A 72,089-nucleotide genomic window follows, 5' to 3' on the forward strand; every position below is an offset into this window, starting at 1 on the left:
CTCATTGACATTCATATCTTTAGGTTCCACCTGTAGATATGAGTAGAAATATTGTTGAACAGTATTTAAATACATTTAATTGAAATATGACTTTAATTACATTTTGATACATTTGTAATGTATAATTTGTATTGGACTGGAAAGGAAACAAATACAATTTTTATCGCATAGCCGTAATCACATAGCCTGCAGGCCTAATGATGTAAAAATGTGCCCGCAAACATCAAATGTTCAACAGAAATAACAGGACCTGACACACTAAGGTACCGTAGACCCATTCAAATTGTGCTATTGGAATAATAAATTCCAATGCATTCAGTCATTTTAGCTAGTGTTGATTTTAATTCTTGCCACAATTATACTAATAATCAGTGTTACAACTCAGCATGCAAAGTCACCGAACAGTCGACTGTTAATTCTATAGTAAGGAGAATGTAAAACAAACAAACAAAAAACCCACCAACAGTATTTTTTTTTCCTGTAACTGACAAAGATTGCATATGCTAAATGTATGTGTCCTAAATATATTCTGAATACATTTACATTAGTGTTTTTAATTAATTTCTCAAACATTTGTTGAAATGCATTTGTAATTTATATTCAGAGACATTTCAGTGTACTTAAGTACAAGCATTCAATTAGCATCACTGTTCACCATAGCTGTTTTTCCATTTTTTTGTGGCTTTTGTCCATTGCCACAGTATGGCTTTAAATCATTTGTCTTGGTTCTACTTTACTTACTATGGCTGATTGAGTTCTCTCAATAGTGAAGTCATTCTTCATTAAACACTTTGTTCTAGTATCTGTTTAAAAAGTAACAGAAAATGTCTTATTAGTGTTGTAAAGATACTTAGAACACTTCTATGTAGATCTCTCTCTCTCAGACAAACACACACACACACAGTTCATCCAAGTGGTGGCTGTGGTCAGAACTTACCCTTAAAGAAGTCATCCTCTATTCTAGCAGGGATCTGGGCTCGTGTTTTTTCGTTTTTCTTTTTCCCATATTTAGCAAATATCCCGTGCTTTTCCTTTTCATATTTCTCAGAAGGAACATGTTCCTTGCGTCTTGGATTGCAATCATAACTACCGGACTGACCCATAATAAATTTAGTTTGAAAATCCAGGTGTAATCGTTATCTGTGATCTGTAGACTAAAAATGGTTCACAGAAATTGTTCATTTGAAAAATCTGTTCTTTGACTACATCATAATCGCTTAATTGATGCGGCTGCATTATGACATCACACGTCACGTCTGCAATAGTTTCCAATTTACACCAACTTTAAAGAGAAAATGATTAGCAAATGTAGTTGCTAGTGATTGTCTAGTGATTGCAAGCAATGACTATTCGTGCTCTGCATTCTTGCGTATTTATTTATGCTAGGCTGTACATAACGCAGCCTTAAAAACATGGGATAAAAATACCCATGTAACACAATTCAGGTTCTGTCTAAATACATGGCTAGCTAGCTATTTATTTTACAATCCCATTTAGCACATATATCGTCGTGAATGTCCTGAACAAAACGCGCTGTACCTAATCCCCATAAGTGACATATCTCTCACTGAATAAAATCTTGTATGCTTCAACAGTATACGGTGGGAGAAATGGCGATCACCTTTAAAAGGATTTCTTACTGTAGGCCTATTATAAACAACATGGAGGAAATTAAAATAAAGATACTTGAGTCAGACCGTGGGCACAGGCTGCTAATAAATCAGGTAAATGAAACTGGATGGACTGCTTAATTTTGTAACAACACAACATTTATGGTTACAAGGATGTTTCACACATACACTCAAGTGATGCTGACCTCAATATCCATATTTCACATTGTTACTGTAACACTATAGATGAACCTAAACCTCACATTCTCGTCACGTTGATAAGCTTTTTGAAAGTTCCGCTCTGCACGTCTCTGAAAGGCAGGTGAGTTAATCTCCTGGAAACATAAAAGCATGATCCTAAATCTTTCACTTTGTTCTTATATGCGAGTTGTCAATAATTCAAAATTCTTGTTAAAACTCTGGAACTCTGTTGCAGCTCACTCTCTCTGTTTTGCATTGCCAGATCGCTGGACAGAAGTATGTCCAGCTTTGCCACACGTGCCCTGCGCTGACCAGTACCGCCAGCAACCACAACACGTGGAGACGTAATCCTCTTTAACTACTTGTCCTTCCTCCACGTATATACACTCAAAACTCCAGTTTAGAGTGGTTAATGGCACTTACGCCAGCACACTGTACCGGTTTGTTCACCTGTAGTCAGAGATACACGGACCCGTTGGTGCGTATGCGTAACTCGGAGCAGGTGCTGCTCTACAAGGTTATGCTGCTGCTTATTGTCACTCTCTCACGAGCACAAGCCCTCATCTACTTTAACAAGGCTAAGTCACTGATAATGTAATAACAAACATGTTTGACAAAATACTAGGTCATGGTTTGCAGTCTGAAGTACTTCTGACCTGCTGAGAGTTAGCCTGATTTGATTTAGCTTGTTCTTAACCTTTGTTTAGTATGTTACGTAAAAGCTCATTCATTAGGGTTTTTTTTAATAGGCTGTAGTAATTTCAGGAGCTCAGGCAGGGGCATATTTATATTTATGAGTGACTATGCAACACCCACTGAAATAAAAGCTGAGGATGTCATTGCAGAGGTAGGAGGAGCCAGAGCAGAATATTACAGAATATTACATTGCTTGAATAGTGGCTCTGTCTGCCCTGGGGGTATTATTGAAACCCAAAGGCTGAAAGGATGGGGAGAGAGAGAGAGAGAGAGAGAGAGAGAGAGAGAGAGAGAGAGAGAGAGAGAGAGAGAGAGAGAGAGAGAGAGCGTGAGCGAGTGAGCATGTGTGAACATATTCTTGTCACGGTACGGCCCCTCCGCCCAAACGTCTCCCCTTGTGTGTGTGTGTGTGTGTGTGTGTGTGTGTGTGTGTGTGTGTGTGTGTGTGTGTGTGTGTGTGTTCATCCGTGTGGCCACGCTCCCTTGTGTTTCACGCCTACTCTTCGTTGTGTTGTTAATGTTTGCGTATATAAGTCCTTTGTGTAAACGTTAACGTTGTCAGTGTTTGATCCCACGATAGCCTTAGTGCTACGTTGTCTTCCATGTCAATAAATAAACATCGTTGTATGCATCACTGCTCCTCTTTTGTATCCTGCCAAGCCTCCCTGCGTTACAATTATGATAAAATTTGATAAAATACTAGATCATAGTTTGCAGTCTGAAGTACTTTTGACCTGCTGAGAGTTAGCCTGATTTGATTTAGCCTGTTCCTAACCTTTGTTTAGTATGTTGCGTAAAAGCTCATGAAAATATTTCAGATGTAACATACATGTAACTAACCTAGTAGAGCAAAATTACAGAATTGTAAGGAGGAAGTGACGTTCTTGGGGCATATCATTAAGGGAAATACACACAAGCTGTCTCAAAACCGACCACAAGCCATAATTTCGCTACCTAAACCATAGTGGCATACTCCCCTCTTACTGTTTTAGTCCCACACGCAGTACACCGAATACTGCAGGACCAAAGAGTGTCACACTTATCAGCCCAGTGGTAGCTGAGATACCACACCACCCTCTTAGATATGCCTAATATAACTGTCAAAAGGTGTATAACACTGAACCCAGCTACACTCCTTCCTACGGAGGAGGATGGAGATCCACAAGACTGCACAGCAGTCTTAGCTGAAGTATATATACCGCGGGTTGATCTCTTTGAAGAAGCCATAAGTAACCCAGACCTATGCCTCTATGTGGATGGGTCAGCAAGCAGGGACGACACAGGGGTCAATAGGGCAGCATACGCGGTAGTAACAGATCATGAAATACTTAAAACAGAAGTATTACCATCCTCCTATTCAGCGCAGGCTGCTGAACTAGTAGCACTGACGGAAGCATGCAAACTAGCTGCAGACAAAACTGTTAATGATTTTGGAGCCATATGGAAACATAGGCAATTCCTGACAAGCTCGGGTAAATATGTTAGACATCACCATCTTGCTAGAAGCCATTTCGCTGCCAAAGACAATTGCAGTTGTTAAGTGTGCAGCTCACAGGACTACAGAAGACCAAATCAGCAAGGGGAATAATTTTGCAGATAGAGTAGCAAAGGCAGCTGCAACTAAAACCGCTGTGCAAGCAATACAGGAAACCACTGCTACCCCGCAGGCCACATTACGGGAAATTCAGTGAGGGGCTACCGCCACCGAGCGCACCAGGTGGAGATAACTAGAACCTCCTGTTAACAACCCACACTGCTGTCAAAATAGAAGGACAAGGAACCTGGGTACATCACACACATTGTAAGAAGGCTCCGACACCAGCCCCAACTCCAAGCAGCAGCACCCAAACAGACTAGGTCGGAACTGTGTTGAGTAGGGTGTTAAAGCCAAGGCCTACCCTTTCGACACTCGGAACCGTCAAGAGACGGTAGAGAAAATCAGACACAGCTAACACAGTCAGAACATAGACTGCATATTAATATGGATGAAGAATCCCATGACTTATTAGAAGACTTGTTACCATTTCAGGGTCCCAACGCCACTGAGGCAGAAGGATTAGCAGCTAAATGCCAACAAAATACAGCGTGTATGTCAGCCATTGTGCATGCCCAACATATCAAGCAAGAGTGCCTGGTGTGCCAGCACACCAGTGTTCCAAGGACTGTAATCCCTCTGAAAAACGCAGACGTAGGAGAAGTGAATATGACAATCTCTATGTGCCAGGTTATTAACCAGACCTCAAACTGTCCCAGTCCCACTAACCCGGCACCACCGAAAATGATGCTGCATGTGGCAGCTAGTAAGGGTGAGATATTTGTATAGCAGATGAAGCAGCAGGTGCCGGAAGGCTGGTCCAGATGCGTCAACTATGTGCAGGTGCACAGCAATGGCACTTGCAGTGACTTCAATAGCAGTTCCCTGTGGAATTGCTCCATGACAACCCTGCAGGGGTATTGGAATGTAATGTGGGTCGGTGGTTCGGTGGTCTATGGTGAATTGCCACAGAACTGGACTGGTTGTTGTTATCCAGCTGTAGTGCGCCCAAGGACGCAGGTGTATACACTTCCCCATGCCAAGCAGCACAGGGTGAGGAGAGACATAACCAGCACAGACTATTGTGGTAGAATTCTGAGGGACCCATGGACCACTCCGGGTGAAACCATTGGTTGGTCCCTTTTCCTGGGCGGTGGCACAGTAGCAGACCTGCAAAAGATCAATGGCTTAGCTTATCAGTTACTGCAAGTAGTTAATGACACCTTAAAGATAGAACAACAAGTGATAAGGGCAGTAGTGCTTCAACATAGAATGGTTTTAGATCTCCTAACCATGAAGGAAGGAGGAGTGTGCAAAATGATTAACACTTCCTGCTGTTTTTACATTCCAGATCTCAGCGCTAATATTACTGATTATATGAATCATATGTGATCTGCCTTCACTCCGCAGCCTACAGTTCCAGTAGCGGCTGTAGCGTTGCCCATTCTGCTACCCATTCTTCTTCTTTTTCTTCTTCTTCTGTGTTTACCTCCTTTTTTGTCATTGCGTGTCAGACGTCTTTCTAGTGTGTTCACCATGCCAGCGCTCAGCGGCCATGCCAATGACCAACCCCAGCTCTGTGAAGACATTCTGCTCCCCAAGATGGGCGGTGCTGGTGATCCACATGAAGACTTCGTAGTGCTATTTGCTGAATAAATGTGTGATAATGTGTGATATAGAATAAAGGGGGGAAATGTTGTGGAAATTTCCCTTACTTCATTTTGTGGAAATTTACTTTGCTTTATTTTACTTTGCTTTATGTTTCTATAGTCACAGCATAACAGTCTGCAGATAAGCATGTGAGTCAGGGACACCAGCTGCTCACATACCGTTCTAACCATAGAGATAGAAGAAGCCTTCAGCGCTCAGGCTAACCAAAACATGAATTATCAGATACTCTGTAGGAGTCGTTTTTCTTTTTTTCCTCTTTCTTCTGTTCTCTGTATAAGGGGAGGGGGACCGTACTGCGCGTCAGTCCTCTTACTCTGTTATACAGGGGACAGAACTCAATAAACTTTTACTCTTTACTACTCAATGCATAAAGCTGTCTGTGTTTGATGTGCTCTCATTTTCCCACCACATCCATTTAGCAGTACTTCTGAATAACCGAAATGGCTTAAAACAGCTGAGGGGATGTTTGAAACTGAGTGATAAGCTGTTCAGCAATTTATATATGATAATACAAGGCAGTAAATTAAATTGGGCTGAACTGGACAATAGTACCTGGCATGAAAAGTATGTCGTAGAGAGAGTAACAAAAAACTCAACCTCTCACCTCGCGCTCTGAGATGTCTCCGTCACTGTCTGTAGTGTCCTCTAGGATACTGCTGCCCTCACTAAAGTGTGTTACCCTGACCGGGTCAAACATCTCTTGAACATATAACTACACAATGGAAAATCAGCTTCAAGTGCTGTATTGAGCTAGAGTGCACTGTAAATGGCCAGATACAAATGGCAATGTCAGTAGTAAATTTATATATGCAGTCATGAAACAGGACCTAGCTGTAGAGCACAGCTTTAAGGTGTATATTATGATGTGCTCTTACCAATCATCCTCCTGGCTGTGTCTTGCTCTTTTGGCCAAATGTTTCTCTTCCAAAGCAGACAGACCAGACTTGCTGCTTATTACTCCGTGCACTATAAATAAACCACATGTATAATGCCTTGTAAACAATGGAACAAGGGAAATTTGAATTGTGACTACTCTGCTAAAGGAGCGGATAAGGCAACCCACCCAAACCCCCCGAAAGCTGTTCTGTTATCCCTAATTGCTATGCAATAGTCCTGTGATTAAGTCAAAGGCTGGAGAAGTTTCACCTTTCTCTATTTGAATCCTGAAGGCTGTTCGGTTCCGTCGCCCACAATCCATCCTGTGTAATTAAACATTCACATCATAACTCGACCCCGTGTAATAGGGCAAACTCACTCGGATGGGGGAAAGGATTACAGACTACCTGTACTGCTGCCGCAACTCTGCGGCCATTCCAACAACATCCACATACATTCCAGCAACATCCTATTATAGGACACAGTGGGCTTAAGTACACCCATTTAGTAGCATGTTGGACCTTCTTTGGCCTCCAGAACTGCGGCAATTCTTTCTGGCATAGCTTCCACTATGTGCTGAAAATACTCTGCAGGAATCTTGGTCCAATCTTCATAGGATATTTTCTCTCAAATTACATGGAGGGACTGACATGTTCTAAACTGCCTGTTATACTCTTACAGCTGCTTTGAAATACAAAAAAACATATTTATCTTCCACTCCACTCAAGAATGGCCACACTTGGAATTTCTCTTGGCACATTTAAAGCATTGTGTGAGCCAGATAGCTTCTGTTTTCAACGTTCCAATGCTCTGAGTAGTAGTGTTCCATGCATATGACATGCTTCAACACATCCATGCATGTTGTAAAGAAACACAGTGTAAGCAGTATTAATGAAAGTGCATCTCTACCTCAAACTCACCAGTGTAACAATTACAGTGTGTGAAATCTAATTTTAAATGGCGATCAGCCTTCTTAACAAATCTCCAATAACAAATAAGCAGAACTCACCTTGTTGAGTGTTTGTGTTTGTTTGTGTGTGTGTGTGTGTGTGTGTGTGTGTGTGTGTGTGTGTGTGTGTGTGTGTGTGTGTGTGTGTGTGTGTCTAGTTTTAAGCATAGTAAGGCACTTCAGGGTTGCCTGGTGGAGCCTTCCTGAAGACCCTGATACTGAAACAGCATTAAAAGCTGCAATGGCACTGTAGTTGTATTTATCTGCACTAATACAGCTTTGAACTATTGCACTCTTACATACAATAAGTTTCTGTGTACCTGTGTACATTTCTGTGTACATTTAGTAAATAAAGGGATTCTATTCTAATATTACAAGTGCTAGAAGTACTGAAACTCCAAACAGTGAAGAAACCGGTGGAGCTTCATGACTGGTCAGATGAAGAGAGTGAAGTGAGGAGTTTCCTTCAGTGTCTGCCATGTCCCAGCTGAGGTGAGTGTGAAGCTTTTATTAGTACTATAGGAGTTGTGTTTAACTTTGAAACTGATGGTGTCACAGCCATTTGTGGCCGGGAGTCTAAAAGAGCATAATTGGCTGTACTCTTAGGGAGAGAGAGAGAGTGGCATACGCTCTCTCCCTTGTTAATTACAGAGACACCGTGCAATCAAGGGCGTCTATAAGTTCACGCGTCAGAAGGGGGAGGAAAAGACTATTTTCCGAGTACTTAGAATAACATTCCGTACTTTTTGGAGAAAATTTTCTAGAGTGTTTTCATCTAGAGAGAGAAATGAGTGGCTAAAATGTCAGAAACATTAAGGGGACAAATGGGGAATACTATAACAGCTCTTTCCATGTGTTAGTGACACCAGCATTCCCTCTTTTCCCAGATGGTAAAAAAGAGCCCTGACTCTTGCAAACTTCATTTTTTTGTAGAACAAAGAGAAAGATGAATAACTCGCTTTATGGCCTTTTTCCACTCATGCATACCAATTCCAGTATGCATCCAAACATTGTCAGAATAGTAGGAGTGCAGACTCTACAGCTTTGTCCCTGGTTGTCTAGTGGTTAGGATTCGGCGCTCTCACCGCCGCGGCCCGAGTTCGATTCTGCATTAAAACATAAAGTTTGTGGGAGTCGGAGTTGAACCGACAGCCTAAGGACGACAGTTTTAACTACTACTCTACCAATTGAGCTATTGAAAGTGACGTGCAAGTAATCCTACATGTCCAAACACCAGTATGTTGGCAAGAAACACCAACCAGTTTTGGATGTTTCAATTGTTAAGTTCATTTGACACAAAGAAGAAAGATCGCATCGTATAAGTTCTTCAGCTACAAACAGATATATCTTTTGATGACATTTGGAATCATACTGGACTTTGTGTACATGAATGGAGAAAGGCCATAAATGGTTAGAATAACATTCAGTGCTTTTGGAGAAAAGTTTCGAGAGTTTTGTCATGTAGTGAGAGAAATGAGTGGCTGAAATATCAGGCATTAAAAGTGCAATCTGCACTCATGGAAAGAAAATTGCTTTCATGTGGACCGCATTGAGATATCGAACTGCCTGTGGAACATAACACCTCTTAAGAGGCTAGATTTGTGCTCTCAAGCTGCGATGGTGGTTTTCTCATGGCTTCTAAAAGAAGAGGCTGTGGTCAGGGTGGAGTGAGTCTTTGATAACCAAGATTGTTGTTGTTTTGGCCTTCGAATAGACAACGGCATTACCCAGTGTCAGGTCTTTCTCAGTAAACTGCAGAGAATGATATAGAGGGCAAGAAATGGTCAAGCACAGTTTTATTGGGTGTGTGTCTCTAAAAAACACTAGAGCTCTCTGATACATTTTTGGTTCAAGATTTAATCATCATGCAAATGATTGTGATTAACGCTTTGTCTGTTTAATTCAAATATTATACTATAAACCTAATATTTTAATAGGGTTGGCAACTTTCTAGATCCGATTACTACATGTGTGTGAAGTACAGCTGCTGTAGCTATACGGTATATAATTGTTCACAGTAGCCTAATTATAATATATACAACCAAAAATGCATCTAAAATAAACACCAGAAACCTGGACTAAGGGTAATGTACATAAGTGCATTAAATCTAGGTAGGACTGCTCGATAGATAGGATAACAGCAGAACAATTGTCCCGCCATATAAGCAAAATGAGAGCCTGCTAAGGCCACCAAGAGGATGCCAAAGACCATGTATTTATTTCTATTTGTTTGTTTACCTATGTTATGTCAGTGGCAGCTCAGATTTCTTCATAGGGCCCCACACAGGCTTGGGCCAGCCCTGGTATCACAGTGTCGTGCACTGGAAAACCATCAAGCCTGTTGACTATGCTACCAGTGTTGTTCATGTAACTGTGCAAATAAACTGCAAACACAATTACTTTTAGAAGTATCATCCAGTTTGTTTTCACAATTGCCAAAATGTAATGAATCACAGCCAGTGTTATAAAACAGAGCTGGAATGTATTCCTGGCTGACGTGCCCTGTTTCTGGTTACAAAACAAAAAAAATAAAAAAAATAAAAAAAATTGGATGAATTTTTAATGAAAGTGCTTCACTCAGCAGCCATTAATGATTCTTCTGTCCAGTATGAATAAATTGGAATTCCTATCCTTGTATCGGGTGCAGCAATTATGTGTAACAATTGTGAAGCAAAAAAGCCATAGTGAAATTTTAATATAACAATATAGGTACTATATAACATGATCTGCATGTATATTAATTAGGCTATGCAAATAACACAACTACTTCTGTAGCACATTATTCATGCCTGTTGATTTATTTACTATCTACCTGGAAACTGGCAACTTCCATGGAAAACTACTTTATCATCACAAACTATATCTAAGGAACTACCACAAACATAAGTAATGTTAACATTTTACTTTTTCATCATGACTTATGTACTGCTTCAGAGCACTGAATGCAGCATGTTTATTCTTCGTCATTAGTGGCAGTTTTATCTGTGAGAAGTGTAGATGAATTGCTAGTCTGACAGAGAAGACTCTAGCACTAGAAGTACGCATCCAGACAGCAAGGCAAATGGGTGACGTTACGGCAAAGTAGACGAGCTTCGACCAGCTCATGGCAGCACTACACATCCCCAACATTAAGTAACAAAACCCCAGAGACCTTCTGCCTGTACTGGCCAGACTTCAGATCAGAAGGTGAGAGAATACAGTCATGTGTTGTGTGGCTCAGATTGTTCACACAGTTAGTAACAGTCCAAACACTTTAATTATACTGTACAGCATGAGACCTGGAAATGTGTGTCTGTGTGTGTGTCTTCTCCCCAGGCTGAGCTCCAGCTTTGTACTGTCCATCATCAGAGAGATCTATCAGACTGGCTCTGCTCACTGTGTGTCCAGCTTGTTGAGTTCAGCAGAGAACTGCATCAACCTGAACAGCAGAGAGCTGGACTCTGTCCACTGTGCTGCCCTGCACTTCACCCTCCAGCACTGCACAGCAGTCTCTCTCAGCCTGCTTTTCACCTCCATACCAAAGGCGGAGCTGGAGAGCATAGAGCCACTGCTCTAACACGTCTCCCGTCTCAGGCTTGAACTTTTCTTACAATCAGAATTTTAACACAGAACTGGTCTGTTTAGGGAGTGTTATATAAACGTTTATGTACGTTTATGTGTTTTTCACGAGTTTCCTCAAAAGTCATTTTGTGCCAGTATCATTTAGGTTTTATTGAGACTCCTGTCAGGTAATCAGCAATATCCATGTATATTTACCTCAGGTGTGTTAGGACAGAATAAAATGACTTTCTGGAGGAACTTGGTAAATTTAGGTGAAATATTTATATTTATCTGAAATTAACTGCCCTGCCACTGTCTGTGTGTGTTTTGTTTTCTCCTTGTTGACAGGCTGCTGTTGCTGAGGCTGCTCCACTGCTACAGTGTCTCTGAACTACAGCAAGGGGCAGCAGCAGCAGATCTGCTCTTCGCTCTGCAGCACAGACTGGATTTCTCCTGCTGCTCTGCTCTGGACCTCACAGCAGAAAAACAGACACACACACTGACTCTGAGCACTGAGGACTGCAGAGTCGTCTCCAGGGTCATCCAGAGAGCGAGCTCACACACACACACACACACACACACACACACACACACACACACACACAGAGCTCACTCTACACGGCTGTGAGGGCAACTCTTCCCCATTTTACACACAGTCACCCTTCAGTAAACCACTGACACAACACCACACAAACTAGGGAAACATTCTGGAAAAGGGGAAATAATTTTATCATTTGAAACAAAATTTGTGTAAATTGCATTAATGTTAGTAGTTATGTGAGTGTGTTAGTGTTTTGTGACTCTACATGTTGGTGAATGTTGAGTGTGTTCAGCTGCAATAAAGCCATGCTGCTCCAGTTCCTGTCTCTTCTCTGTGTGGGGACTGATATGGAGTGTGTGAGATGCGCTGTGGCTCTCTCCCGGGCTCTGGGTAAGATGGTGGACCTCAGTCAGCCCCGGCTGGACCAGCAGGCCTGTAGGTCACTGGCGCTGTTTCTGGAACATTTTGAAGGGCTGTCAGAACTGGACCTTAGCCACTGTCAGCTTACTGACCACTGCCCGCAGCTGCTGTTCCCACACCAGCACAAAGCCCACATCCTGGAGTGAGTGGACAAGCGGGAGGAGGGATGTGTAGAGAGTCTTGATTGTTGAGTCCACAGTGAACACTAACATAGATATGACACATTTTACTCTTTTTCTCACAATTTAACACAAAATCCGACATGTGACTGAACATAGAAGCTGTGTGTGTTCATTGTAAATCATTGTATGTTCCTTGAAAGGCTCTATATAAATGTAACTTTGCTCATTCAGTCATATCCTGTGTTCCTTCAAGGACTTATTTTTTTCAAAAGCAAACAGCAAAAAGCTTGATTTTCTTGGTGATTTTATTTGGAAATGATGACCTCTCTCACTGGCTGCCTGGTTCACTGATCACTGCCTGTACTTGGCAGGATGGACCTCTGTGGTCTACAGAATATCCAGACTGCTTGTAGAAACACATGTTCTCATTAAAAAGAGAAATAAGGCATAACAGACTCTTTATGATTTACAGTTTCATGCCTGATAGATAACAAGTCATGTGTACAAGAACTGAAAGAAATGATATTTTGTTTAAAATGTCAAAATGCATAATTATCTGGCCATTAATGACTCAGGTCCACTGACACAAATATACAATTTATTTCTTTGCTTATTCATTCATTTGCTAATTCAGTCATTCGTTTATTCATTCATTCGTTCATTAATTTAATTCATTGATATATAAATCTACAGGTGTTTGTACTACTACACGGTGATTTAGTAGAGGGAGGTGTGTTTGGGAATCCTGAACAATGTGGTAATTATAATCCATCTAATTTCAGCCTCAGTCACAATGACATCACTGATGTGTCAGCAAAGACGATCTATGATACTGTCTCCACCAATAACAATATTCACACTGTGAGGTAACTGTGTGTGTGTGTGTTTAGGCATGTAAAATAAGGCTGTATTTATTTGAGTTTAAAATTTAAAATTTAAAAGCTTATTTTGATTTTATAGACTCTTCAACAACAGCATTACAGGCATACAAATCTTCCTCTCAGACAAGTGCTTTGAAGTCTGGTGATGTTGATGTGTTGTTGGCACTGTAATGATGAGATTTGATTTTACTAGATTATTGGGACTATCCAAATTATATTTTTGGTTTAAGTGAAAAAATGTTATCATTAAAACATTTTTTTAGTTATTTTATGAATTTTAAGATTACATATAAAAATAAAATATTCAACATTTATTTATAAAGTACTTTTTAAAATTTTATTTTATTTTATTTTATTTACAACAGGTGTTGTTACAAAGCTGCTTTTTTAAATGTCCAAGTCCAAGCCCCCAGTAAGCAAGCCAAGGCTGACAGTGGCAAGGAAAAGCTCCCTAGAGCATGACGAAGAAACGTTGAGAGGAGCCAAGACTCAAAGGGGGCCCCATCCTCCTCTGGCTGTTTAAAGAGAGACATAAATTAAAAAATTAAATAAGCATTTAATGTTTAGACCAACTTTCTGGAGGTTCTAGTCTTGTTCCGATAGTGTGCATGTGTCCGAGACCCAAGTCACAAGAGAACGTCCATTAAGGTCAACAGAGAGTAGTTGGTTGGGGTGGAGGTGGTGTGGGCTACAACAGGGGACATCAGGGGATGATGGGAGTAGCCAGTCTGAGACAGGATGAGGCTCAGTAACATCACGACATCACGGGTAGGTGTACCTCAGCAGAGTCCACTATCAGTCCAGTGTATTAGTGCGATGATGTTTGATTCCTACTCAAAGAACATGTGATATTTCCAACATTCACATTGACATCAAGCAAAGGAGGACAGTGAGACATGAGTAGACAAGCACAAGTTGGACTTATTAGGGACAATGAAACAAAACCTGAAGACAAGACAACAGAAATGAAAGCCTGAGTGAGCTGAACTGAACTGAATCAAACTCCTACCGCTATATGGACCTAGCTCTGTAATATAGTTGAAACTGTAAGTTGCTATAGATAAGCGTGTCTGCCAGATGTAAACAGGAGATCACATTAAGCAGTGAAGTTGTGCAGTGTGAACATGACATCTGTCTTTTACAGCAAAATCAGATTATTTTATTATTCTTTAAACGTCTTCATGGTCTAGCAACTCATAATGGCATTAGCACTTGAAAGCAAAAAAAAACAAAAAACAAACCAACAGCAAAACAAAAAGATCTCAAAACACACTTATTGCATTGAGTTCTGTTTAGATGACTTTTGATTTTATATTAACACATCTGCTGTTATCTATTTACCTTTTCCTTTTATCATTATATATGTCATTTTATTTTTTATCCTTTGGGCAATTAGTCTCTTCTCAATGCGTTTTATTTTTTGTGTGCAGAGAGAAGGGGTAAGAAGATGCATACAGAGGTCTGGACTAGCCGTGCTGTCAAAGGTTAGGAGAAATGAAATAAATAAATGTTCCAAAATGTTTTTTAAATAGTTTAGTAACCAACATTGTAAATTCTAACATTTATGATCGGCCACAGCAGTGACCAGAGTGATCGGTGGTATCTCAGTGTTTGAGGTATTGACTTGTAATCAGAAGCTTACCGGTTCCAGCCCTACTGCTGCCAAGTTGCCACTGTTGGTTCTCTGAGCAAGGCCCTTTACCCTCAATTGCTCAAGATATACTCACTCGTAAGTCACTTTGGATATAAGTATCAGGTAAATGTATGATTGTGTTTTTTATAATCTTGTACACATAAATGTCATATTCAACCAGAATATGTAAAACACACTGTCAAACCGTGTTTATAAAAATACGTTTCAGTTTTAATTAATTTCTATAACTTCATGTCCCTTATGCTGATATGGTTGTTGGCTAAGACAACAATGGCCACAAGAGGGAGACAAAGAGCTTCCCTAGTAATCAATGAAAACAGGCATACCCTGTAACTGTATGCTAAACTATTCTTTTATTTTATATTTTCCCTTGATGTCCACTTACAATGTTTGCATGGCTTTATGTTCCAAAAATAATCATAATCTATTTTACACAAATATTTTCCAACCTGTTTATCTTGTAGAATTAAATAGGACATGTATTACATTACGAAAAAAAAATTCTGCGCTGCATACACTTAGACATTGGTAATATAACTTGCAGTGATATAACTTCTAGTGAAAATCCTTGAAGCAGGTCATTTGCCTGTTTTTATGTATTGATCTTTATTGCTCCAAAAAACTACTCACGTCTTCCAATGTTCTTGATCCCCACTTCTAAGAAATAGTAAATGGACTAATCCTAGTTGTGGATAAGTATAAGACTAAACAGCTGTGAACTAATTCCACACGAGGGGAGTCATCACTGCAAAGGTGTCATGGTGCGAGGCGTGCAGTGGTCCCTGTCCTGCGAACACAGAGAGACAGAGAGGCGAGATACCAGTTTAAAAGGTTTGAGAAAGTACATCCTCCACTGACAAGATTCTGTTGTTTAAATGTAAATGGATCTGTGACTTGAACAGGTCTGCTCCTTCCCTCAGCCAATAAAGAAACAGCTAACTGCACTACAACAAGTACACAAGGTGCAATGAACTTGCTATGAGAATGATCTCAGTAAGCAACTCAAAAAGGATAGGAGCTTCTCCTTCCTGTTTTCTTTGTTCTCTCCTTGTTAGTGTTTGTATTTGCTCTTTCAGAACACTCCTGCACTCATTCCTCACACTAAAACATGAACCTGGTGTTGTTTACACAGTGACTTGGTGTGAGGCATCTGATCCATGATTTCCCCCTGGGGTCACAGGTCTCGTTTGTCGCCTTTTTTTTTCTCCTTAAAACAAAAACAAATTTAAATAAGAGAAGAAAAATTGAGCAGAAATAAACTCCTATTAAAATTCTAGATGCACTGTGGAATGTTCAGAGAAAAACAAGACACTCCAGTCTCTAATGTATTTAATATGTGATATTTAACTGTCAATATGGGGACATTACGAGAAGGGAGTGGACTCAGCTGACCTGTCTATGATTTTATTATTATTATTATTTTAATCCTAGTCTTTGATTAAGTTAAGGCATTTTCCTTTCAAAAAGAAAAAAGAAAAGGAATGAAACATCTGAAACACAAACATAAAAATAGGTATGCATTTATCTAATAAACTGATGACTACGATTAGGTGAGACAAGTTTTAGGATATAATAATAAGTGTATAATTTCCATCACACTTTTCACCTGAGTCTCCCGTGTTTCTGAATAAAAGAAAGCAATATAACACACGCAGTTATACAATTTCCGAAAGGCATATTATTTAGAAATAAAGAAGAACTTGGTTATTATTTGGTTATTAGGACACATGAGGAAAGCATTTTAGTTGCATTCATTTTGCCAAACAAGCTTCCTGTCACCACTGACCACCCTCCTAGCGTCCATGTCTCCACGGTTTCCCTGTCTAGTGTCTTTGTTTTGATTTACTCCCTTGTTGTGGTTCCATTCCTTCGTTTCGTTTTCTGCACCCCTCATAATTTGCACTTGTGTCTGGTTTAATGCTCATTTGACCATGTTTTTAAGCCCTGTTTTAGTTTAGTCTTGTTGCTATTTATTGTAAGTCCAGCTGCTGTTTGTTAATCGAGGCTCCCGTGCATGTGAATATAAGCCTGAATGTTTATCCTCGCCCCAATGTTATAGCCTGCATCCCTGGTTTGTCTTCGTGCACTTTTCTTTACTTTAGTTTATCATGAATTCTCGGACTCTCCATGTTAATAATTTGACCCTGGACTTTGGATTTGCCCCTAATAAATCTCACTCTTTTCCACACACTGCGTCCGCCTCCTTACCGCTCATCGTTACACTTCCCCAACCTACTATATTTACAGTTTTTTTTGAGGTTTTTTTCAATCTGTGTAAAATTACATAATTTCTACTGTTTCAGAAGTGAAGGATTTGCGTACTCTAAATTTTCATCATGCCAATGCACAGAGGTTTTGGTATGGAGATTTTATCCCGATCTATAGGAGCAGGTGTAATGGACTATAAAGTTGACGAGAAAGAAACCATCCGTTTCGCCGCCGTTTATGTCCATAGATGCTGCTATTACCAAAAAATACTACTGCGCTGATTCTTAGAGGACAGTTGATTTGACCGGATGTCGCAGCAGTACGGCCGACTACTCCTGATCATAACGCATTCATGACAACTCAGCCCTTTTTACGACTGAGGTGCTCACACGACAACGCGTGATCTTGCACCTTTTATGTGTTTTAAGAAAAACGCTGTGTTTTAAAGAGCAGCAGCGAATTTTCCTCTAACGCGTTACTAAGCTCTGTGAGCAGAGTAATTTCTGCCATTGTGTTGAAATGAACAGGTGTCTGTTAAACTCATTCATGAGCGTATTTTAACGCGCGTTCAATATCGTCCGAGCTGTAATCTTTTGAATTCTGTAACCATGCGGCGTCATACGTATAACATTCTAGTCGCGTGGTGTGATAGCAACTGCTAGTCAAAATAAACAGAAGACAAGCAGTAGTACAAACATTTAAAAAAGATACGATTACAAAAGTGAGATGCATTTTTGGCAGAACAGCGTTCATCCTTTTGAAGTTAGTTGCAGCAATTCTCCCACTTTAGATCCGACCTAAATTGTAAGACATCCCCCTGTTGAGCTGGATATCAGTGTGTTAAGCAGGTTTCTGTTTTGTAGGAGGACGGTAAGCAGCTGGAAGATTCCACCGTGTCCGCGCAACGTAGAGTGAGTTATCAACACAGCTGGCGACTGTTACAACTAACACACCACTTTAAATTTTGATATGAGGCCCTTTTTAGATAGAGATTGCCTGTTAGGGATTAGAATGAGGCTCTGCAGCATCTCAGATTGAAAAATATATATATAGAATCTTTGATGGCCGAAGATCTCTAGGGACCGAATACACATTGCTGGGTCATATGTCTCTGCATGTTTCAAATGGGAAACCATAAGGTGGAGGAGGAAGAGACCCTGGGTGAATGTCGGAGGAAGACAAGGGAGGACAACCGACGGAAGGCTGCAGGTGTGGGGCGGTGTCTTGGAGGTCTAGACCTCGAGCTAGCAGTGCGAGAACTGCAGAGGGAGAATGTGGAGATCAAAGCTGAACTGAGAAGGCTGAGAGCACAGCTTGAGAAAGTAGGAAAAGTGAAACACTTAGTTACACTGCAGTGCACATCCAACGAAGCAATGTTCTGCTATACACAGGAGATGATTTTAGATTGAAATAAGGAACTATAATTAAAATCCAGGTAAATAGTGAGCATAAATGTGTTAGGGCAAATCAACAAATGGATTGCCTATGACACTACAATATCACAGTCTAACTTATATTATATTTTTGATAGTATATCAAAGTGTGTGCACATGCATGTATTTAATAGTGATGCTAAATTAAATGCTTTTTTCACAGTTGGAAAGCGCAAGGCCCAGTTTCCCCCTGGAGTCTCCCAAACCACGAGACAACAGGTTTCCCTCACTCTCCCTCAGACAGCCTACCAGATTTGCTCCTGGTGAGCCCCACTGGCTCCAAGAAGCCCCATCATCCAGACCCTACAGGCCTTGCCGTCCACTACTGCCTCCCCTGTCCTTTCACTCAGATGTGAGGGCAACACCAAATGCACAGGAGAAGCTGTTCAAGGAGACACATGAGAAGACACATGAGAAGAAGAAACTGAAACATCAGCAAAAAGACATAGAACAGACAACGAAAGAAGCAAATGGAGCCACGGAAGCAAGAAAATGTAAGAAGAAGAGATTTCGTATTACGATTGTATGGAAAGGATTTAAAGGAGTTAAGTCTTTCTTTCAAAAATAGCTGTGTGGTTTAGAATTTCATGTCCTTTCCATATTAACATAACTTTACTCTTTTCCTTTATGCAATAAGCCTGCCAAAAATCATTTTCCAGGCATTTTTCATAGATTTTGAATTGATTTAAATATGAACGTCTAATTTCTCATTTCAAAATGTGCTTATTAGTTTATGTCTGTTTTATAATATAAATAAAGATATTTTATTAAATAAGTGAAAAGTCTGGCATCAGCTTAATAGGTACAGTTGGACCATTTAAGTCCATTTAAGTGTTCCAAGTAAGATCATGTCATGATTTATTGACAAAATATTAAAAATGTATAATTTTGAAAGAATTAACCGCCCTACATTTATTCATTAAGAGGTTCAGGAGTAGAAAAAATGTTAAGAAGCCCCCTAGTCCCCCAGTCCCAGAGTCACATGCGAGGTTTAACCATCAAATATTAAAACCCTGAGAAATGTTCAGTCTGAGATCTGAGTGAATAGTTTAAGGAAGAGATTTGTCCAACCATCCATGTTCTGTTACAAAAATGGGGTTGCGGTCTGGACCTCCTTGACACCAAGAATTGTACAACCGTTTCCCTTTGTAGATGATGAATCTGCCCAACAACATTCCCAGTGATGTGGACTGTTATCTGTTCCCTCCCACTTCCACCTGTAGTCTGGTACATAATCTTACAGGATTTGTCATGGACCAGTGACAAATCCTGTCTCATCTACATTGTAGATATTCTGGGATTTTGTTGTGAAATCTGTGAGATAAGCATATCAAAGCAGTGGGTGAATATTCCAGTATCAGCTGAGGTCCTCACTGTAGCCACAGGAAACTGTTCTGATTTGTGAATGGTCTGCTCAGGATGAGCTCACATAAAACAATAAAATCATTTTCTCCCATTGGGGAAAGGGCTCTGAATTCCACTAGCCAGATTATAATCCAGAACAAGATGTAAAACATTTGTTTCAGTGAAGCTCAAACCCCAGTCACACATGACCTGCCAGGATTGTAAGAACACATGGACACATTAGCCTAAGCCATTTTATGATCACATCGTAAATTCATTTATTCCATCAAACAGCATTTATTTTGCGCATCATAATTTCTTACTTGCAGCCAGTACAGTGAAAACTGATGCAAGTTTGTACTTGAAGGAACTCCTCATTAAAACACTCTAAGGTCATCTTAAATGGAGTGTAGTGGGCTTAAATGGTTTCAAAGTGACTAGTGGTGAAAAAAGACAATGTGTTCATTTTTAAATAAAAGATATATTTACATACATGGAGCCTAAATATAACATGGACTAAGAATCATATTATTATTTTGCCCACGTACAGAAATATTAAGTTATTCTAATTCAAGGATTGCTTGTTGCCTATGGTTGTCATGCTTTTTGTAGTGCTGTATCATTTAAACCCACCTTTTAAAGAATCTAATTTTTGAAAATATTCAGATGTCCAGAAACTAGATGTCTGCTTATTTGTTAATATGTAAATGTAATTAGAAAACTGTGTACATACGTGGTAATGCTTAAATATAGTTGTATCTGCCAGTGCAGTTTATGCTTTGACCTTTAGATTAGCTGTAATGCTGAGACAGGCAGGGCAAGACACAAGCGTGTTGTCGAACTTTGTTTATTAGGAGGAGCAGAAACATTATCCAAGAGCAGGTTACCAGAATACATGATAAACAAAAAACAAAGTGAGGCTAACCAGGAAGAAGAAAACACAGCGCCGCGGTTCTGGCGGCGTCCGGTGAGCTCTCGCTGGCCCTTGAAAATCCGGGGGAGATGGTGTAAATCTCGCGCCGGGCCGTACCCATATCTGCAGCAGGTCTCCAAGGTGAACAGCCTCTGGCATGTTGGAACAAGTTAGGTAAGGGAAGTCGGCAAATCAGATCCGTAACTTCGGGATAAGGATTGGCTCTAAGGGCTGGGTCGGTCGGGCTGGGGTGCGAAGCGGGGCTGGGACCGAGCCACGGCTGGGGGAGCGGCCGTCCCATCTCCTCGCCGTTCCGCCTCCCGCCTGAAAGCGTGGCACGCGGTGTCTCTTCCCCCTCGTCGTCCCCACTGTTCCCTCTCTCCTCCCTGCCATCCTCGCGGTCGGTCGGGGCAGGGCCTGGGACTCTGGGGCGTGCGAGGGTGCCGTCGGGGCACCTCCACGCGCCGCGCCGGACGGCGGGTCGGGCGAGCGGCGGGCTGCGGTGTTGCGGTGGTGACTCTGGACGTGCGCCGGGCCCTTCTCGCGGATCTCCCCGGCTACGGTCCGCGTCGGGACCCCCGTCGGTCACCCTGCGCTGCCCCCGTCTCTTTCCCTTCCCCCTCGCGGGGCTGGGATGGGGCATCGGCGGTCAGGGCTCCGGCGGGGTCCAACCCGGCGCGGTGCCTCGGCCGGCGCCTAGCAGCCGGCTTAGAACTGGAGGAAAGTGATTGTTGTTTGGTGCTGCACACTTAAGATGAGTTAAAACTTTTTATTTTGTTTTAGCCATTTGACAGTTTTTCAGTGTCAGGTCTGCCCTCATTCATCAACCTGGATGCACCACCAGCTATAACCGCCAAAGATCCTCTGAATTCTAACCGTTTCCAGAACTGGTTCAGAGGTGAGTCTACCTATTAGTCTACAGTCATTACTGAGGCCTAAACCCCTATCTTTGTGGAGTCTTGCCATCCTTTCATTGTGGGCATTTCTGAAACTTTTTTTCCCGGTGTTTTGTTTGCTACCTGTTTTTTTTGTCTCTGTCTGCTTTTGATTTTAGACTTGCTTCATTTTAGTACTGTTGCTGTCTCCAATTATTTCCTGACCCTTTTGGTCTGTGCCTCTGATGGCGTTTTGCTGAGGGTTTGTATTAATAATAGGTTCTATACCATTAGGTCTAGTGGGTTTGTATTAATAATAGGTTCTGTACCATTAGGTCTAGTGGGTTTGTATTAATAATAGGTTCTGTACCATTAGGTCTAGCGAGTTTGTATTATCTACATGAGGGATAATGTTTGTCTCTGAAAATGTATTATCAGTATGTGCCTAACGCTCCTCTCTATTCCAAAGATTATCCGATTTCCATAATTCTCGTATTGCATAAAACATTTATTTCCATTAAATGTTTTAGCATTCAGGTGGTTGTTTTTCTTTGCAACAGTTATTGGCGTGAAATCTATTGTGCCATATACTCAAGATCCAAAGTCAAACGAGTCCGCACATCAGGTGTTGAACCCATTCGTAGTATTTTTCTGCTTATCTAATATGCCAATATTTTCTCGTAACCATCCCACCAAGTCCTAAAAACACTGAAACCTAAATGCTTAGTAACTATAGTAAAGCTTGTGTCACTGTCTTAATTTATATTCTGCATTAGTTCATCAAATGGTTATTTATTGAGAGTGAGTCTGTATTTTTTAATTGAAAAAAATAAAACTTTGTCAGAACTAAACAGATTTGTTGTCTGGTTTGAAGGCTGTGGTTGTGCTATTTTTCTGGCCTTTCTGCCCTTCCAACTAGTTTCTGTACCCAGTCATTCCATCAAGGGAGGTGTGTTGCTATTGAAATGTCTAATTTCCTTTATCTGTTGAATTCATAACATACATTAGAATTACATTTATTATAGCTGCAGGTGGCAATTAAGGGGTCCAATCATTTTATCACAGCTGCACAACTTGGTTGCTGATCACATCCCACATTAAGTTCACCAGCCTCTGTGGTTGGTTTTGAGGTTTTGTTCCCAGGAATGTTGTATTTTAAATCTAATCTCTCAATTTTCTCTGCTGAATTGCTTTATATAAATATATTTTTTTCTGATTTGACATGAGTAAGAAATATAGTTCCCCCAGAAGGTCAGTTCACCCCAAATGTACTTGCATTCACAGTATGTTCATATACACCATTGAAGTTTGGTGATAATCTAACACTCTATGGCTAAGTTTTATGCAATTAATTAAGAAAAATCCTGCTCTTGGGGATTGACAGTTAAATACACATATTTTTGAGCATTATTTACGAGAAGATCTGCATTTTTTACATTTAAAGGGTATCTCTAGATCAAAAGGTCACTGACTTGTTTGAAAGGTACATTTGACAAACTAATTTAGGTATCAAAAACAGGCTAAAAAAAGGTTTACGAAACGTATTGAAGTTATTTGTGGAATGGTCACAAAGTATTGTACCACATTTCTCATGCACAATTTGAACACAATGGGATTGACTCATTTTTCTGTTTTTAAATACCTTTTCATATGTCAGAGGGGCTCTATTGGCAAAAATGTCCTATAATTGCCATGCTAGCTCAAAGTCCATAAATCGGTACTCATGTCAAGTTTCATAAGAATTACTCAAAGAAGTATTAATTTTTTTCAGCTGTTTTGAATGAATCAGTACACCTTGGAAGGATTGATATGTATGTAGGGGCCATATACCATACAAATATCAACATGTTTCAGTCTCATCAACATTTTGATACCAAATTTGTGAAGATTGGAGAAAGGTCCTACGACTAGTGTTACAGTTCATCAGCAACATACAAAGCAGTAGGATATTTAAATTCAAAGTAATTTCTACAAGAATCAATGTTATAGCAGTCCACTGAAGCCAGTTCTATGATTAGCCAATTACCTGAAAAACATTAGCCAATGTTTGAGTCATCCTTAGGAATCTTCCAGCTTGCTTACAGAAGCAGTATGCAAAATTTCATCTTGATCAGAAGAACAGTTGTTGAGAAACAGTTATTTGCATATTATAATGCCCCATATTGACAAAACTGCTACATTTGGTAAGCTACCTCAAAGTCAATACTGGTATAAGTCTTTTAAATTTCATGAAATCTGAACATGTCCTTCAGGAGTGACAGCTAGTTAAAGTTAAAGCCTGACCTTTGTACTACTACTTTGTACTACTATTAGACTGGAATAGGACAGCTGTATTTTTTATGTCAGGTTTTTGTTTAAATAATTATTGAGATTCAGACTCAGATTCAGATTCAAATATTTTGACACAAATTTCACTCAGATTGTGTGAAAATCCTAGGACTGGTATGAAATTAGCAAAAACAAACAAACAAACAAACAAAAAAAGTTAAATCTAATGGGCAGAGCCTATCTGAATTCAGGAGAAGCCAAGGAAGAATAAAATAAAAATAAATAATAATATTTCTATATTCATCTCTGCCTTTTGTTTGGAACATCTGCAAATGTTACATTTAGTTTTAACTGCAGTTCATAAAGGAAAAAGCAAAAATACATTAGAGTCAGAACTTTTGTTTCTTTGTCACACAGTTTTATTATTGTTTTGAATTATTGTATTGTCTTTTAGCACACGTTGGCAAATGTGTCCATCCTCCTGTCAATTGTCCTTGGACCTGTCCTCGGCCTAACACAGCCAGGTGAAAAAGGCTGTCACGGATTTGAGGGCCACACCTTTGCCTCTTGTTTTGCTTGGACAGCAGCTGCTGGTGCACCTTCCTCTGCTCCTCCTGCTCCTCAAGTTTGGCCTCCTTATGGATTTGCTCGATGGTCTTGGGCCCGTGGTCAGCTCGCCGCGACACCCAGTTATGCTAGAAAAGCAAAATCAGCAGATGCATTCTTTTGCATCACCATGCGCTGGAATGGCAAACACAAACACACAAACACAGGCAGAGTCTCTAACCAGTCAAGGTCGATGACGTCCCGGAGCAGGAACCGAATGCGTGAGGAAGCCCTCCTCTCCTTCATTGTCTTTTCTATATATTTAAAGTAGTGATCCATTTTTGGCTGGGAGAGAGAGAGAGAGAGAGAGAGAGAGAGAGAGAGAGAGAGAGAGAGAGTGAGTGTAAGAGAAACGTCGACAAATTTCAGGTATTCTTCCCCTTTCGATTCGATCAGGTGTGCTCTCAGCTGAACTCATGTCGCAAGACGTTTATGACTCTTATGTAAACCCTGCTGCCTTGCACGTTGGTCAGTGCTGTAAAGCAGTTCACTGCCACTGTAGGTGTAGCTGTGCTGTCATCAGCTGCACTTGGCTTTGGGGAATCCAGGGTGCAGCAGCAGGAGGCGGCAAACGTGGAGGAGGCTGTGAGAGCAAAACCTTCTAACAGCTGACCAGTCCTGAATAAAAGCCTTTCATTTTGTCAGCTGCAGTAGGAGCAGAGCTAACAACCACACTGACAACTTCTCTAAACAACATGAACTTGGACACTTTTAAAATCATTGCCAAGGCCTAATAATACACTGATATCAGCACAGCATGCTAGTCGCACTATAGATGATGATCCTAATTAGTTGGCTACCCTGTAGTCAGAGTGCAGGCAACAGGCAAGCAACAGAAAACACTGACAGCAAAACTTTTATAGACAACATTTCAACATGCTTGTTTTTTGGTTAAAAGCGTGCATGGAGAAAAAAATATACAATAAAAAAGACCAGGAAAATGAAACACAAATAACTGTCACACTAGGTGGTGACTGAACTGTCAACATTACAACTGTTGTTCCTACCAGAGACAAAATGGACAGTCAAGATACAATATTCAAAACATCTTCATTCAGTTTTGTTGTGTAAAGTACTTGCTGTGAAAAACACATCATGGACAAAATCCGGAAAAATGTGCACAGACGCTGCACTGCAGACTAGCACTCATCTACACATGCACCGTAAACCTTTACATGACATATTAAAGATAATCCGATGCAAGTGCTGAGCATCTGCTGAGAATATTAAATCAATCCAGACCAGGCCCGCGGCCTGCTTACCCTGGCCTTCTCCAAGTCCAGGTCTTTGCCGATGGCTGTGAGGAGGTGGCACAGACGCTCCAGGCTCTCCTCGTTGTGGTTCATGAATAATTTGACCACGCAGTCGTGCATGATGGCCTCCGACAGCATGCGCAGCTTGAACAGCTCCCCGATGAACTTGATGTTGCCGATGGACCTCCTGTGGGCCTTGTCCTTCGCCTCCTCCAGATCCTCCTCCAGCCTCTCCCGCTCGCTGGCCTTGCGAGGAGTAACCAGAACAAAGACAAAAGCAAGAAACAGCGCGTTTGGACCCGATAACGACCTGGCCGCCTCCCAGCACTGCTGCTGATTTCAGTCCCCTTTCTCCTGATCTGTGGGTTGGTGAGTCGGGTAAACTAGACAGGAGTGCTGCTTACTGAAGTGGCCGCTTCCAGCTGGTGCCGCAGCTTCTCCAAAACATCATTGTTGACCTTGTCCTTCTCAAACTCCTTCTGACAGCGGTTCAGCAGCAGCTTTTGGAAACGCACAGTGCTGGTGGGCTTGTCTGCCATGGGCACTTTTAACTACACAGGAAAGACATGTAGGAGAAACACTTGGGTATAAGACAGTGTTAAGAGTTCTGTTACTAAATAGAAACTGATTAAAGCTCCATGTCAGTTTAGAGTGGTTCGAACAAAGTTCACTTCTGTGTGGCATTTGCTTTTGTATGGAACTTCAGCAGCAATGTATGGGAACATGTTACTCACCATAGCCAGGCAGCTGCACATATTGCCATAGGCCATAGAGAAGCTGGGCTCATCGATGGCTTTTACAATTCCTGCCATCATATTACATTAATAATTTCATTTTATTACCTCACTTGAGTACACCTCTGGCTGGATATTGAACCACTTGGTTGTAATCCTAAATGAATCATGAATGATGCAATCAAAGGATCACTGCTTGAAGCCAAGCAAAAAAGTTTGATTTTTCACATTCACAGACATGAAGAACCAGCAGGACGAACCAAGACTCATGTGAACTGTGTGGGAAAGTAGACTTTGCACATACTGTAGAACAAAACCGCTTTGATGAAGTTGTAAGCAAAGAGCTATTAAGAACATAAGCCTGTGTAAATCCTGATAAGCAATTGTAGTTCAGAAGTGTTTGAATATGTGTATTGTTTGTTTCTATTTTCACAGGCCAAATACAAGTACTGATTAGCAAGATTTACTACCTCCCAGTACACCATTTCTTTTTACTGCCTGAGTAGATGTTGATGGAAGTCAAAAGGCCAATAGAAGCAACAGCCATCTGGTGGTTGCTTCCAGACTACCAGATCAGCTTGATATTCTCTATTGCCTCTCTCTGGCAGAATACCCACCAGGTCATTCCACATTTGCATAGTTTTGGTGATGCTCTTTGCTTTGGCTTCAATGTCACTTTGGTGGGCTTCTTTGGGTGGGATGATTCCCCCGCTGAGAGTGTGCGGGCTGTTGTGGAGAGAGGATGTGTCTCCAGAGTCACATCCAGACCCACATATGGCCACCGCAACCAGAAAAGCACAGGTGAGGAAGGCAAGGCTTCTGAAAGCTACCAGCCAAGCAGGTGTGGACAGAAAAGAGGTGCTCTGTAGCAAAGAGAAAGGAAGCTGATTGCTTGGTATGTAAAAGGAGAGAAACCTGGAAGCTGGTGTGGATAGTATGAAACCCATCAAAAACGAAAACAACAGCTTCATTTGGAAAAAAAACAAAAAAACAAAACACCCCGCAAAATGCAGCAAGAGAGAACAGGTCTTTGCTTATTTTAGATAAATCAATGTTTGAGATAATCAATGCCTAAAAAAGCATGGTAGCCAGGAACAAAAAAGTAACCAAAAGTATTCAAGGTGAAATGTGCAGTGTATTGGCTCAGTCATTTCAACTGTTACCCATTTTTTTTTATATCAATTTTCATCTCTGACAAGGAAGATGTGGAGGGGAACCTGGGAGCTTGTTGGACAGGGTAATGAACTGGATTGCAGGCTCAAACACTGTATGCACTTATATGCACTTGAAGGACAGTGTTCAATACCAGTTCCGAGTACGCCTTTTTTTCTATCGTCACTTTGTATCAACCGGGAAGGAGCAACTGTCATTCACACCGAACAGGAATGCAGCTTGTTGTGACCTTGAGAATTCTTGGCTATGGAATCGCCAAAAAGTATCTTAAGCACTTCAGCACCATTCTAAGACAACCATTGACAATAATTACTCACCTTAATGAATGCTTTGTCCGCATCTTGGCTGCATCTGAGCTGGTGGTTGAAAAGCAGGGCCCGCAGCTGTCGGTTCTGGTGCTGGATGTCATACTGCTCAGCGGTCTGACAGGCACGCACAACTCATAGGTCTGTTCAAGGTGGCGCTTGTACACCTCAATTTCCATCGTAATTGTCCTGTACAACCATTAAAAATTTGACAGAAGTTAAAAAACAGCAGAACGGTTTGTTACAACTGGAAAAAAAATAAATAAGAAAAGATTGTTTGTTGTTGTACATGAAAGTCAGTGAGCCATGAGGATAAGCCCTCTTGTCCAAAGTTCTGATCAGCAGTTATGACCTCCTAACACTGCAATCAAAATGCACGGGCAAAAGATGCATTACTGAAAAAAACACTCTGCAGATCTGGAATTCATGTCACCACAGTCAAGGTTGAAGGCTTTGTTCAGTGAAAAGAAAACAAATGCATCAAAGTTGGCGTTATACTCAGTAAGAACTCAGTACAGTAAGAAACTGCAAAATACTCAGAAAACTCTGTGCATGAGTCAGTGGCTCAATAGTCCAACTAAAATCAGCCAGGACCACAGTTTAGTTGGGCTAAACATGAGTCAACTAAATCCTTAGTCAGAGAATGATATTCTGTCTTTGCTGCTTACATGATCAGCCTCTTTCAAATAGCCATGTCAAATTAGTTATTTAGGAATAATATCAAACTACATGTGGGCCATCAGATCCTGTTTGCCCTTGAAGACCCACTCACAATCTCTGCCCAAGTCAGAGACTATTTACAGCTATGATCTTAATTCCAGCACTGGGCATGCATTACCTTGCATAGTTTCACAACTCTGGCACTGCAATCAACCCTGCATATGTCTTAACTAAGAAGGCAACAGTTCAAATGGAAAACCTACTTCCTTTCTGGGAGTGAAGGAAGCCAGCTGCTTGATCTTCAGTGTCTGGTTGAGTCTTGGATGCATCAAGCACAGGGACACCAGCTGATACCCCATGGTTGAGGTGCTCCATATATTGTGCAAGGATCGGTTCGTTATAATCACCATTCTGCATTTTTTAACAGCAGCAACAACAAAAAATGGTTCAGTTAAGGGTGCATCATTGGAAGACTTTCACTAAAATATGTCCTCACCATGTCTCAAATACAGCAATACCTCTTAGAAGCCATTGTACTCCACACAGAATGGACAGTCCCAGCAGTTTCTGTTCCCATATGGAACCTCAGTGTTTTGATTACAGAACCAGCAATTCACAATGACATGAACTGGAAAGTGACAAATGTATGTGACAAATAAACCAAACTTGAAACTTTATATAAATAGCTTCATGTTAAATATACACAGTTAATCAGTCATTAAAAAAACACACTCTATTAATTAAGAATGTTTATGAAAGTTAATTTAATCTAACTAACAATAAATGAACAGTCGAATATTGTAGTTCAAACAGTCCGATAGCTGTAGTAATGGCTTAACTCATTTTGCTTATTTAGAGAGAACGATAAATTTGAAAACCCACAGGTTTGTGAATTTGGGTCTCTAAATCAGACAAAAGTAGGTTTTCTATTTCTGAACAGCTAGCTAGCTAACAAACTACCAGCACCTAAACGATCAAAGTTGAAAGATGAACAATGAAATGGTTCCACAAGGAATGGTTTATAGCCCCGAGTTAGACACTCGCTGACCTCAACTATTAGCTAGCTAACTAGCTTATCGCTGCGATAAAGCGATACAATTTTTAACAATGAGCACATGAATAAAGTATCCTTTACAATTTTCACAATATTGTTAACGTAACTGTAATATCTGAAAACGGACCACACAGGAAGGTGTAAAAATGAACAACTGCAAACACCCCGTTCATTATCTTACCTCGTTAGGTAGCTAAGATAGCTAACCTAGGTTAGACCCTTTAACCATTTAAAGGTCTGAAATGTCAAACTGCGTTTCCGTTAGGCAGATAAATAGTTTGACGCCGTTTGGTGAAACTTATGCAGCCATAAGAATGATTTGATCGCCGATACCTTTAGACATCATGGAATAAAAGAGGCTTATTTTAGCTGATGTGTACGTGGAGTTGTTTGGGGGCAGCTATGAGCTGGAAGCTAAGCGTTGGTTCAGTGGCTTCTAGCATGGACTAGCTACGATCATAATTCTGCTACAAAATGTATAAACGAGGAAATATACAATTATTTACAGTATTACAGCATTTACAGTATTAAAAGCGTGATTTAATGGGATGAATAGTTAACTAGCTAACGTTAGCTATCCTAGCTTGATGGCTAGCTTTGCTCACTAACGGTTACTGCATCTTAGGGCTAACTTTATGCTGCACTTCGCCCCCTAGCGGGCCCGCGGGAGAACTCACACTGGCATACTCAAATAAATCACTTTATAACGTCCAATATTCTTAAAGTGCAGTACATTTTTCGAGATAACATTTCTTAGGAATAAAACAATTACCTGCTTACCGATTTTCAGATGTCTACATGCAGCCTAATTTGGTCTTTTACACTTCCTGCCATCATATTATTACATAAATAATATCATTTTGTTACCTCAGTGTCAGGAATTCTGTCACTGAGCCACAGTTCTGTGAAAACTAAAGCACAACAGTCTCTACACTCGCGTTGGGTGCTATGCTAGAGTTGACCTGTTGACCAGGGAACAGACATTGGAGAGCAGGATGGACAGTAGAGCTGGTCTGCTAGGGTTAGCTTTTTTTTTTCCAGTGGTAGCTCAGTGGTTAAGGTATCAGAAGGCTGCTGCTTCAAGCCCCGCCACTGCCAACTTACCACTGCTGGGCCCCTGAGTAAGGCTCTTAACCCTCAATTGCTCAAGTTGTACTCAGTCATAATTGTAAGTTGCTTTGGATAAAAATGTGTCAGCTAAATGCCATAAATGTAAATCCAGCATGAACTCATGCCCTCTATGGTTTGCTTTTATTCAGCAGTGACTCCTGCCTCTAGGGTTTCTGATTTTTTATTTGTTAACTGTTCTATGTCGTATGAATTATGTGAAGCAACCTCGAGTATGAGAGAAACATTATATATATATATATATATATATATATATATATATATATATATATATATATATATATATATATATATATATATATATATATATATATATGGTTATGTGCAAGTACATGTATGTTGGATTGTATATGTACATGTATTAGAGTGTGATATTTATCGTTTATGGATTGGCTCTGTATGGATTTTATCAAAGGTGTCCAGTCTAGATTATTGGTTCTGTTATTGATTAATTCTGAGAATTATTCTATTGATATATAGTCTATCAATAGATTTTTCTATTGGGTGACACTAATATTATTTTTTGTTTTCCAGTTCATGAGTATGTTTTTTTTGTTTGTTGTTTTTTTTGCAATAATATTTTTATTATATCAATATAATAATGTTATACATAGTATCCTGTCATATTGGTTGATGATATGTCTCCTAGGAGACATAAAGATGGTGTTGGATGGATATTGTTATTTATTTAAAGCATGGGATATGTAATAACATATACCACACGACAGCTGTCCTGCTCTTCCAGGTCAAACAGCTCAGGCGTCCTCACACTCAGTTCATCCAGGTCAAGTAAGAGGGCTCTACTGTTAGCTTCATCCAGGAAGGTCCGAGATTTGGCTGGCTCAGAAGGACGAACATCGTGTGGCAGAAAGTCCAAAGCAGAGGGCAAGAGAGCAGCTCTGCGTCCAGCCGAAGGCGCAGATGCACACTTGCGGCTTTGTGGATTTGTGTCCATTTTAAGATCAGGTGAGCAACTTCTAGCTTTGTCCCGGACAGTCAAAGTGTGGTCCAGCTCATAAATGGGCACACTAGGTAGGTCAAAACACATCAGTGAAGAAGTAGGGCTGTTTCTAGTTGAAAATGAACACTTGGAACTTCGTGGAGTGGCAAATAGGGTGCCCAGATTCAAACAGATTTCCTCAACAGGCGTTATCATAAGGCTTCTTGGTGTAGTCATTGCTGAATTTCTTGATTGCCATGTCGGGAATCTCTGGGTTTGGGAAATAGCTGTCCAGGAGTCACGCTCATTTTCAGTAACCAGATTCTGCACTTTTTTAGCTAGTCCACTGTGCTTTCTTTGGCTGGTTGAGTGAGTCTCCACATGTTCAGCACTCTTGCTGAAATCGATAACCGTATTCACAGGACAGTTTTCCATGGTTCGGGACGTCGGTCGCAAAGAAGCTGATCCAGGCCTCTGAGTGCTCTTGCATGAAGACTGCCTGCTACAGCTGACTGAGCAGACATCCTCTGCAACGGAGACGCTTCCCTTGACGCTGCACAGCAGGGCAGCTATCCTGAAGTAGATGGCTGGCAGAGAGAGTTCCTTTTTCTTCTTCCTCTGCTGCTCTGACTTATTTTGTTCAGTTGGCAGAGGGCTGATTTTCATCTCGCTATGTTTTTGTCCCATAGCGATACAGTATGCATTTAATTGTTCTTTATAAATTAAATGTGGTATCACAGACCAAGAAGTGTCAAATGCACTAAAACAGACAGATCTTGTTTCTTAGTGGTTCTCTGGACTTGTGATGTCAGCAAGGGTGTCACTGCAGAACAGTTCTCACAGTTCTAGATTTCAGCTGGATAGCTACATCACTGCGCACTGCTGAAGCAGCTGGCTGGAAGTATAAAAAGGCATAGAGAGATCTGGCCTTAAAATCTGATTGGCTGAGCTGAGTTGCCAAGTTGATATACATACAGTATCAATTTAAATGCTATGACACTATGCTTCACAACAACAGGATTCTGTATTAATACAACCCTCCATTTACATTTACATTTTTGGCATTTATCAGATGCTTTTATCCAGAGTGACTTACAAAAATACTTTGTCATCTACTGTATCCTAGCAAGTACAGTAGGTTAGAGACAAAGATACTGCTGAACTAGAATACTGCTAAAATACCTAGAAGAGATGCAAAATAAGCATAAGTTTGAGGTAATAAAAAGAGTGTTAACTGGGAAAAGAGGCATAACATTGCATTAGACATATTAATACCATAAAACATAAGGGAGTATAGGGAGTCTTTGTCCTTTCCGAATAATTTGCGTACAGGGCAGAGGCCTCTGCAGGCTTCAGCAAAGGATCCTGAGTAGACTTTGGTGGAGCTCAGGGTAAGATGTATTACCTCTCCACTAGGCTCAGGACCATATAGACAAACAATCTTCTTTAGGACAAGCTTAAGAAAAAAGAGTATAAATAGAGCATAAAATAATAGTAGATTGGTTTGTGACAAAGTCAAAAAAGGGGGGAAATGAAGTAATAGAGTGTTAGCAGGGAAAACAGGCCTATTATTTGTAGTAGACATTTTACATTTACATTTACGGCATTTAGCAGACACTCTTATCCAGAGTGATTTACAAATGTTCTTTGTCATTTACTCATAGAATATCCTAGTGCAGTACAGTAGGTTAGAGTCCAACATACCAATGAACTAGAATGCTGTAGAATACAGGGATCAATGCTGATACTTAGAAGTACAAAATACATAAGGTCTATCTTAAACAATGATGAGTGCAATAAACAATAAGTGCTAGAGTGTGTTAAACAACATCAGTGTAATAAACAATACCCTACAATAAGTACTAATTTAGTCAGTCAATATGGGAGCAGTGTCAGTTGTCCTTTAAATATTCTGCAAATAGATGGGTCTTCAGTCTGCTTTTGAAGACTGCAAAGGACTCTGCTGTCCGGACAGCAAGTGAGAATTCATTCCACCATCTTGGAGCCAGGACAGAAAATAGTCTCGAAGCTTGTCGTCCATGAAGTATTTCAAGCCGAGCAGTACTTGAGGTTCGAAGTACTCAAGGTACGGATCGGAATTTGACCATTGACCTCATGTATGAAGGGGCTGGTCCATTTTTGGTTTTGTAGGCAAGTATCAAGGTTTTAAATCTGATGCATGCAGCTACTTGTTGCCAATGAACGGAGCGCAGCAGAGTAACAAGTGTAAACTATGTGACATATTAATAACATAAAACATAAGGGAGTATAGAGATTCTTTGCCCTTTCAGAATGATTTGCGTACAAGGCAGAGGCCTCTGTAAAGGCCTCTGAAGGCTTCAGCAAAGGATCCTGGGTAGGCTTTGGTGGACCTCAGGGTAGGATGACCTCTCCACTAGGCTCAGGACCGTATAGAAAAACAATCTTATTTAGGACAAGGTTAAGAGAAGGGAGAGGAGAGTGAGTTCTAACAGCAGGAAAGAAGCGCAGTCGGGAGAGAGAAAAGTAAGCTCTTTCAGACACACCCACACAACGCCTCCCAGCTGAGGAACAGGGATCACCTTACACTCACGCATACAGCCCCTCCCAACTGACAGAAGAGACAGTCACACACGCACAGCTCCATCCAACTGACAGTACAACTGTAACGGCCTGAGTGCCACAGGGCGTGGAACAGGATGCACAGACTCCCTGGACTTTGTGCAACATTTAATGACATTATACTAATGACGATTAACATGGGCGAGACAAACAAATACAATGGCTACACAAACCTGGACACAAACATACTATGTCAGATGCTAACAAACAGTGACCAACACCGAGGCACGCACCGACGGGGTTTTACATAGACTGACGAAGACTAACAATTAGCCCCATACAGGTGCGTGCCACGGGGGTGTGGCCACAAACAAGAGTGAACCCCCACTGCACGCGGCAAGCCGTACCAAGTGACTTGTGGGGGGGGAGCGTCCCGTGACAGAACCCCCTCCCAAGGGGTGCGGCTCCCCACGCATCCTCTCTGGGATTGCGAGCTATGGCTTGAGACATACACAGGTTAACTAAGATTTTGTCCAATGCAAAAACAGACAAGCAAACATATAAATAAATATTTTTCTTATGTATGTTTGTGCACTGAATCCAAATAGGTTTTTTTTTGTTCTAGTATACTGGAATATCATGTATGATATGGAAAAGAGGTAGCGAAGACAGGGGCAACACTCACACACCTGTCCATTATAGAAAGTAATCTTGTATATATTTAAGTGTAATAACACTTATTTATGAATATGTAATATATACTTATTGGAAAATTGAATTCCTCTCACTTAAAAACCTTGCATGACAGAACAATTCTAAAAACGTGCAAATTTTGTTGCCCGTTGACATTGGGATGACTTAATATGTCAGTTCTTACTTTGCCATGGTTTCGGTTATTCAGCTGACATTTCTGCAATGGGAAAAGTTATAATGGCAGGAAGGAAGAGTGTTCCAGTACAACAGCCTTCATGCAACACCTTGTTTTGAAATGATTAAGATTGAATCATACAGTGTGGCAAATGTCTGATTTGGATTTGGACATTTTAAGATTAGTTTATCCACAGTCAATTAGATAACAGTTATCTGTTTTATACTTTTCAATTTCTAAATGTAAATCTTAGATAATTAAAATATGTACCACTATGAGAAAATGACAGAGCACTTTTTTAAGCCCCTCTGGATAAGAGAGTCTGCCAAATGCCAGAAATATAAATGTAATTTTAAATGCTTTTTGACTATGTGGAATTACCTGTCAATAAACAAAGTACAGAATAGAAAAGCAAAACTATTCTGTTGCATCGTCTTTGAAATGACTCTGCAAGGAAAATGTTGATATGAATAAATGCTTGCATTCCTTTCTGATACAAGTCAAAAAATATCTTTAAAGTGGCTCAAACATAAGAACTATGTGCATTCCTTCACAAACATATACAAACCAATGGAAAAAATCTCCCCTAATATGTGTATATACACAAGTGTCTGTGGGAGCGCCAAAGCTATATTATGCATTCAAATAACAAAATATATATCACAGTCCCTACAAAAAATGAAAGTAAAAAAGCAAACAAACAACAAAAAGGGGAAAATCATAAATGAAAATATCCCAAAAATAATTTACTAATGTCATGTTTGTAAGCAGCCGTGCTTTCCTGCTTCCTGAAATGGTGATATTTTAGGTACTCAGGCCACTGGAAACAAAAATATACACAGCAGTTCTTCCACACATTTAGAGGAACCTGATTTTTTTGTTAGATAAATATGTGTCGGTTATGACTGTTAAAAAGACCTGAACCAAAAAAATGTTTGGATTTTTATTCGCTGTCACCTTTCATCACAGGCAACATAAAAATTCACACTACTGCAATATCACTAACATGTTACTGGCATGCGAATAAGACACCTGAGCACAGAGAGAAACCCAGTGTTATGATTACAGTTGACATTGGAACTAGCTAGATAGCTCATATTAAGACACTTCTTTGGAGAACACGTGCTAAAGTGTTTTCCCCACAATCTATATGCATAATTTATTTGCCAATTGTGACCAGTGAGAGAACATAGCTAGCTACCTTACTCACAGCCTAGGACATGAATGGATTTTGATGAGGACTGCATATGCCTGGGATCAATTCAAACACGTCATGACGATGATATAAAACCTGATGAAACAAGCTTGACAAGCAGCAGTTCCGTTTTTCCGTGAAAGTATCAAGCACAGATGAAGACGTTTCTATGGTTATCTCGGTTTTATAAATATTAGCCTATAGAGTTGGGCTTAGTACGTGAATAAAAGATGGAATTAAACATGCATAAATTACAGTGTCCTGGAAAACCCATCATGCTGCAAATACACAAAGCATATTCATCAAAGTGGTAACACACTTTAGAAATGCGGTGCAAATTTAGAAAACGTATACAAGTTCAGGAACAAATCCTGTCACAACACAACGGAAGTGCTGTTTCCGGAGGACACGGAAAGGGGTGGACTTCTATGAGATTAACGCGAAGTCTATTGGAAGTAGTGACAACTGAGTAAAAAGGGTTGTTTTTTTTTCCAGTTACCACGGTGTTATCAAGGGTAGGTATGTGATACAGAATGGAAGACCGACCTATTCATGCTCTGCATTCTTGCATATTTATTTATACATAAGGCAGCCTTAAAAACATGGGATGGAAATCCCATTTAACACAATATGTACTGTTTTACAGTCAGAGTGAAATAAGTAACATTCTCCTTTTAATATATATATTTTAAATGTTAAAATTCTTAACTATGTCAGTTAAGCTGCCAAAAATGCCCCTTTTGAAATTTGTATTTCTAATGTCACAAGAACACTTTATTTACCTATCTCTGCCTATTCAGCCTATAGAGGTTTAGCACACCCACTTAAATTGCCTTTCTCAGGCATTTCAGCTCTGAGTACCTTTTGAATGAAGCACAATACAGGGCAGCCAATCATAAAGGAGCTCATTTATCTTACATCCGTCTTAAAAGGTGCAGTAGCAACAGGTGCCTGTTGAATTCCAAGCGATATCTATAGAGGTTGGAAATTGGTTGTGTAAAAAAAAAAAAAACAGGCTGAAAACGAGTCGTTTCCGCTCTGTGAATTGGGAGAAAGGGACAGTGTGTGGAAGCCCAACCCCAGTCATATAGGTTTGCTTCTAACAGTACCATTACCATCACCCACTCTGGTGCACTAGTTTGAGTGTATTAGAACTAGTAGCAATGCTGAAGCATTACATGTATCTATAACAAATATTCTGACCATGATGATGTGATAGGTTTGTTAAGGCAAACTGTGTATGCAATACATGTTGCTTAGGTCACTTGCTCTAATTGTACACAACTCTAAAGCTACACAACTGTACATTAGTTAAAGTCTACACAGTGTCAGTCATGTGAAGTACCACTGAAAGTTCCCCTGTTGTATTCTTCCACCAATCAAGTTCTGCGTAAGTGGGGGCAAAATAATATGAGCTTCACATCAATGAACATTTTAAACAAATGGACTGTATGTACATCTTTTTTCAAATGTTACAATTGGAGTCTAAAGTTATATATCTTATCAGTGGAGGATGCACTTGCTCAAACCTTTCCTTTAGATTCCTTTTGTACACACTACAGACTGTGACCTCGAGATGCTTGAATGAATGTTGAACATTCACACTTGTGTATGAGTGCCGACTGTTAGCTAATGCATCATGATGAGCCTATCCTTTTTGAGTTACTTACTGAGATCATTCTCATAGCAAGTTCATTACACCTTGTGTACTCGATGTAGTGCGGTGAGCAGTTTCAATCTTAGTTACAATCTTAGTTATCAAAGACTCACTCCACCGACCAAAGCCTCTTCTCTTAGACAACATGACAAAACCATCGCAGCTTGAGAGCAAAAATCGAGTCTCGTAAGAGGTGTTATGTTCCATAGGCAGATTTACATCTTAATGCGATACACATGAACTCAATCATGTATTCTTTGCATACATGTACATTGCACTTGGAATGTTTCTGATATTGCTTCTATCCTGAATAGCTCAGTCAGTAGAGCATCAGACTTTTAATCTGAGGTCCCTGTTCAAGTGAAAATATTGTTCTTTGCCACTAAAGTGTGCTTGAGAAGTTTCTTGAAATACCTCTAGATCAACCTCAGTCAAGGGACAGGACCCTATTGCCTTGAGCCTTGCCGATTAAACTGACATTTCACATCCGTTTCCCCCAGCTGTGATGCTGTGCATTGGCTGTCATCCCAGGTTAGGCTAGCTAGTTCTGCTGGCAAGCTTGAAATATCAAAATCCTTCCGACTTTAAAAAAAATCAACACTTCTGAGCCTATCATTTTTGAGTTAATTACTGAGATCATTCTCACAGCAAGTTCATTACACCTTGTTCACTTATTGTAGTTCGGTGAGCAATTTCTATATTGGATGAGAGAAGGAGCAGACTTGTTCAAGTCACAGAATCTATTTACACTTAAACAACAGGAGCTTGTCAGTGGAGGGTGTACTTGCTCACACCTTTCTTTTCGATTCCTGTTGCATAAGGGAATAAGGGATAAGGGAAGTCATTTTGGAACAAACCTGTGAGGCAACTGTCTTTGAGGCAAAGTGTCTGTATCCAGGCAAGAACATGTGCATGTTCAAGTGCTTGCCCTGTACTTCATTCTCTGAAGTTTACTGAGAAAGACCTGACAGTAGTTGAACACCTTTGGTTGTTGTCTGCTACCTTGTCTCTGTCTCTCTCTGTGTTCGCATGATAGGCACCACTGCATGCCATGCACCAGGCCTCCTTTCTTGTGAGGCTGTCCCTCATGACATCTATGGAGTGCATAATTGAAGACTAAGTAAAAGGATTCCCTTAAGATCTGAATACCTTTGGTTGTTGTCGTACATCGTCTCTGTCTCTCTCTATGTGTTAAATGCAGTCTGCTCAGGTCATGGTGTTGACAGCTTCTAGTATTTTCACTAGATCCAAAGCAGTGTCAAACCTGTTTTTACATTTAAATGTTTTCACTTGGTTTTACATTTTAATGTTAACAATATAAGAAAAAACACACATTATAAATGTTAGGTAGCTACATATTTGTACTTCTTGTACAAACTAAGAAAATAATAGAACACTAATTTAGTTGTGTGACATATTGACACCTGAGCAAGACATGAGTGAGGGATAAAAAGGCAGGATATTAGTCACACAAAGCACTGGCAAAAAGTTTTAAAAACACAGATGTGGGGAAGCTCATGAAGACAGGCTCAGCTTTACTCCACAGTATGCTAAATGGGAAACACTGGAGGATGGTACGTGAGGGGTTTAAATAGGGAGAGAGTTAATTAGTAGCAGGTGATCGTGATGGTTGATAAGTGTGTGATTGTCAACCGAGCAGTGGTCGTGGTAGGTGATTTGTGCGGATATGTGTGTACGTGTCTGTGTGTGCGTTCCTGGTTGGGTGCGGACCAGAACCTGACAACTTGTTTCCACTTGATATCAGAATTAGTTGAAGAGAATAGCTGGTCCCGTCCTTTATTGCAACTTAAATAGAAACATGCTTTTGAGGGACCCTCCGGAGAATGTCGGAGGGGTACACAAGAGTTTAATTCTTATAAACCTTTTCAAGGGCAATTATGTAAACAACCCTCCTTTTTTTTCCATATTGTTCTTTGAAGTTTCCACCATTATGCTCAAATTACACATGAAATTATAAAAGCTAGTCACCTATGAACCTGCGGGCTTATATAGAAGGGAAAATAAACTATGGACTATTTGTGCTCTGCATTCTTGCGTATTTATTTATGCTAGGCTGTACATAATGCAGCCTTAAATACATAGGATAAAAATCCCCATGTAACACAATTCAGGTTCTGTCTAAATACATGGCTAGCTAGCTAGTTATTTTACAGTCCCATTTAGAACATATATCGTCGTGAATGTCCTGAACAAAACACGCTGTACCTAATCCCCACAAATGACATATCTCTCACTGAATAAAAACTTGTATGCTTCAGCAGTATACAGTGGTAGAAATGGCGATCACCTTTAAAAGGATTTCTTACTGTAGGCCTATTATAAACAACATGGAGGAAATTAAAATAAAAATACTTGAGTCAGGTGTCTGTTGAATTCCGAGCGATATATATAGAATTGGAAATTGGTTGTGTAAAAATGAATTGTGATTGTTAAGCCACATAGATGTAAGTGGACATGAAGGGAAAAAATAGTGTGGGTGCCAAGTATGGTGATTGTATCTTAAAAGCTGTAGGAAATGTTACATTCAGAATGTTTGTGAGACAAAAAAAATAAGATATAATTACTATCCATGGTTTAATTGACTGTGTTGCAGACAACATAGGCAGGGATTAGGCTGAAAAATGAGTATTTTTAATGCTGTTTATTGCTGTCATCAGAGGTTATGCAGCCATATCCTCCCGAGCAAGTACGGCTTCTAATCCTAACAGTTTGGCCACCTGCAGACACAAATACCGTGTTGAGCAATATTTAATTACATCTACTTGAAATGCATATTTAATTACATTGTTAGTATTTATGGAAAACAAGTGTTAGGACTGCTCTGCTGCATTGCAGACTTTCTCACTCTAGCAATCATGGCTTCCAGGTCCTCAATACATTTATCCCTCTCATTGACATTCATATCTTTAGGTTCCACCTGTAGATATGAGTAGAAATATTGTTGAACAGTATTTAAATACATTTAATTGAAATATGACTTTAATTACATTTTGATACATTTGTAATGTATAATTTGTATTGGACTGGAAAGGAAACAAATACAATTTTTATCGCATAGCCGTAATCACATAGCCTGCAGGCCTAATGATGTAAAAATGTGCCCGCAAACATCAAATGTTCAACAGAAATAACAGGACCTGACACACTAAGGTACCGTAGACCCATTCAAATTGTGCTATTGGAATAATAAATTCCAATGCATTCAGTCATTTTAGCTAGTGTTGATTTTAATTCTTGCCACAATTATACTAATAATCAGTGTTACAACTCAGCATGCAAAGTCACCGAACAGTCGACTGTTAATTCTATAGTAAGGAGAATGTAAAACAAACAAACAAAAAACCCACCAACAGTATTTTTTTTTCCTGTAACTGACAAAGATTGCATATGCTAAATGTATGTGTCCTAAATATATTCTGAATACATTTACATTAGTGTTTTTAATTAATTTCTCAAACATTTGTTGAAATGCATTTGTAATTTATATTCAGAGACATTTCAGTGTACTTAAGTACAAGCATTCAATTAGCATCACTGTTCACCATAGCTGTTTTTCCATTTTTTTGTGGCTTTTGTCCATTGCCACAGTATGGCTTTAAATCATTTGTCTTGGTTCTACTTTACTTACTATGGCTGATTGAGTTCTCTCAATAGTGAAGTCATTCTTCATTAAACACTTTGTTCTAGTATCTGTTTAAAAAGTAACAGAAAATGTCTTATTAGTGTTGTAAAGATACTTAGAACACTTCTATGTAGATCTCTCTCTCTCAGACAAACACACACACACACAGTTCATCCAAGTGGTGGCTGTGGTCAGAACTTACCCTTAAAGAAGTCATCCTCTATTCTAGCAGGGATCTGGGCTCGTGTTTTTTCGTTTTTCTTTTTCCCATATTTAGCAAATATCCCGTGCTTTTCCTTTTCATATTTCTCAGAAGGAACATGTTCCTTGCGTCTTGGATTGCAATCATAACTACCGGACTGACCCATAATAAATTTAGTTTGAAAATCCAGGTGTAACCGTTATCTGTAGACTAAAACCGTAGACTAAAAATGGTTCACAGAAATTGTTCATTTGAAAAATCTGTTCTTTGACTACATCATAATCGCTTAATTGATGCGGCTGCATTATGACATCACACGTCACGTCTGCAATAGTTTCCAATTTACACCAACTTTAAAGAGAAAATGATTAGCAAATGTAGTTGCTAGTGATTGTCTAGTGATTGCAAGCAATGACTATTCGTGCTCTGCATTCTTGCGTATTTATTTATGCTAGGCTGTACATAACGCAGCCTTAAAAACATGGGATAAAAATACCCATGTAACACAATTCAGGTTCTGTCTAAATACATGGCTAGCTAGCTATTTATTTTACAATCCCATTTAGCACATATATCGTCGTGAATGTCCTGAACAAAACGCGCTGTACCTAATCCCCATAAATGACATATCTCTCACTGAATAAAATCTTGTATGCTTCAACAGTATACGGTGGGAGAAATGGCGATCACCTTTAAAAGGATTTCTTACTGTAGGCCTATTATAAACAACATGGAGGAAATTAAAATAAAGATACTTGAGTCAGACCGTGGGCACAGGCTGCTAATAAATCAGGTAAATGAAACTGGATGGACTGCTTAATTTTGTAACAACACAACATTTATGGTTACAAGGATGTTTCACACATACACTCTTAAGTGATGCTGACCTCAATATCCATATTTCACATTGTTACTGTAACACTATAGATGAACCTAAACCTCACATTCTCGTCACGTTGATAAGCTTTTTGAAAGTTCCGCTCTGCACGTCTCTGAAAGGCAGGTGAGTTAATCTCCTGGAAACATAAAAGCATGATCCTAAATCTTTCACTTTGTTCTTATATGCGAGTTGTCAATAATTCAGAGAGAGAGAGAGAGAGAGAGAGAGAGAGAGAGAGAGAGAGAGAGAGAGAGAGAGAGAGAGAGAGAGAGAGAGAGAGAGCGTGAGCGAGTGAGCATGTGTGAACATATTCTTGTCACGGTACGGCCCCTCCGCCCAAACGTCTCCCCGTGTGTGTTTGCTTGTGTGTGTGTGTGTGTTCATCCGTGTGGCCACGCTCCCTTGTGTTTCACGCCTACTCTTCGTTGTGTTGTTAATGTTTGCGTATATAAGTCCTTTGTGTAAACGTTAACGTTGTCAGTGTTTGATCCCACGATAGCCTTAGTGCTACGTTGTCTTCCATGTCAATAAATAAACATCGTTGTATGCATCACTGCTCCTCTTTTGTATCCTGCCAAGCCTCCCTGCGTTACAATTATGATAAAATTTGATAAAATACTAGATCATAGTTTGCAGTCTGAAGTACTTTTGACCTGCTGAGAGTTAGCCTGATTTGATTTAGCCTGTTCCTAACCTTTGTTTAGTATGTTGCGTAAAAGCTCATGAAAATATTTCAGATGTAACATACATGTAACTAACCTAGTAGAGCAAAATTACAGAATTGTAAGGAGGAAGTGACGTTCTTGGGGCATATCATTAAGGGAAATACACACAAGCTGTCTCAAAACCGACCACAAGCCATAATTTCGCTACCTAAACCATAGTGGCATACTCCCCTCTTACTGTTTTAGTCCCACACGCAGTACACCGAATACTGCAGGACCAAAGAGTGTCACACTTATCAGCCCAGTGGTAGCTGAGATACCACACCACCCTCTTAGATATGCCTAATATAACTGTCAAAAGGTGTATAACACTGAACCCAGCTACACTCCTTCCTACGGAGGAGGATGGAGATCCACAAGACTGCACAGCAGTCTTAGCTGAAGTATATATACCGCGGGTTGATCTCTTTGAAGAAGCCATAAGTAACCCAGACCTATGCCTCTATGTGGATGGGTCAGCAAGCAGGGACGACACAGGGGTCAATAGGGCAGCATACGCGGTAGTAACAGATCATGAAATACTTAAAACAGAAGTATTACCATCCTCCTATTCAGCGCAGGCTGCTGAACTAGTAGCACTGACGGAAGCATGCAAACTAGCTGCAGACAAAACTGTTGATTTTGGAGCCATATGGAAACATAGGCAATTCCTGACAAGCTCGGGTAAATATGTTAGACATCACCATCTTGCTAGAAGCCATTTCGCTGCCAAAGACAATTGCAGTTGTTAAGTGTGCAGCTCACAGGACTACAGAAGACCAAATCAGCAAGGGGAATAATTTTGCAGATAGAGTAGCAAAGGCAGCTGCAACTAAAACCGCTGTGCAAGCAATACAGGAAACCGCTGCTACCCCGCAGGCCACATTACGGGAAATTCAGTCAGGGGCTACTGCCACCGAGCGCACCAGGTGGAGATAACTAGAACCTCCTGTTAACAACCCACACTGCTGTCAAAATAGAAGGACAAGGAACCTGGGTACATCACACACACTGTAAGAAGGCTCCGACACCAGCCCCAACTCCAAGCAGCAGCACCCAAACAGACTAGGTCGGAACTGTGTTGAGTAGGGTGTTAAAGCCAAGGCCTAGCCTTTCGACACTCGGAACCGTCAAGAGACGGTAGAGAAAATCAGACACAGCTAACACAGTCAGAACATAGACTGCATATTCATATGGATGAAGAATCCCATGACTTATTAGAAGACTTGTTACCATTTCAGGGTCCCAACGCCACTGAGGCAGAAGGATTAGCAGCTAAATGCCAACAAAATACAGCGTGTATGTCAGCCATTGTGCATGCCCAACATATCGAGCAAGAGTGCCTGGTGTGCCAGCACACCAGTGTTCCAAGGACTGTAATCCCTCTGAAAAACGCAGACGTAGGAGAAGTGAATATGACAATCTCTATGTGCCAGGTTATTAACCAGACCTCAAACTGTCCCAGTCCCACTAACCCCGCACCACCGAAAATGATGCTGCATGTGGCAGCTAGTAAGGGTGAGATATTTGTATAGCAGATGAAGCAGCAGGTGCCGGAAGGCTGGTCCAGATACGTCGACTATGTGCAGGTGCACAGCAATGGCACTTGCAGTGACTCCAATAGCAGTTCCCTGTGGAATTGCTCCATGACAACCCTGCAGGGGTATTGGAATGTAATGTGGGTCGGTGGTTCGGTGGTCTATAGTGAATTGCCACAGAACTGGACTGGTTGTTGTTATCCAGCTGTAGTGCGCCCAAGGACGCAGGTGTATACACTTCCCCATGCCAAGCAGCACAGGGTGAGGAGAGACATAACCAGCACAGACTATTGTGGTAGAATTCTGAGGGACCCATGGACCACTCCGGGTGAAACCATTGGTTGGTCCCTTTTCCTGGGCGGTGGCACAGTAGCAGACCTGCAAAAGATCAATGGCTTAGCTTATCAGTTACTGCAAGTAGTTAATGACACCTTAGCAGCAATAGGTGCCTTAAAGATAGAACAACAAGTGATAAGGGCAGTAGTGCTTCAACATAGAATGGTATTAGATCTCCTAACCATGAAGGAAGGAGGAGTGTGCAAAATGATTAACACTTCCTGCTGTTTTTACATTCCAGATCTCAGCGCTAATATTACTGATTATATGAATCATATGCGATCTATCCTTCACTCCGCAGTCTACAGTTCCAGTAGCGGCTGTAGCGTTGCCCATTCTGCTACCCATTCTTCTTCTTTTTCTTCTTCTTCTGTGTTTACCTCCTTTTTTGTCATTGCGTGTCAGACGTCTTTCTAGTGTGTTCACCATGCCAGCGCTCAGCGGCCATGCCAATGACCAACCCCAGATCTGTGAAGACATTCTGCTCCCCAAGATGGGCGGTGCTGGTGATCCACATGAAGACTTCGTAGTGCTATTTGCTGAATAAATGTGTGATAATGTGTGATATAGAATAAAGGGGGGAAATGTTGTGGAAATTTCCCTTACTTCATTTTGTGGAAATTTACTTTGCTTTATTTTACTTTGCTTTATGTTTCTATAGTCACAGCATAACAGTCTGCAGATAAGCATGTGAGTCAGGGACACCAGCTGCTCACATACCGTTCTAACCATAGAGATAGAAGAAGCCTTCAGCGCTCAGGCTAACCAAAACATGAATTATCAGATACTCTGTAGGAGTCGTTTTTCTTTTTTTCCCTCTTTCTTCTGTTCTCTGTATAAGGGGAGGGGGACCGTACTGCGCGTCAGTCCTTTTACTCTGTTATACAGGGGACAGAACTCAATAAACTTTTACTCTTTACTACTCAATGCATAAAGCTGTCTTTGTTTGATGTGCTCTCATTTTCCCACCACATCCATTTAGCAGTACTTCTGAATAACCGAAATGGCTTAAAACAGCTGAGGGGATGTTTGAAACTGAGTGATAAGATGTTCAGCAATTTATATATGATAATACAAGGCAGTAAATTAAATTGGGCTGAACTGGACAATAGTACCTGGCATGAAAAGTATGTCGTAGAGAGAGTAACAAAAAACTCAACCTCTCACCTCGCGCTCTGAGATGTCTCCGTCACTGTCTGTAGTGTCCTCTAGGATACTGCTGCCCTCACTAAAGTGTGTTACCCTGACCGGGTCAAACATCTCTTGAACATATAACTACACAATGGAAAATCAGCTTCAAGTGCTGCATTGAGCTAGAGTGCACTGTAAATGGCCAGATACAAATGGCAATGTCAGTAGTAAATTTATATATGCAGTCATGAAACAGGACCTAGCTGTAGAGCACAGCTTTAAGGTGCATATTATGATGTGCTCTTACCAATCATCCTCCTGGCTGTGTCTTGCTCTTTTGGCCAAATGTTTCTCTTCCAAAGCAGACAGACCAGACTTGCTGCTTATTACTCCGTGCACTATAAATAAACCACATGTATAATGCCTTGTAAACAATGGAACAAGGGAAATTTGAATTGTGACTACTCTGCTAAAGGAGCGGATAAGGCAACCCACCCAAACCCCCCGAAAGCTGTTCTGTTATCCCTAATTGCTATGCAATAGTCCTGTGATTAAGTCAAAGGCTGGAGAAGTTTCACCTTTCTCTATTTGAATCCTGAAGGCTGTTCGGTTCCGTCGCCCACAATCCATCCTGTGTAATTAAACATTCACATCATAACTCGACCCCGTGTAATAGGGCAAACTCACTCGGATGGGGGAAAGGATTACAGACTACCTGTACTGCTGCCGCAACTCTGCGGCCATTCCAACAACATCCACATACATTCCAGCAACATCCTATTATAGGACACAGTGGGCTTAAGTACACCCATTTAGTAGCATGTTGGACCTTCTTTGGCCTCCAGAACTGCGGCAATTCTTTCTGGCATAGCTTCCACTATGTGCTGAAAATACTCTGCAGGAATCTTGGTCCAATCTTCATAGGATATTTTCTCTCAAATTACATGGAGGGACTGACATGTTCTAAACTGCCTGTTATACTCTTACAGCTGCTTTGAAATACAAAAAAACATATTTATCTTCCACTCCACTCAAGAATGGCCACACTTGGAATTTCCCTTGGCACATTTAAAGCATTGTGTGAGCCAGATAGCTTCTGTTTTCAACCTTCCAATGCTCTGAGTAGTAGTGTTCCATGCATATGACATGCTTCAACACATCCATGCATGTTGTAAAGAAACACAGTGTAAGCAGTATTAATGAAAGTGCATCTCTACCTCAAACTCACCAGTGTAACAATTACAGTGTGTGAAATCTAATTTTAAATGGCGATCAGCCTTCTTAACAAATCTCCAATAACAAATAAGCAGAACTCACCTTGTTGAGTGTTTGTGTTTGTTTGTGTGTGTGTGTGTGTGTGTGTGTGTGTGTGTGTGTGTGTGTGTGTGTGCAGTTTTAAGCATAGCAAGGCACTTCAGGGTTGCCAGGTGGAGCCTTTCTGAAGACCCTGATACTGAAACAGCATTAAAAGCTGCAATGGCACTGTAGTTGGTTTTATCTGCACTAATACTGCTTTGAACTCTTGCACTCTTACATACAGTAAGTTTCTGTGTACCTTTAGTAAATAAAGGGATTCTATTCTAATATTACAAATCACTATGTCCAGTGTTTTGATAAATGGCATCTTCAAATTATCTTTGCTGTTTCTTTGCATTAAACTTTAAACCTGCCTTTTAATGAGTCCACAATATTATACAGGATAGTCTTGACTATAAAGCTATTTTGAATTAAACTTAAATGAAAAAAATTTAATAAATGGGTTGTTGTGTTTGTAGGTTTGATTCAACACAGGATCAGACAGGTTCCTATAAGTGGAAAAATTAAAAAAAAAAATATTTCTGCTGAACCTCAGTCTGCAACCAGCTATTCATCAGAGAGAGACTATTAACAGACCTATAAAGAAACTGATGTCATATGCATATGATGAACAAGTTTTCCTGCTGGATCTGTACTCTCATGTGAAGGACTCTGAGACTCAAACAGGCAGGAGTGTCCTTCCAGCATTACAGCCAGTTTACCAGTCAGCATCTGCAGTCTGGTACATAGACCTCAGAGAGAAAGACCTCCCTCTTCCTAGAAGTGCTGAAACTCCAAACAGTGAAGAAAGCAATGGAGCTTAATGACTGGTCAGATGAAGAGAGTGAAGTGAGGAGTTTCCTTCAGTGTCTGCCATGTCCCAGCTGAGGTGAGTGTGAAGCTTTTATTAGTACTATAGGAGTTGTGTTTAACTTTGAAACTGATGGTGTCACAGCCATTTGTGGCCGGGAGTCTAAAAGAGCATAATTGGCTGTACTCTTAGGGAGAGAGGGAGTGGCAGACGCTCTCTCCCTTGTTAATTACAGAGACACCGTGCAATCAAGGGCGTCTATTAGTTCACGCATCAGAAGGGGGAGGAAAAGACTATTTTCCGAGTACTTAGAATAACATTCCGTACTTTTTGGAGAAAATTTTCTAGAGTGTTTTCATGTAGAGAGAGAAATGAGTGGCTAAAATTTCAGAAACATTAAGGAGACAAATGGGGAATATATAACAGCTCTTTCCATGTGTTAGTGACACCAGCGTTCCCTCTTTTCGCAGATGGTAAAAAAGAGCCCTGACTCTTGCAAACTTCATTTTTTTGAAGAACAAAGAGAAAGATGAATAACTCGCTTTATGGCCTTTTTCCACTCATGCATACCAATTCCAGTATGCATCCAAACACTGTCAGAATAGTAGGAGTGCAGACTTTGAAAAATGGTAGTGTCAGGTAATCTCTGCGGCTTTGTCCCTGGTTGTCTAGTGGTTAGGATTCGGCGCTTTATCAAAAAATCTCTTTTTTTTGCTCATATAAAATGACAGATTCTGCATTAAAACATAAAGTTTGTGGGTGTCGGAGTTGAACCGACAGCCTAAGGATGACAGTTTTAACTTCTACTCTACCAACTGAGCTATTGAAAGTGACGTGCAAGTAATCCCACATGTCCAAACACCAGTATGTTGGCAAGAAACACAGCCAGTTTTGGATGTTTCAATTGTTAAGTTCATTTGACACAAAGAAGAAAGATCGCATTGTATAAGTTGTTCAGCTACAAACAGATATATCTTTTGATGACATATGGAATCATACTGGACTTTGTGTACATGAATGGAGAAAGGCCATAAATGGTTAGAATAACATTCAGTGCTTTTGGAGAAAAGTTTCGAGAGTTTTGTCATGTAGTGAGAGAAATGAGTGGCTGAAATATCAGGCATTAAAAGTGCAATTTGCAATCATGGAAAGAAAATTGCTTTCATGTGGACTGCATTGAGATATCGAACTGCCTGTGGAACATAACACCTCTTAAGAGGCTAGATTTGTGCTCTCAAGCTGCGATGGTGGTTTTATCATGGCTTCTAAAGAAGAGGCTGTGGTCAGGGTGGAGTGAGTCTTTGATAACCAAGATTGTTGTTGTTTTGGCCTTCGAATAGACAACGGCATTACTCAGTGTCAGGTCTTTCTCAGTAAACTGCAGAGAATGATATAGAGGGCAAGAAATGGTCAAGCACAGTTTAATTGGCTGTGTGTCTCTAAAAAACACTACAGCTCTCTGATACATTTTTGGTTCAAGATTTAATCATTATGCAAATGATTGTGATTGACGCTTTGTCTGTTTAATTCAAATATTATACTATAAACCTAATATTTTAATAGGGTTGGCAACTTTCTAGATCCGATTACTACATGTGTGTGAAGTATAGGTGCTGTAGCTATACGGTATTCAATTGTTCACAGTAGCCTAATTATAATATATACAACCAAAAATGCATCTAAAATAAACACCAGAAACCTGGACTAAGGGTGATGTAAATAAGTGCATTAATTCTAGATAGGACTGCTCAATAGGTAGGATAACAGCAGAACAATTGTCCTGCCATATAAGCAAAATGAGAGCCTGCTAAGGCCACCAAGAGGGTGCCAAAGACCATGTATTTATTTCTATTTGTTTTTTTACCTATGTTATGTCAGTGGCAGCTCAGATTTCTTCATAGGGCCCCACACAGGCTTGGGCCAGCCCTGGTATCACAGTGTCGTGCACTGGAAAACCATCAAGCCTGTTGACTATGCTACCAGTGTTGTTCATGTAACTGTGCAAATAACCTGCAAACAGAATTACTTTTAGAAGTATCATCCAGTTTGTTTTCGCAATTGCCAAAATGTAATGAATCACAGCCAGTGTTCTAAAACAGACCTGGAATGTATTCCTGGCTGACGTGCCCTGTTTCTGGTTACAAAAAAAATAATAATAATAATAATTGGTGGATGAATTTTCAATGAAAGTGCTTCACTCAGCAGCCATTAATGATTCTTCTGTCCAGTATGAATAAATTGGAATTCCTATCCTTGTATCGGGTGTGGCAATTATGTGTAACAATTGTGAAGCAAAAAAGCAATAGTGAAATTTTAATATAACAATATAGGTACTATAGAACATGATCTGCATGCATATTAATTAGGCTATGCAAATAACACAACTACTTCTGTAGCACATCATTCATGCCTGTTGAATAGGCAGTTTTCTGCTTTGCAGATACTTGAAATCTTTTACTAATCTTTCCCCAAATCCACTAGGAGCTGCCTTTTACATTAACATGCCAGGAAACACACTGACTGGATGTTTAATCTTTCTAATGGGTAAGCTATATTCTTATAGTCAAGAAAGATCTTTTTTTAATTATTAATCAGTTAAGGAAGTCAAGCTATTGCATTTTGCTGAGATGAAGAAATATTGCATAACCCTGTACTGGCCAAATAATTAGATTTGATGTGATATTTTGTGGCTTAATCCCATAACTGAATTATTCACATGGTTTTATAGCCATGGTTAATACTTGCTGTCAAAATGCTGAGGTTCATAAGAACCTCTTTCCTTCATAAAGAAGCTTCCTGTTTTTGAAACTGTTTCAGCATACTAGCTCTTACTGCTCTCTATCTGTTTAACAAATTTTTCGTTGGATTTAATTACTTTCTACCTGGAAACTGGCAACTTCCATGGAAAACTACATTATCATCACAAACTATATCTAAGGAACTACCACAAACATAAGTAATGTTAACATTTTGCTTTTTCATCATGACTTATGTTCTGCTTCAGAGCACTGAATGGAGCATGTTTATTCTTCGTCATTAGTGGCAGTTTTATCTGTGAGAAGTGTAGATGAATTGCTAGTCTGACAGAGAAGACTCTAGCACTAGAAGTACGCATCCAGACAGCAAGGCGAATGGGTGACATTACGGCAAAGTAGACGAGCTTCGACCAGCTCATGGGAGCACTACACATCCCCAACATTAAGTAGCAAAACCCCAGAGACCTTCTGCCTGTACTGGCCAGACTTCAGATCAGAAGGTGAGAGAATACAGTCATGTGTTGTGTGGCTCAGATTGTTCACACAGTTAGTAACAGTCCAAACACTTTAATTATACTGTACAGCATGAGACCTGGAAATGTGTGTCTGTGTCTGTGTGTGTGTGTCTTCTCCCCAGGCTGAGCTCCAGCTTTGTACTGTCCATCAACCGAGAGATCTATCAGACTGGCTCTGCTCACTGTGTGTCCAGCTTGTTGAGTTCAGCAGAGAACTGCATCAGCCTGAACAGCAGAGGGCTGGACTCTGTCCACTGTGCTGCCCTGCGCTTCACCCTCCAGCACTGCACAACAGTCTCTCTCAGCCTGCTGTTCACCTCCATACCAAAGGCAGAGCTGTAGAGCATTGAGCCACTGCTCAAACACGTCTCCCGTCTCAGGCTTGAACTTTTCTCACAATCTGAATTTTAACACAGAACTGGTCTGTTTAGGGAGTGTTATATAAACGTTTATGTACGTTTATGTGTTTTTCACGAGTTTCCTCAAAAGTCATTTTGTGCCAGCATCATTTAGGTTTTATTGAAACTCCTGTCAGGTAATCAGCAATATCCATGGATATTTACCTAGAATAAAATGACTTTCTGGAGGAAATTGTTAAATTTAGGTGAAATATTTATATTAATCCGAAATTAACTGCCCTGCCACTGTCTGTGTGTGTTTTGTTTTCTCCGTGTTGACAGGCTGCTGTTGCTGAGGCTGCTCCACTGCTACAGTGTCTCTGAACTATAGCAGGGGGCAGCAGCAGCAGATCTGCTCTTCGCTCTGCAGCACAGACTGGATTTCTCCTTCTGCTCTGCTCTGGAACTCACAGCAGAAAAACAGACACACACTGACTCTGAGCACTAAGGACTGCAGAGTCGTCTCCATGGTCATCCAGAGAGTGAGTTCACACACACACACACACACACACACACACACACACACACACACACACACACACACACAGCTCACTCTACACGGCTGTGAGGGCAACTCTTCCCCATTTTACACACAGTCACCCTTCAGTAAGCCACTGACTCAACACCACACAAACTAGGGAAACATTCTGGAAAAGGGAAAATAATTTTATCATTTGAAACAAAATGTGTGTAAATAGCATTAATGTTAGTAGCTATGTGAGTGTGTTAGTGTTTTGTGACTCTACATGTTGGTGAACGTTGAGTGTGTTCAGCTGCAATAAAGCCATGCTGCTCCAGTTCCTGTCTCTTCTCTGTGTGGGGACTGATATGGAGTGTGTGAGACGCACTGTGGCTCTCTCCCGGGCTCTGGGTAAGATGGTGGACCTCAATCAGACCCGGCTGGACCAGCAGGCCTGTAGGTCACTGGCGCTGTTTCTGGAACATTCTGAAGGGCTGTCAGAACTGGACCTTAGCCACTGTCAGCTCACTGACCACTGCCCGCAGCTGCTGTTCCCACACCAGCACAAAGCCCACATCCTGGAGTGAGTGGACAAGCGGGAGGAGGGATGTGTAGAGAGTCTTGATTGTTGAGTCCACAGTGAACACTAACATAGATATAACACATTTTACTCTTTTTCTCACAATTTAACACAAAATCCGGCATGTGACTGAACATAGAAGCTGTGTGTGTTCATTGTAAATCATTGTATGTTCCTTGAAAGGCTCTATATAAATGTAACTTTGCTCATTCAGTCATATCCTGTGTTCCTTCAAGGACTTAATTTTTTCAAAAGCAAACAGCAAAAAGCTTGATTTTCTTGGTGATTTTATTTGGAAATGATGACCTCTCTCACTGGCTGCCTGGTTCACTGATCACTGCCTGTACTTGGCAGGATGGACCTCTGTGGTCTACAGCATATCCAGACTGCTTGTAGAAACACATGTTCTCATTAAAAAGAGAAATAAGGCATAACAGACTCTTTATGATTTACAGTTTCATGCCTGATAGATAACAAGTCATGTGTACAAGAACTGAAAGAAATGATATTTTGTTTAAAATGTCAAAATGCATAATTATCTGGCCATTAATGACACAAATATACTATTTATTTCTTTGCTTATTCATTCATTTGCTAATTCAGTCATTCGTTTATTCATTCATTCGTTCATTAATTTAATTCATTGATATATAAATCTACAGGTGTTTGTACTACTACACGGTGATTTAGTAGAGGGAGGTGTGTTTTGCAATCCTGAACAATGTGGTAATTATAATCCGTCTAATTTCAACCTCAGTCACAATGACATCACTGATGTGTCAGCAAAGAGGATCTATGATACTGTCTCCACCAACAACAATATTCACACTGTGAGGTAACTGTGTGTGTGTGTGTGTTTAGGCATTTAAAATAAGGCTGTATTTATTTGAGTTTAAAATTTCAAATTTAAAAGCCTGTTTTGATTTTATAGGCTCTTCAACAACAGAATTACTGGCATACAAATCTTCCTCTCAGACAAGTGCTTTGAAGTCTGGTGATGTTGATGTGTTGTTGGCACTGTAATGATGAGATTTGATTGTACTAGATTATTGGGACTCTCCAAATTATATTTTTGTTTTACGTGAAAAAAATGTAATGATTAAAAAACAAATTTTAGTTATCTTATGAATTTTAAGATTACATATAAAAATCAAATACTCAAAATTTATTTATAAAGTGCTTTTTAAATTTTTATTTTATTTTATTTTATTTACAACAGGTGTTGTTACAAAGCAGCTTTTCAAATGTCCAAGTCCAAGCCCCCAGTAAGCAAGCCAAGGGTGACAGTGGCAAGGAAAAGCTCCCTAGAGCATGAGGAAGAAACGTTGAGAGGAACCAAGACTCAAAGGGGGCCCATCCTCCTCTGGCTGTTAAAGAGAGACATAAATTAAAAAATTAAATAAGCATTTAATGTTTAGTCCAACTTTCTGGAGGTTCTAGTCTTGTCCCGATAGTGTGCATGTGTCCGAGACCCAAGTCGCAAGAGAACGTCCATTAAGGTCAACAGAGAGTAGCTGGTTGGGGTGGAGGTGGTGTGGGCTACAACAGGGGACATCAGGGGATGATGGGAGTAGCCAAGGCATCTGAGACAGGATGAGGCTCAGTAACATCACGACATCAGGGGTAGGCATACCTCGGCAGAGTCCACTATCAGTCCAGTGTATTAGTGCGATGATGTTTGATTCCTACTCAAAGAACATGTGATACTTTCAACATTCACATTAGGTATCAATGAAGTTGTGACATCAAGCAAAGGAGGACAGTGAGACATGAGTAGACAAGCACAAGTTGGACTTATTAGGGACAATGAAACAAAACCTGAAGACAAGAAAACAGAAATGAAAGTCTGAGTGAGCTGAACTGAACTGAATCAAACTCCTACCGCTATATGGACCTAGCTCTGTAATATAGTTGAAACTGTAAGTTGCTATAGATAAGCGTGTCTGCCAGATGTAAACAGGAGATCACATTAAGCAGTGAAGTTGTACAGTGTGAACATGACATCTGTCTTTTACAGCAAAATCAGATTATTTTATTATTCTTTAAATGTCTTTAAATGTCTTCATGGTCTAGCAACTCATAATGGCATTAGCACTTGAAAGCAAAAACAAAAAAAAAACAAAAAAAAAAAACCAACAGCAAAACAAAAACATCTCAAAACACACTTATTGCATTGAGTTCTGTTTAGACGACTTTTGATTTTATATTAACACATCTACTGTTATCTATTTACCTTTTCCTTTTATCATTATATATGTCATTTTATTTTTTATCCTTTGGGCAATTAGTCTCTTCTCAATGCGTTTTATTTTTTGTGTGCAGAGAGAAGGGGTAAGAAGATGCATACAGAGGTCTGGAAAAGCTGTGCTGTCAAAGGTTAGGGGAAATGAAATAAATAAATGTTCCAAAATGTTTTTTAAATAGTTTAGTAACCAACATTGTAAATTCTAACATTTATGGTTGCCCCCAGCAGTGATCAGTGGTAGCTCAGTGGTTAAGGTACTTGACATGTAGTCAGAAGCTTACCAGTTCCAGCCCTACTGCTGCCAAGTTGCCACTGTTGGTTCTCTGAGCAAGGCCCTTAACCCTCAATTGCTCAAGATATACTCACTCGTAAGTCACTTTGGATATAAGTATCAGGTAAACGTATGATTGTGTTTTTTATAATCTTGTACACATAAATGTCATATTCAACCAGAATATGTAAAACACACTGTCAAATCGTGTTTATAAAAATACGTTTTAGTTTTCTATAACTTGAATTTGTATAGTTTTCTATAACTTGAATTTCTATAACTTCATGTCACTTATGTTGATATGGTTGTTGGCTGACAACAATGGCCACAAGAGGGAGACAAAGAGCTTCCCTAGTAATCAATGAAAACAGGCATACCCTGTAACTGTATGCTATACTATTCTTTTATTTTATATTTTTCCTTGATGTCCACTTACAATGTTTGCATGGCTTTATGTTCCAAAAATAATCATAATCTATTTTACACAAATATTTTCCAACCTGTTTATCTTGTAGAATTAAATAGGACATGTATTACATTACAAATAAAGAATTCTGCGCTGCATACACTTAGACATCGGTAATATAACTTGCAGTTATATAACTTCTAGTGAAAATCCTTGAAGCAGTCAACACCATCATCTGAGCGAGCTCCATTTAACCCTCTGAAGTTAAACAAAGAATTGCAGCTAAATTCTACTGTCTTTGTTTTGATTTACTCCCTTGTTGTGGTTCCATTCCTTCGTTTCGTTTTCTGCACCCCTCATAATTTGCACTGGTGTCTGGTTTAATGCTCATTTGACCATGTTTTTAAGCCCTGTTTTAGTTTAGTCTTGTTGCTATTTATTTTAAGTCCAGCTGCTGTTTGTTAATCGAGGCTTTCGTGCATGTGAATATAAGCCTGAATGTTTATCCTCGCCCCTTTATTATAGCCTGCATCCCTAGTTTGTCTTCGTGCACTGCACTTTACTTTAGTTTATCATGAGTTCTCGGACTCTCCATGTTAATAATTTGACCCTGGACTTTGGATTTGCCCCCTAATAAATCTCACTCTTTTCCACACACTGCGTCCGCCTCCTTACCGCTCATCGTTACACTTCCCCAACCTACTATATTTACAGGTTTTTTTGAGGTTTTTTTCAATCTGTGTAAAATTACATAATTTCTACTGTTTCAGAAGTGAAGGATTTGCGTGCTCTAAATTTTCATCATGCCAATGCACAGAGGTTTTGGTATGGAGATTTTATCCCGATCTATAGGAGCAGGTGTAATGGACTATAGAGTTGACGAGAAAGAAACCATCCGTTTCGCCGCCGTTTATGTCCATAGATGCTGCTATTACCAAAAATACTACTGCGCTGATTCTTAGAGGACAGTTGATTTGACCGGATGTCGCAGCAGTACGGCCGACTACTCCTGATCATAACGCATTCATGACAACTCAGCCCTTTTTACGACTGAGGTGCTCACACGACAACGCGTGATCTTGCACCTTTTATGTGTTTTAAGAAAAACGCTCAGTGTTTTAAAGAGCAGCAGCGAATTTTCCTCTAACGCGTTACTGAGCTCTGTGAGCAGAGTAATTTCTCCCTTTGTGTTGAAATGAACAGGTGTCTGTTAAACTCATTCATGAGCGTATTTTAACGCGCGTTCAATATCGTCCGAGCTGTAATCTTTTGAATTCTGTAACCATGCGGCGTCATACGTATAACATTCTAGTCGCGTGGTGTGATAGCAACTGCTAGTCAGAATAAACAGAAGACAAGTAGTACAAACATTTAAAAAAGATAAGATTACAAAAGTGAGATGCATTTTTGGCAGAACAGCGTTCATCCTTTTGAAGTTAGTTGCAGCAATTCACACAATTCTCCGACCTACATTGTAAGACATCCTCCTGTTGAGCTGGATATCAGTGTGTTAAGCAGGTTTCTGTTTTGTAGGAGGACGGTAAGCAGCTGGAAGATTCCACCGTGTCCGCGCATCGTAGAGTGAGTTATCAACACAGCTGGCGACTGTTACAACTAACACACCACTTTAAATTTTGATATGAGGCCCTTTTTAGATAGAGATTGCCTGTTAGGGATTAGAATGAGGCTCTGCAGCATCTCAGATTGAAAAATATATATATAGAATCTTTGATGGCCGAAGATCTCTAGGGACCGAATACACATTGCTGGGTCATATGTCTCTGCATGTTTCAAATGGGAAACCATAAGGTGGAGGAGGAAGAGACCCTGGGTGAATGTCGGAGGAAGACAAGGGAGGACAACCGACGGAAGGCTGCACGTGTGGGGCGGTGTCTTGGAGGTCTAGACCTCGAGCTAGCAGTGCGAGAACTGCAGAGGGAGAATGTGGAGATCAAAGCTGAACTGAGAAGGCTGAGAGCACAGCTTGAGAAAGTAGGAAAAGTGAAACACTTAGTTACACTGCAGTGCACATCCAACGAAGCAATGTTCTGCTATACACAGGAGATGATTTTAGATTGAAATAAGGAACTATAATTAAAATCCAGGTAAATAGTGAGCATAAATGTGTTAGGGCAAATCAACAAATGGATTGCCTATGACACTACAATATCACAGTCTAACTTATATTATATTTTTGATAGTATATCAAAGTGTGTGCACATGCATGTATTTAATAGTGATGCTAAATTAAATGCTTTTTTCACAGTTGGAAAGCGCAAGGCCCAGTTTCCCCCTGGAGTCTCCCAAACCACGAGACAACAGGTTTCCCTCACTCTCCCTCAGACAGCCTACCAGATTTGCTCCTGGTGAGCCCCACTGGCTCCAAGAAGCCCCATCATCCAGACCCTACAGGCCTTGCCGTCCACTACTGCCTCCCCTGTCCTTTCACTCAGATGTGAGGGCAACACCAAATGCACAGGAGAAGCTGTTCAAGGAGACACATGAGAAGACACATGAGAAGAAGAAACTGAAACATCAGCAAAAAGACATAGAACAGACAACGAAAGAAGCAAATGGAGCCACGGAAGCAAGAAAATGTGAGAAGAAGAGATTTCGTATTACGATTGTATGGAAAGGATTTAAAGGAGTTAAGTCTTTCTTTCAAAAATAGCTGTGTGGTTTAGAATTTCATGTCCTTTCCATATTAACATAACTTTACTCTTTTCCTTTATGCAATAAGCCTGCCAAAAATCATTTTCCAGGCATTTTTCATAGATTTTGAATTGATTTAAATATGAACGTCTAATTTCTCATTTCAAAATGTGCTTATTAGTTTATGTCTGTTTTATAATATAAATAAAGATATTTTATTAAATAAGTGAAAAGTCTGGCATCAGCTTAATAGGTACAGTTGGACCATTTAAGTCCATTTAAGTGTTCCAAGTAAGATCATGTCATGATTTATTGACAAAATATTAAAAATGTATAATTTTGAAAGAATTAACCGCCCTACATTTATTCATTAAGAGGTTCAGGAGTAGAAAAAATGTTAAGAAGCCCCCTAGTCCCCCAGTCCCAGAGTCACATGCGAGGTTTAACCATCAAATATTAAAACCCTGAGAAATGTTCAGTCTGAGATCTGAGTGAATAGTTTAAGGAAGAGATTTGTCCAACCATCCATGTTCTGTTACAAAAATGGGGTTGCGGTCTGGACCTCCTTGACACCAAGAATTGTACAACCGTTTCCCTTTGTAGATGATGAATCTGCCCAACAACATTCCCAGTGATGTGGACTGTTATCTGTTCCCTCCCACTTCCACCTGTAGTCTGGTACATAATCTTACAGGATTTGTCATGGACCAGTGACAAATCCTGTCTCATCTACATTGTAGATATTCTGGGATTTTGTTGTGAAATCTGTGAGATAAGCATATCAAAGCAGTGGGTGAATATTCCAGTATCAGCTGAGGTCCTCACTGTAGCCACAGGAAACTGTTCTGATTTGTGAATGGTCTGCTCAGGATGAGCTCACATAAAACAATAAAATCATTTTCTCCCATTGGGGAAAGGGCTCTGAATTCCACTAGCCAGATTATAATCCAGAACAAGATGTAAAACATTTGTTTCAGTGAAGCTCAAACCCCAGTCACACATGACCTGCCAGGATTGTAAGAACACATGGACACATTAGCCTAAGCCATTTTATGATCACATCGTAAATTCATATTTGTCATTCATTTATTCCATCAAACAGCATTTATTTTGCGCATCATAATTTCTTACTTGCAGCCAGTACAGTGAAAACTGATGCAAGTTTGTACTTGAAGGAACTCCTCATTAAAACACTCTAAGGTCATCTTAAATGGAGTGTAGTGGGCTTAAATGGTTTCAAAGTGACTAGTGGTGAAAAAAGACAATGTGTTCATTTTTAAATAAAAGATATATTTACATACATGGAGCCTAAATATAACATGGACTAAGAATCATATTATTATTTTGCCCACGTACAGAAATATTAAGTTATTCTAATTCAAGGATTGCTTGTTGCCTATGGTTGTCGTGCTTTTTGTAGTGCTGTATCATTTAAACCCACCTTTTAAAGAATCTAATTTTTGAAAATATTCAGATGTCCAGAAACTAGATGTCTGCTTATTTGTTAATATGTAAATGTAATTAGAAAACTGTGTACATACGTGGTAATGCTTAAATATAGTTGTATCTGCCAGTGCAGTTTATGCTTTGACCTTTAGATTAGCTGTAATGCTGAGACAGGCAGGGCAAGACACAAGCGTGTTGTCGAACTTTGTTTATTAGGAGGAGCAGAAACATTATCCAAGAGCAGGTTACCAGAATACATGATAAACAAAAAACAAAGTGAGGCTAACCAGGAAGAAGAAAACACAGCGCCGCGGTTCTGGCGGCGTCCGGTGAGCTCTCGCTGGCCCTTGAAAATCCGGGGGAGATGGTGTAAATCTCGCGCCGGGCCGTACCCATATCTGCAGCAGGTCTCCAAGGTGAACAGCCTCTGGCATGTTGGAACAAGTTAGGTAAGGGAAGTCGGCAAGTCAGATCCGTAACTTCGGGATAAGGATTGGCTCTAAGGGCTGGGTCGGTCGGGCCGGGGTGCGAAGCGGGGCTGGGACCGAGCCACGGCTGGGGGAGCGGCCGTCCCATCTCCTCGCCGTTCCGCCTCCCGCCTGAAAGCGTGGCACGCGGTATCTCTTCCCCCTCGTCGTCCCCACTGTTCCCTCTCTCCTCCCTGCCGTCCTCGCGGTCGGTCGGGGCAGGGCCTGGGACTCTGGGGCGTGCGAGGGTGCCGTCGGGGCACCTCCACGCGCCGCGCCGGACGGCGGGTCGGGCGAGCGGCGGGCTGCGGTGTTGCGGTGGTGACTCTGGACGTGCGTATTGGGACTCTCCAAATTATATTTTTGTTTTACGTGAAAAAAATGTAATGATTAAAAAACAAATTTTAGTTATCTTATGAATTTTAAGATTACATATAAAAATCAAATACTCAAAATTTATTTATAAAGTGCTTTTTAAATTTTTATTTTATTTTATTTTATTTACAACAGGTGTTGTTACAAAGCAGCTTTTCAAATGTCCAAGTCCAAGCCCCCAGTAAGCAAGCCAAGGGTGACAGTGGCAAGGAAAAGCTCCCTAGAGCATGAGGAAGAAACGTTGAGAGGAACCAAGACTCAAAGGGGGCCCATCCTCCTCTGGCTGTTAAAGAGAGACATAAATTAAAAAATTAAATAAGCATTTAATGTTTAGTCCAACTTTCTGGAGGTTCTAGTCTTGTCCCGATAGTGTGCATGTGTCCGAGACCCAAGTCGCAAGAGAACGTCCATTAAGGTCAACAGAGAGTAGCTGGTTGGGGTGGAGGTGGTGTGGGCTACAACAGGGGACATCAGGGGATGATGGGAGTAGCCAAGGCATCTGAGACAGGATGAGGCTCAGTAACATCACGACATCAGGGGTAGGCATACCTCGGCAGAGTCCACTATCAGTCCAGTGTATTAGTGCGATGATGTTTGATTCCTACTCAAAGAACATGTGATACTTTCAACATTCACATTAGGTATCAATGAAGTTGTGACATCAAGCAAAGGAGGACAGTGAGACATGAGTAGACAAGCACAAGTTGGACTTATTAGGGACAATGAAACAAAACCTGAAGACAAGAAAACAGAAATGAAAGTCTGAGTGAGCTGAACTGAACTGAATCAAACTCCTACCGCTATATGGACCTAGCTCTGTAATATAGTTGAAACTGTAAGTTGCTATAGATAAGCGTGTCTGCCAGATGTAAACAGGAGATCACATTAAGCAGTGAAGTTGTACAGTGTGAACATGACATCTGTCTTTTACAGCAAAATCAGATTATTTTATTATTCTTTAAATGTCTTTAAATGTCTTCATGGTCTAGCAACTCATAATGGCATTAGCACTTGAAAGCAAAAACAAAAAAAAAACAAAAAAAAAAAACCAACAGCAAAACAAAAACATCTCAAAACACACTTATTGCATTGAGTTCTGTTTAGACGACTTTTGATTTTATATTAACACATCTACTGTTATCTATTTACCTTTTCCTTTTATCATTATATATGTCATTTTATTTTTTATCCTTTGGGCAATTAGTCTCTTCTCAATGCGTTTTATTTTTTGTGTGCAGAGAGAAGGGGTAAGAAGATGCATACAGAGGTCTGGAAAAGCTGTGCTGTCAAAGGTTAGGGGAAATGAAATAAATAAATGTTCCAAAATGTTTTTTAAATAGTTTAGTAACCAACATTGTAAATTCTAACATTTATGGTTGCCCCCAGCAGTGATCAGTGGTAGCTCAGTGGTTAAGGTACTTGACATGTAGTCAGAAGCTTACCAGTTCCAGCCCTACTGCTGCCAAGTTGCCACTGTTGGTTCTCTGAGCAAGGCCCTTAACCCTCAATTGCTCAAGATATACTCACTCGTAAGTCACTTTGGATATAAGTATCAGGTAAACGTATGATTGTGTTTTTTATAATCTTGTACACATAAATGTCATATTCAACCAGAATATGTAAAACACACTGTCAAATCGTGTTTATAAAAATACGTTTTAGTTTTCTATAACTTGAATTTGTATAGTTTTCTATAACTTGAATTTCTATAACTTCATGTCACTTATGTTGATATGGTTGTTGGCTAAGACAACAATGGCCACAAGAGGGAGACAAAGAGCTTCCCTAGTAATCAATGAAAACAGGCATACCCTGTAACTGTATGCTATACTATTCTTTTATTTTATATTTTTCCTTGATGTCCACTTACAATGTTTGCATGGCTTTATGTTCCAAAAATAATCATAATCTATTTTACACAAATATTTTCCAACCTGTTTATCTTGTAGAATTAAATAGGACATGTATTACATTACAAATAAAGAATTCTGCGCTGCATACACTTAGACATCGGTAATATAACTTGCAGTTATATAACTTCTAGTGAAAATCCTTGAAGCAGTCAACACCATCATCTGAGCGAGCTCCATTTAACCCTCTGAAGTTAAACAAAGAATTGCAGCTAAATTCTACTGTCTTTGTTTTGATTTACTCCCTTGTTGTGGTTCCATTCCTTCGTTTCGTTTTCTGCACCCCTCATAATTTGCACTTGTGTCTGGTTTAATGCTCATTTGACCATGTTTTTAAGCCCTGTTTTAGTTTAGTCTTGTTGCTATTTATTTTAAGTCCAGCTGCTGTTTGTTAATCGAGGCTTTCGTGCATGTGAATATAAGCCTGAATGTTTATCCTCGCCCCTTTATTATAGCCTGCATCCCTAGTTTGTCTTCGTGCACTGCACTTTACTTTAGTTTATCATGAGTTCTCGGACTCTCCATGTTAATAATTTGACCCTGGACTTTGGATTTGCCCCCTAATAAATCTCACTCTTTTCCACACACTGCGTCCGCCTCCTTACCGCTCATCGTTACACTTCCCCAACCTACTATATTTACAGGTTTTTTTGAGGTTTTTTTCAATCTGTGTAAAATTACATAATTTCTACTGTTTCAGAAGTGAAGGATTTGCGTGCTCTAAATTTTCATCATGCCAATGCACAGAGGTTTTGGTATGGAGATTTTATCCCGATCTATAGGAGCAGGTGTAATGGACTATAGAGTTGACGAGAAAGAAACCATCCGTTTCGCCGCCGTTTATGTCCATAGATGCTGCTATTACCAAAAATACTACTGCGCTGATTCTTAGAGGACAGTTGATTTGACCGGATGTCGCAGCAGTACGGCCGACTACTCCTGATCATAACGCATTCATGACAACTCAGCCCTTTTTACGACTGAGGTGCTCACACGACAACGCGTGATCTTGCACCTTTTATGTGTTTTAAGAAAAACGCTCAGTGTTTTAAAGAGCAGCAGCGAATTTTCCTCTAACGCGTTACTGAGCTCTGTGAGCAGAGTAATTTCTCCCTTTGTGTTGAAATGAACAGGTGTCTGTTAAACTCATTCATGAGCGTATTTTAACGCGCGTTCAATATCGTCCGAGCTGTAATCTTTTGAATTCTGTAACCATGCGGCGTCATACGTATAACATTCTAGTCGCGTGGTGTGATAGCAACTGCTAGTCAGAATAAACAGAAGACAAGTAGTACAAACATTTAAAAAAGATAAGATTACAAAAGTGAGATGCATTTTTGGCAGAACAGCGTTCATCCTTTTGAAGTTAGTTGCAGCAATTCACACAATTCTCCGACCTACATTGTAAGACATCCTCCTGTTGAGCTGGATATCAGTGTGTTAAGCAGGTTTCTGTTTTGTAGGAGGACGGTAAGCAGCTGGAAGATTCCACCGTGTCCGCGCATCGTAGAGTGAGTTATCAACACAGCTGGCGACTGTTACAACTAACACACCACTTTAAATTTTGATATGAGGCCCTTTTTAGATAGAGATTGCCTGTTAGGGATTAGAATGAGGCTCTGCAGCATCTCAGATTGAAAAATATATATATAGAATCTTTGATGGCCGAAGATCTCTAGGGACCGAATACACATTGCTGGGTCATATGTCTCTGCATGTTTCAAATGGGAAACCATAAGGTGGAGGAGGAAGAGACCCTGGGTGAATGTCGGAGGAAGACAAGGGAGGACAACCGACGGAAGGCTGCACGTGTGGGGCGGTGTCTTGGAGGTCTAGACCTCGAGCTAGCAGTGCGAGAACTGCAGAGGGAGAATGTGGAGATCAAAGCTGAACTGAGAAGGCTGAGAGCACAGCTTGAGAAAGTAGGAAAAGTGAAACACTTAGTTACACTGCAGTGCACATCCAACGAAGCAATGTTCTGCTATACACAGGAGATGATTTTAGATTGAAATAAGGAACTATAATTAAAATCCAGGTAAATAGTGAGCATAAATGTGTTAGGGCAAATCAACAAATGGATTGCCTATGACACTACAATATCACAGTCTAACTTATATTATATTTTTGATAGTATATCAAAGTGTGTGCACATGCATGTATTTAATAGTGATGCTAAATTAAATGCTTTTTTCACAGTTGGAAAGCGCAAGGCCCAGTTTCCCCCTGGAGTCTCCCAAACCACGAGACAACAGGTTTCCCTCACTCTCCCTCAGACAGCCTACCAGATTTGCTCCTGGTGAGCCCCACTGGCTCCAAGAAGCCCCATCATCCAGACCCTACAGGCCTTGCCGTCCACTACTGCCTCCCCTGTCCTTTCACTCAGATGTGAGGGCAACACCAAATGCACAGGAGAAGCTGTTCAAGGAGACACATGAGAAGACACATGAGAAGAAGAAACTGAAACATCAGCAAAAAGACATAGAACAGACAACGAAAGAAGCAAATGGAGCCACGGAAGCAAGAAAATGTGAGAAGAAGAGATTTCGTATTACGATTGTATGGAAAGGATTTAAAGGAGTTAAGTCTTTCTTTCAAAAATAGCTGTGTGGTTTAGAATTTCATGTCCTTTCCATATTAACATAACTTTACTCTTTTCCTTTATGCAATAAGCCTGCCAAAAATCATTTTCCAGGCATTTTTCATAGATTTTGAATTGATTTAAATATGAACGTCTAATTTCTCATTTCAAAATGTGCTTATTAGTTTATGTCTGTTTTATAATATAAATAAAGATATTTTATTAAATAAGTGAAAAGTCTGGCATCAGCTTAATAGGTACAGTTGGACCATTTAAGTCCATTTAAGTGTTCCAAGTAAGATCATGTCATGATTTATTGACAAAATATTAAAAATGTATAATTTTGAAAGAATTAACCGCCCTACATTTATTCATTAAGAGGTTCAGGAGTAGAAAAAATGTTAAGAAGCCCCCTAGTCCCCCAGTCCCAGAGTCACATGCGAGGTTTAACCATCAAATATTAAAACCCTGAGAAATGTTCAGTCTGAGATCTGAGTGAATAGTTTAAGGAAGAGATTTGTCCAACCATCCATGTTCTGTTACAAAAATGGGGTTGCGGTCTGGACCTCCTTGACACCAAGAATTGTACAACCGTTTCCCTTTGTAGATGATGAATCTGCCCAACAACATTCCCAGTGATGTGGACTGTTATCTGTTCCCTCCCACTTCCACCTGTAGTCTGGTACATAATCTTACAGGATTTGTCATGGACCAGTGACAAATCCTGTCTCATCTACATTGTAGATATTCTGGGATTTTGTTGTGAAATCTGTGAGATAAGCATATCAAAGCAGTGGGTGAATATTCCAGTATCAGCTGAGGTCCTCACTGTAGCCACAGGAAACTGTTCTGATTTGTGAATGGTCTGCTCAGGATGAGCTCACATAAAACAATAAAATCATTTTCTCCCATTGGGGAAAGGGCTCTGAATTCCACTAGCCAGATTATAATCCAGAACAAGATGTAAAACATTTGTTTCAGTGAAGCTCAAACCCCAGTCACACATGACCTGCCAGGATTGTAAGAACACATGGACACATTAGCCTAAGCCATTTTATGATCACATCGTAAATTCATATTTGTCATTCATTTATTCCATCAAACAGCATTTATTTTGCGCATCATAATTTCTTACTTGCAGCCAGTACAGTGAAAACTGATGCAAGTTTGTACTTGAAGGAACTCCTCATTAAAACACTCTAAGGTCATCTTAAATGGAGTGTAGTGGGCTTAAATGGTTTCAAAGTGACTAGTGGTGAAAAAAGACAATGTGTTCATTTTTAAATAAAAGATATATTTACATACATGGAGCCTAAATATAACATGGACTAAGAATCATATTATTATTTTGCCCACGTACAGAAATATTAAGTTATTCTAATTCAAGGATTGCTTGTTGCCTATGGTTGTCGTGCTTTTTGTAGTGCTGTATCATTTAAACCCACCTTTTAAAGAATCTAATTTTTGAAAATATTCAGATGTCCAGAAACTAGATGTCTGCTTATTTGTTAATATGTAAATGTAATTAGAAAACTGTGTACATACGTGGTAATGCTTAAATATAGTTGTATCTGCCAGTGCAGTTTATGCTTTGACCTTTAGATTAGCTGTAATGCTGAGACAGGCAGGGCAAGACACAAGCGTGTTGTCGAACTTTGTTTATTAGGAGGAGCAGAAACATTATCCAAGAGCAGGTTACCAGAATACATGATAAACAAAAAACAAAGTGAGGCTAACCAGGAAGAAGAAAACACAGCGCCGCGGTTCTGGCGGCGTCCGGTGAGCTCTCGCTGGCCCTTGAAAATCCGGGGGAGATGGTGTAAATCTCGCGCCGGGCCGTACCCATATCTGCAGCAGGTCTCCAAGGTGAACAGCCTCTGGCATGTTGGAACAAGTTAGGTAAGGGAAGTCGGCAAGTCAGATCCGTAACTTCGGGATAAGGATTGGCTCTAAGGGCTGGGTCGGTCGGGCCGGGGTGCGAAGCGGGGCTGGGACCGAGCCACGGCTGGGGGAGCGGCCGTCCCATCTCCTCGCCGTTCCGCCTCCCGCCTGAAAGCGTGGCACGCGGTGTCTCTTCCCCCTCGTCGTCCCCACTGTTCCCTCTCTCCTCCCTGCCGTCCTCGCGGTCGGTCGGGGCAGGGCCTGGGACTCTGGGGCGTGCGAGGGTGCCGTCGGGGCACCTCCACGCGCCGCGCCGGACGGCGGGTCGGGCGAGCGGCGGGCTGCGGTGTTGCGGTGGTGACTCTGGACGTGCGCCGGGCCCTTCTCGCGGATCTCCCCGGCTACGGTCCGCGTTGGGACCCCCGTCGGTCACCCTGCGCTGCCCCCGTCTCTTTCCCTTCCCCCTTGCGGGGCTGGGATGGGGCATCGGCGGTCAGGGCTCCGGCGGGGTCCAACCCGGCGCGGTGCCTCAGCCGGCGCCTAGCAGCCGGCTTAGAACTGGAGGAAAGTGATTGTTGTTTGGTGCTGCACACTTAAGATGAGTTAAAACTTTTTGTTTTGTTTTAGCCATTTGACAGTTTTTCAGTGTCAGGTCTGCCCTCATTCATCAACCTGGATGCACCACCAGCTATAACCGCCAAAGATCCTCTGAATTCTAACCGTTTCCAGAACTGCTTCAGAGGTGAGTCTACCTATTAGTCTACAGTCATTACCCAGGCCTAAACCCCTATCTTTGTGGAGTCTTGCCATCCTTTCATTGTGGGCATTTCTGAAACTTTTTTTCCCGGTGTTTTGTTTGCTACCTGTTTTTTTTGTCTCTGTCTGCTTTTGATTTTAGACTTGCTTCATTTTAGTACTGTTGCTGTCTCCAATTATTTCCTGACCCTTTTGGTCTGTGCCTCTGATGGCGTTTTGCTGAGGGTTTGTATTAATAATAGGTTCTATACCATTAGGTCTAGTGGGTTTGTATTAATAATAGGTTCTGTACCATTAGGTCTAGTGGGTTTGTATTAATAATAGGTTCTGTACCATTAGGTCTAGCGAGTTTGTATTATCTACATGAGGGATAAGGTTTGTCTCTGAAAATGTATTATCAGTATGTGCCTAACGCTCCTCTCTATTCCAAAGATGATCCGATTTCCATAATTCTCGTATTGCATAAAACATTTATTTCCATTAAATGTTTTAGCATTCAGGTGGTTGTTTTTCTTTGCAACAGTTATTGGTGTGAAATCTATTGTGCCATATACTCAAGATCCAAAGTCAAACGAGTCCGCACATCAGGTGTTGAACCCATTCGTAGTATTTTTCTGCTTATCTAATATGCCAATATTTTCTCGTAACCATCCCACCAAGTCCTAAAAACACTGAAACCTAAATGCTTAGTAACTATAGTAAAGCTTGTGTCACTGTCTTAATTTATATTCTGCATTAGTTCATCAAATGGTTATTTATTGAGAGTGAGTCTGTATTTTTTAATTGAAAAAAATAAAACTTTGTCAGAACTAAACAGATTTGTTGTCTGGTTTGAAGGCGGTGGTTGTGCTATTTTTCTGGCCTTTCTGCCCTTCCAACTAGTTTCTGTACCCAGTCATTCCATCAAGGGAGGTGTGTTGCTATTGAAATGTCTAATTTCCTTTATCTGTTGAATTAATAACATACATTAGAATTACATTTATTATAGCTGCAGGTGGCAATTAAGGGGTCCAATCATTTTATCACAGCTGCACAACTTGGTTGCTGATCACATCCCACATTAAGTTCACCAGCCTCTGTGGTTGGTTTTGAGGTTTTGTTCCCAGGAATGTTGTATTTTAAATCTAATCTCTCAATTTTCTCTGCTGAATTGCTTTATATAAATATATTTTTTTCTGATTTGACATGAGTAAGAAATATAGTTCCCCCAGAAGGTCAGTTCACCCCAAATGTACTTGCATTCACAGTATGTTCATATACACCATTGAAGTTTGGTGATAATCTAACACTCTATGGCTAAGTTTTATGCTATTAATTAAGAAAAATCCTGCTCTTGGGGATTGACAGTTAAATACACATATTTTTGAGCATTATTTACGAGAAGATCTGCATTTTTTACATTTAAAGGGTATCTCTAGATCAAAAGGTCACTGACTTGTTTGAAAGGTACATTTGACAAACTAATTTAGGTATCAAAAACAGGCTAAAAAAAGGTTTACGAAACGTATTGAATTTATTTGTGGAATGGTCACAAAGTATTGTACCACATTTCGCATGCACAATTTGAACACAATGGGAGTGACTCATTTTTCTGTTTTTAAATACCTTTTCATATGTCAGAGGGGCTCTATTGGCAAAAATGTCCTATAATTGCCATGCTAGCTCAAAGTCCATAAATCGGTACTCATGTCAAGTTTCATAAGAATTACTCAAAGAAGTATTAATTTTTTTCAGCTGTTTTGAATGAATCAGTACACCTTGGAAGGATTGATATGTATGTAGGGGCCATATACCATACAAATATCAACATGTTTCAGTCTCATCAACATTTTGATACCAAATTTGTGAAGATTGGAGAAAGGTCCTACGACTAGTGTTACAGTTCATCAGCAACATACAAAGCAGTAGGATATTTAAATTCAAAATAATTTCTACAAGAATCAATGTTATAGCAGTCCACTGAAGCCATTTCTATGATTAGCCAATTACCTGAAAAACATTAGCCAATGTTTGAGTCATCCTTAGGAATCTTCCAGCTTGCTTACAGAAGCAGTATGCAAAATTTCATCTTGATCAGAAGAACAGTTGTTGAGAAACAGTTATTTGCATATTATAATGCCCCATATTGACAAAACTGCTACATTTGGTAAGCTACCTCAAAGTCAATACTGGTATAAGTCTTTTAAATTTCATGAAATCTGAACATGTCCTTCAGGAGTGACAGCTAGTTAAAGTTAAAGCCTGACCTTTGTACTACTACTTTGTACTACTAATATTACTTTGCAATAGGACAGCTGTATTTTTTATGTCAGGTTTTTGTTTAAATAATTATTGAGATTCAGACTCAGATTCAGATTCAAATATTTTGACACAAATTTCACTCAGATTGTGTGAAAATCCTAGGACTGGTATGAAATTAGCAAAAACAAACAAACAAACAAACAAAAAAAGTTAAATCTAATGGGCAGAGCCTATCTGAATTCAGGAGAAGCCAAGGAAGAATAAAATAAAAATAAATAATAATATTTCTATATTCATCTCTGCCTTTTGTTTGGAACATCTGCAAATGTTACATTTAGTTTTAACTGCAGTTCATAAAGGAAAAAGCAAAAATACATTAGAGTCAGAACTTTTGTTTCTTTGTCACACAGTTTTATTATTGTTTTGAATTATTGTATTGTCTTTTAGCACACGTTGGCAAATGTGTCCATCCTCCTGTCAATTGTCCTTGGACCTGTCCTCGGCCTCACACAGCCAGGTGAAAAAGGCTGTCACGGATTTGAGGGCCACACCTTTGCCTCTTGTTTTGCTTGGACAGCAGCTGCTGGTGCACCTTCCTCTGCTCCTCCTGCTCCTCAAGTTTGGCCTCCTTATGGATTTGCTCGATGGTCTTGGGCCCGTGGTCAGCTCGCCGCGACACCCAGTTATGCTAGAAAAGCAAAATCAGCAGATGCATTCTTTTGCATCACCATGCGCTGGAATGGCAAACACAAACACACAAACACAGGCAGAGTCTCTAACCAGTCAAGGTCGATGACGTCCCGGAGCAGGAACCGAATGCGTGAGGAAGCCCTCCTCTCCTTCATTGTCTTTTCTATATATTTAAAGTAGTGATCCATTTTTGGCTGGGAGAGAGAGAGAGAGAGAGAGAGAGAGAGTGTAAGAGAAACGTCGACAAATTTCAGGTATTCTTCCCCTTTCGATTCGATCAGGTGTGCTCTCAGCTGAACTCATGTCGCAAGACGTTTATGACTCTTATGTAAACCCTGCTGCCTTGCACGTTGGTCAGTGCTGTAAAGCAGTTCACTGCCACTGTAGGTGTAGCTGTGCTGTCATCAGCTGCACTTGGCTTTGGGGAATCCAGGGTGCAGCAGCAGGAGGCGGCAAACGTGGAGGAGGCTGTGAGAGCAAAACCTTCTAACAGCTGACCAGTCCTGAATAAAAGCCTTTCATTTTGTCAGCTGCAGTAGGAGCAGAGCTAACAACCACACTGACAACTTCTCTAAACAACATGAACTTGGACACTTTTAAAATCATTGCCAAGGCCTAATAATACACTGATATCAGCACAGCATGCTAGTCGCACTATAGATGATGATCCTAATTAGTTGGCTACCCTGTAGTCAGAGTGCAGGCAACAGGCAAGCAACAGAAAACACTGACAGCAAAACTTTTATAGACAACATTTCAACATGCTTGTTTTTTGGTTAAAAGCGTGCATGGAGAAAAAAATATACAATAAAAAAGACCAGGAAAATTAAACACAAATAACTGTCACACTAGGTGGTGACTGAACTGTCAACATTACAACTGTTGTTCCTACCAGAGACAAAATGGACAGTCAAGATACAATATTCAAAACATCTTCATTCAGTTTTGTTGTGTAAAGTACTTGCTGTGAAAAACACATCATGGACAAAATCCAGAAAAATGTGCACAGACGCTGCACTGCACACTAGCACTCATCTACACATGCACCGTAAACCTTTACATGACATATTA

This window comes from Electrophorus electricus, chromosome 10 (genome assembly GCF_041902795.1).
Source record: "Electrophorus electricus isolate QZ-2024a chromosome 10, ASM4190279v1, whole genome shotgun sequence".
NCBI classification, from domain to species: Eukaryota; Metazoa; Chordata; class Actinopteri; order Gymnotiformes; family Gymnotidae; genus Electrophorus; species Electrophorus electricus.